Raw genomic sequence first — 72,089 nt, 5'->3', positions numbered from 1 at the left:
TTTGCTTCCATATATCATTTTGTTATGTAAAGCACATACATCTCTATACGTGCACTATAGGAAATTACAAATAAATCAAGTTAAAATCTCTTTGATAGAAATACATGTATCCAGTAATTCTTTACAAATTGTATTATTTCTTCTGCAGATATAATGATCCAAAGTGTAACTTTAATTATTTTTTCCACTTGTGCTTAAATAAAAGCACTTACTTTTATAGTCCACACATTTTTAAATGCGGTTGAATATAAAAATGTTGATCAAATTTCTTCTTTATGAAAAAACAAAGAACTCCTTTAACTAATGTTGATGGGAAATTCAGTGAGACTAGATAATTTGAGACAGACATAACGCTAGAATAATTTCTCTTTAGGGAAAATTGGCAACACTAATTATAGACCCAGTTGCTAAAGTTGGTGAATTGTTACATTGTAGAAAGGGTGCATGGTCACATAACAATCTTTGCTGAGCTCCAGGCTATTAATAAACTACCATAGCCCTAATGCTGACTGTGAAGACTGATTAATATAAACTCCCCGGACACATGTAATTTGATCTAATCTTAGTTTAGTGACTACACAGACCTTGCAACCAAATTGATTCCATCATTCTCTCTTTTCCACTACCTACCAGTCTCTGTATCTCTTCATCTCTGCTTTATTATTCTTTCTTTAAAAACTCATTTCTTTTTTTTTTTTTTTCCAGAAGAACATAATGGCAAAGTTGTCTCCCAAGTCCAAACTTCATTGCTGAGTGAGTGTTAATTTTGAATTGTTGGGAGAGTATATAGGATTGTCCCAGCTTGACCTAGGTGTTTGCTTTGGTCTGCCTACAGGGTGGGAGAAAGGAGAGAGGAGAGTGACAAAGGAGGAGAATACCAAGTAGAGTAATAATACAGATATAGCAATCCCTATAGAGCAAAATGTCTGAAAATTCCTACACCAAAATGCTAAGGATGGAAAGCAGAAATTAATTTTAAAAATACGTTATTTAGCTGCATTTTGTAGTGTTTCTGATATAATCATGCCATGTCTGCTTTTTAACCTTTTATAATCAAAGTATAACAAGATTAAATTTAATGGACAATCACTTCATCAAATTGGGTAGGGTTTTTTAAGCAATAAAAGATGAAGGTAATATTATTTAATAGAAATGAGCATGCTTATACTGTGTTATCACAGCTTTGAACATTTATTATCTTCTTTTCCTGGCAATTAGGTAATATACATCTGAGTCCTTAAGTCACTGAATTCTTTCAGCAATTTTACACAAAGGAAAACTAAGACCGTATATCCTAATACAGAAAGAAAAATACATAGCATACCACTAGCATAATAATAAGGAATCAGAGGTACAATCTTCTTTCTATAAAATTGATTAAAAAAATTCATTGTGATAGAGTTGTTAGAGTGAATTCTGTGCAATCATTTTAAATGGTAGGAAGACCCTTCAGTACCTGAAAAATTAATCTCTATTGATTTTTAAATTAATGGTTTAGGATGTATTTTGTGGTGTATTAGCCACAGTGTTTTCCGAATAGGTAGTCTTTGATTTTCTTGAGATCAGCATTTCCTCAGCCACATTTTAATATTCTACATGACAAATTGAATTTCTTGATCAGTTTTTATAAGGAGTTGGCCAATTTTGTTTATTATTTCAAAAAAAGAATTTTGTCTCTAATTCCGTGTTTGTTTCCTTTTTAAAATTGATTTATACTCTTTCTTGCTACTTTTATTTATTTCAGTTAATATTCTTTCTTCTGTTTATCTTCATAAAGTGGAACCTTAGGCCATTAAATTCAAACTTTTTTTTATTGAAAAAAGAAACATATGTACTTAAAGCAAAATTTATTTCTGACTGTTCTTTAAACTGCATCTCTCTGTGTAATTTGTTACACTTTAATTACCAAACTTGAGAAAAGAGTTCAGAATATTTTCTGATTTCTTTCGTGATTTCTCCTTTGGCCAATAAGTTGTTTAGAACTGTTTTGTTTAATTTACATATATTTGGAAACTTTTCAGTATCTTAGTTTTATTCATCTCTACTTTATTATGCTTTTATTGATTTATAATTCCATGCTCTTGGAGTATATACTCGGTAATGTTTGTCTTATTCATGGAAAGATTTTATGTTCCAGCATATGATCAATATTGATGAAGACTTCTATGGATTTGAGAAAACAAGCATTTTGGATGATTATTTGTAATGTACTATAAATACTAGTTAGTTCAAGGTGGGTTAGTTGTGTTGTTCACATTTTTTCTACTATTGACCTTTACTCATACTTGTTTTTATCAATTAATGGGAGCTGTTAAAATGTCCAGCTCAGATCATGAATTTGCATATTTCTGCCTTTAGTTTTCTCAGTTTTATTTCCTGTATTTTGAGTTATTAGATATACACACGTATGACTGTTAATTCTTCCTGGAGAATTGAACCTCATATCTTTTTTTTTTTATTTTTTTAATGTTTATTTATTTTTGAAAGAGACAGAGACAGAATGCAAGTGGGTTAGGGGCAGAGAGAGAGGGAGACACAGAATCCAAGGCAGGCTCCAAGCCGTCAGCACACAGCCCGATGCGGGGCTCGAACTCACAGAGCTGTGAGATCATGACCTGAACTGAAGTCAGACGCTCAACCGACTGAGCCACCCAGGCGCCCCTATATCTTTTCTGATGTACCAATTTTTCTTTTATAACACTTGTCTTTAAGATGATTTTTTGCTATGTTATTAAAGTTCCTCCAGAATTTGTATGCTAATTTTTTTGCATGGTGTATACCTTTCTATAATTTTACTTTTTACCTGTGTTTGTATTGAAATTGAGACTGAGTCTCTTATTGAAAACATAAAGTGTTTTTTAATCCAGTTTGACAATGTCTTCCTTTAAACTGGAATCTCTAGGCTATTTCCATTCAATGTAGCTCTTGAGATGTTTGCATCTGTGCTTACCATTTTACATTTCTCATTACTGATTCTCTTAGAGGTTCTAATACGCATTACCAACATATCACACTGTATTTACTATTAATGTATTATTTCGTGTAAAATGTCAAAAACTTACAACAGCTTTTATTTCATTTATTTACCCTTTCTGTTATACTAGGGTCATCCTATAGAGTATATGATCCCACGTAATTATAAACTCAAAGCATTGTTATAATTTGTCCTTTAATCAGAAGCCTTTTAAAGACTAAAAGAGAGAAAATTCTGAAAGCAGCAAGGGGTAAACGTGCCCTCACATATAAAGGGAGACCTATAAGACTCGTGACTGATCTCTCTTTTGAAACTTGGCAGGCCAGAAAGAATTGGCACGAGATTTTCAGGGTGCTAGACAGAAAAAAATATGCAGCCGAGAATCCTTTATCCAGAAAGTCTGTCATTTAGAATAGAAGGAGAGATAAAGGTCTTCCCAAACAAACAAAAACTGAAGGAATTTGTCACCACTAAACCAGCCCTACAAGAGATCCTAAGGGGGACCCTGTGAGACAAAGTACCAGAGACATCACTACAAGCATAAAACATACAGACATCACAATGACTCTAAACCCATATCTTTCTATAATAACACTGAATGTAAATGGATTAAATGCGCCAACCAAAAGACATAGGGTATCAGAATGGATAAAAAAACAAGACCTATCTATTTGCTGTCTACAAGAGACTCATTTTAGACCTAAGGACACCTTTAGATTGAGAGTGAGGGGATGGAGAACTATTTATCATGCTACTGGAAGCCAAAAGAAAGCTGGAGTAGCCATCCTTATATCAGACAAACTAGACTTTAAATTAAAGGCTGTAACAAGAGATGAAGAAGGACATTATATAATACTGACAGGGTCTATCCCTCAGGAAGAGCTAACAATTATAAATGTCTATGTGCCGAATACCGGAGCACCCAAATATATAAAACAATTACTCATAAACATAAGCAACCTTATTGAGAAGAATGTGGTAATTGCAGGGGACTTTAACACCCCACTTACAGAAATGGATAGATCATCTAGACACACGGTCAATAAAGAAACAAGGGCCCTGAATGAGACATTGGATCAGATGGACTTGACAGATCTATTTAGAACTCTGCATCCCAAAGCAACAGAATATACTTTCTTCTCGAGTGCACATGGAACATTCTCCAAGATAGATCATATACTGGGTCACAAAACAGCCCTTCATAAGTTTACAAGAATTGAAATCATACCATGAATACTTTCAGACCACAATGCTATGAAGCTTGAAATCAACCACAGAAAAAAGTCTGGAAAACCTCCAAAAGCATGGAGGTTAAAGAACACCCTACTAACGAATGAGTGGGTCAACCAGGCAATTAGAGAAGAAATTAAAAAATATATGGAAACAAACGAAAATGAAAAGACAACAATCCAAACGCTTTGGGACGCAGCGAAGGCAGTCCTGAGAGGAAAATACATTGCAATCCAGGCCTATCTCAAGAAACAAGAAAAATCCCAAATACAAAATCTAACAGCACACCTAAAGGAAACAGAAGCAGAACAGCAAAGGCAGCCTAAACCCAGCAGAAGAAGAGAAATAATAAAGATCAGAGCAGAAATAAACAATATAGAATCTAAAAAAAACTGTAGAGCAGATCAACGAAACCAAGAGTTGGTTTTTTGAAAAAATAAACAAAATTGACAAACCTCTAGCCAGGCTTCTCAAAAAGAAAAGGGAGATGACCCAAACAGATAAAATCATGATGAAAATGGAATGACTACAACCAATCCCTCCGAGATACAAACAATTATCAGGGAATACTATGAAAAATTATATGCCAACAAATTGGACAACCTGGAAGAAATGGACAAATTCCTGAACACCCACACTCTTCCAAAACTCAATCAGGAGGAAATAGAAAGCTTGAACATACCCATCACCAGCGAAGAAATTGAATCGGTTATCAAAAATCTCCCAACAAATAAGAGCCCAACAAATAAGGACCAGATGGCTTCCCAGGGGAGTTCTACCAGACCTTTAAAGCAGAGATAATACCTATCCTTCTCAAGCTATTCCAAGAAATAGAAAGGGAAGGAAAACTTCCAGACTCATTCTATGAAGCCAGTATTACTTTGATTCCTAAACCAGACAGAGACCCAGTAAACAAAGAGAACTACAGGCCAATATCCCTGATGAATATGGATGCAAAAATTCTCAATAAGATGCTAGCAAATCGAATTCAACGGCATATAAAAAGAATTATTCACAATGATCAAGTGGGATTCATTCCTGGGATGCAGGGCTGGTTCAACATTCGCAAATCAATCCACGTGATACATCACATTAACAAAAAAAAAGAGAAAAACCATATGATCCTGTCAATCGATGCAGAAAAGGCCTTTGACAAAATCCAGCACCCTTTCTTAATAAAAACCCTCGAGAAAGTCGGGATAGAAGGAACATACTTAAAGATCATAAAAGCCATTTATGAAAAGCCCACAGCTAACATCATCCTCAACGGGGAAAAACTGAGAGCTTTTTCCCTGAGATCAGGAACACGACAGGGATGCCCACTCTCACCGCTGTTGTTTAACATAGTGCTGGAACTTCTAGCATCAGCAATCAGACAACAAAAGGAAATCAAAGGCATCAAAATTGGCAAAGATGAAGTCAAGCGTTCGCTTTTTGCAGATGACATGATATTATACATGGAAAATCCGATAGACTCCACCAAAAGTCTGCTAGAACTGATACATGAATTCAGCAAAGTTGCAGGATACAAAACCAATGTACAGAAATCAGTTGCATTCTTATACACTAACAATGTAGCAACAGAAAGACAAATAAAGAAACTGATCCCATTCACAATTGCACCAAGAAGCATAAAATACCTAGGAATAAATCTAACCAAAGATGTAAAGGATCTGTATGCTGAAAACTATAGAAAGCTTATGAAGGTAATTGAAGAAGATTTAAAGAAATGGAAAGACATTCCCTGCTCATGGATTGGAAGAATAAATATTGTCAAAATGTCAATACTACCCAAAGCTATCTACGCATTCAATGCAATCCCAATCAAAATTGCACCAGCATTCTTCTCGAAACTAGAACAAGCAATCCTAAAATTCATATGGAACCACAAAAGGCCCCGAATAGCCAAAGTAATTTTGAAGAAGAAGAGCAAAGCAGGAGGCATCACAATCCCAGACTTTAGCCTCTACTACAAAGCTGTCATCATCAAGACTGCATGGTATTGGCACAAAAACAGACACATAGACCAATGGAATAGAATAGAAACCCCAGAACTAGACCCACAAACGTATGGCCAACTCATCTTTGACAAAGCAGGAAAGAACATCCAATGGAAAAAAGACAGTCTCTTTAACAAATGGTGCTGGGAGAACTGGACAGCAACATGCAGAAGGTTGAAACTAGACCACTTTCTCACACCATTCACAAAAATAAACTCAAAATAGATAAAGGACCTGAATGTGAGACAGGAAACCATCAAAACCTTAGAGGAGAAAGCAGGAAAAGACCTCTCTGACCTCAGCCGTAGCAATCTCTTCCTCGACACATCCCCAAAGGCAAGGGAATTAAAAGCAAAAGTGAATTACTGGGACCTTATGAAGATAAAAAGCTTCTGCACAGCAAAGGAAACAACCAACAAAACTAAAAGGCAACCAACGGAATGGGAAAAGATATTTGCCAATGACATATCGGACAAAGGGCTAGTATCCAAAATCTATAAAGAGCTCACCAAACTCCACACCCGAAAAGCAAATAACCCAGTGAAGAAATGGGCAGAAAACATGAATAGACACTTCTCTAAAGAAGACATCCGGATGGCCAACAGGCACATGAAAAGATGTTCAGCGTCGCTCCTTATCAGGGAAATACAAATCAAAACCACACTCAGGTATCTCCTCACGCCAGTCAGAGTGGCCCAAATGAACAAATCAGGAGACTATAGATGCTGGAGAGGATGTGGAGAAACGGGAACCCTCTTGCACTGTTGGTGGGAATGCAAATTGGTGCAGCCGCTCTGGAAAGCAGTGTGGAGGTTCCTCAGAAAATTAAAAATAGACCTACCCTATGACCCAGCAATAGCACTGCTAGGAATTTATCCAAGGGACACAGGAGTACTGATGCATAGGGGCACTTGTACCCCAATGTTCATAGCAGCACTCTCAACAATAGCCAAATTATGGAAAGAGCCTAAATGTCCATCAACTGATGAATGGATAAAGAAATGGTGGTTTATATACACAATGGAATACTACGTGGCAATGAGAAAAAATGAAATATGGCCTTTTGTAGCAACGTGGATGGAACTGGAGAGTGTGATGCTAAGTGAAATAAGCCATACAGAGAAAGACAGATACCATATGGTTTCACTCTTATGTGGATCCTGAGAAACTTAACAGGAACCCATGGGGGAGGGGAAGGAAAAAAAAAAAAAAAAAAGAGGTTAGAGTGGGAGAGAGCCAAAGCATAAGAGACTGTTGAGAACTGAGAACAAACTAAGGGTTGACGGGGGGTGGGAGGGAGGAGAGGGTGGGTGATGGGTATTGAGGAGGGCACCTTTTGGGATGAGCACTGGGTGTTGTATGGAAACCAATTTGACAATAAATTTCATATATAAATAAAAAATAAATAAAAAATAAAAAATAATTTAAAAAAATAAAATTTTTATGCAAGTTAACCTCAGACCAGCTATTATTAAAAATACCAAACGTTATGAGGTGCCTGGGTGGCTCAGTCGGTTAAACGGCTGACTTCAGCTCAGGTCGTGATCTCACTTCAGGAGTTCTAGACCCACATCTGGGCTCATCTGCTTTAGATCCTCTGTCTCCCTCTGTCTCTCTCTCTCTCTCTCTCTCTCAAATATAAATAAACATTAAGAAGATACCAAAACTTATAATATGGTTTGCATAGTTGAGTGAGACACTGAACTAAAATTTTTGAATAAAAAGGATTTTTATCACATAAATTACTACACTAACCATGCTGTATGGAATTATATAATCATCTAAGCATATTTTATGAAAATGATTTAGAATTTGACAGCATGAGAATCCTTACAATGTTATACTAAAAGTGAGAGAAAAATTAGAAAATATTAAGGCAATGATGGAACAAATAATAAACTTCTTAATTGTTTAAAAATTGTGTTTGCTCTTAATGCAAACACACATTATTTATGTATATATATATTTATGTATTCAAATATTTAAGAAGCTATACACCATATTAAAATACATATGCCCAGTTTTATTTAAGGACCTTTTTAACCTGATTAGTTTTTTTGTTTGTTTGTTTTTCTTTTTGTTTTTGTTTTTTTAATGGTTCTTTGTTTAACATCCTGGACTCTATATATCCCCTGAAATTCCTTAGTTACAAAAATACAGTATTAAAATATATATGCCCAGTTTTATTTAAGGACCAGTTTGACCATTTTTTTAATTGGTTCTTTGTTTAATTCCTGGATTCTATGTATCTCCTAAAATTTGTTAGTAACAAAAATAAGTACATAGTCTAAAAACAAACCTTGATGTATTTTAGGTCCGAGAGATTTGCACCACACTCTTCCCCGAATTTAATATAATTCCTTTTTCTAAGGACAAAATCAAGCATGATTTTCTATTTTTTTCTTAAAGAAAAGCCAAATTATACTTTTACAGTCATTTAAATATCCAAGTCTTAAGGACTTGAATAAAACTCTTATACAGTAAGTATAAGTATATACTGCACATATTTATTCTTGAATTTATTATTTCTTGACCTTCAAAATTATTCTAACTTAGTCAAATTTCTTACTTACCTTTTGGCCTCTTACCTCTTCAGAGGTAGAAAGATGTTTCTTTTCAAATTTTCATGAGAAGTTATTTCCATATCATAATTTTTCAAAATTGTCACACACACTAACCATTTAAAAAGCACACTTTATTACAAAATCTATATTTTTCCACAATATTGCCAATAAACTGTCCCAAGTCCATTTAAACAATAATTCTTCCTTTCCCTGTTGCCTTCTATAGCGTCTCACAAATTCTTGCATAGGGTAGATCTATCTCCAGGCTACTTTGTTCCACTGACAGCAAACTTTCTCTTGTTTTTACACATCTCACTAACACTGTAACTACTCTCTGAATAGCTTTATTGCTACCCTTCCTCATACAGCCCCAGTCTGTAGAACTCTAAGACGGCTATAGTTCAATAATTGCCAATAAGATCTATTTTGGAACAAATTCAGTAGTTCCGAGGAATTTTAAAAGTTCACGCATCTGGCTTAATGTGGGTTATAGTGCTTCACATAGACAAGGTCTATCCCAAAATATACCAAATAACCCCATATGAATAAAAATGAATGGCATACACATCCAAATTTTGCAGTGAATCCAAGCAAATTTAACAGCTTTTGTTAAGCAAAAGTGTCATCTGCCATAACAACTCCCACAATCATAACACACAAACCGCAGACAAACTTCTTTCATGCTCCAATGTGTATGTTTATGCCTTAGGATCTGCTAACACTTCTCAAGTGGAAAACAGTTGCTGTTGAAACAAATAGTTCCTCTGTGAGTCTCCAACTGGGCTGTGAAGACACTGACAATTCTGTTGATTTTAGTAATGATCATCATTTGTGTCCCATCCAAGTAAGAATATGTTATTTTTCCATAGAAAAAGCTGTATCATCTAAGTATTAAATTAAAGGGAACACATACCCTTTTATATAAACATCATAATCATATACCACATACTCATTTAGTTTTAATACAGTGTGTCTACTCTGGGTAAGTTACTTGTGATACAAAGACGAGTGAGAAAAAGAGGTAAAGAGCGTGCATGACTTTACCTTTAGGCAAACAGACTGGAAGTGCATAAGAAGAGAATATATATATATATATATATATTAGAATGCATAATAGATTCTTATACTTACATCTGATAAATGTCAGAGTAAAACGACATCACCTGCATCCTAAATTTGGTTCACATAAGGAATTCTACTAGGAATTCATGAGAGAATCAACAGTGAAAGAAGGGAGAATTTAGATGGAAATATTGAAACTGGTAATAGCTTTCGAGTGAAGATCTGGGCTTAGATAAAAGGAGAGTGTCTTCGGCAGAAAATTGCAAGAAAAAAGACATATAGGTAGAATTGCAGCTGAGATCTGAAAGGGAAATTTAGTAGAAGAGTTTGGCTAATGTGAATTGTTCATATGAGACTGAGAGGTCTTGTTAGTTGTATTAGGAGAAGGTACACTGAAGAGTGTTTTGGGGGCACCTGGTGGCTCAGTCGGTTGAGGGTCCAGCTTCGGCTCAGGTCACGATCTCACAGTTGGTGAGTTCGAGCCCTGCGTTGGGCTCTGTGCTGACAGCTCGGAGCCTGGAGCCTGTTGCGGATTCTGTGTCTCCCTCTCTCTCTGCTCCTCCCCTGCTTGTGCTATGTCTCTCTCTCTCCCTCAAAAATAAATAAATAAACAAACATTAAAAAAAACTAAAAGAGTATTTTAAAGTCACGACACCGATACACTAAGAATCTTCGAGATGCAAGATGCCAGCTAACAGACTGAAAGTGAATAACCGACAGCAGTGTGTTTAGTATGGACTGGATGAGGAAGAGAAGTCAGGTTGCCATAGCAGTGATCTAATTTTAACATTGCGTTAGATTTTCCAAGAAAAGTCTCTTTTTGTTTGTTTGAGAGGCGAGTTATTGTTTTAATTAATTAACTTTGAAAAAGGAAAAACTAGAAGCAGCAGAATAGCTTAGGCCAGTATAAAACAACTACCAATCCATTGTTTGTGCAAATGTCTCAATGCAGTGAAGTCATATGAAAAGAGATGTCAGATTTAAAAGCTACCTCGTCTTCTGAATAATATTACTTTTACTTGAGTATGTATTTCAGCACTCCATAAATTGACTATTTTTAAGGCATATTCTAAAACCTAATTTCTAGGTCTCCAGTTTTAAGATCAACTGGTGATACTTGATGGGGCACCGGGGTGACTCAGTCAGTTGAGAGCCCGAGTTCGGCTCAGGTCATGATCTCACGGTTCATGGGTTGGAGCCCCGCATGGGGCTCTGTGCTGAGAGCTCAGAGCCTGGAGCCTGCTTACAATTCTCTGTCTCCCTCTCACTCTGTCCCTCCCCTGCTCGTGCTCTGTTTCTCTCTCTCTCTCTCAAAAATAAATAAACATTAAACAGTTTTTAAATTAAAAAAAATAAATCAACTGGTGATACTTGAAAATGCAAATACTTAAAGCCCATTTCATGCCTACTAAATCAGAATCCCTCTAAATGGAGCCCAGGTATTTACTTTCTTTTTTTTTTCTTTTAAATAATAGGTGATCCTTAGGGATATAAGCACATATTCAACTAAGCCTTGGGTAATTTTTTTTGTCTTTACTTTTTTTTTTTCTCTGTGTGGAGTTTAAGACATCTCTTTGCTGTGATATTGCTACTTTTTGAGGAGTTGAAGGAAACTTGTCTCCATGTGTATGTGCTAATACTTAGCCAGGTTTTTTTTTAGCTTTAAAACACAGGAGTTTAAGAACAGACACCCTTGGGGCACCTAGGTGGCTCAATTGGTTAAGTCAGGCTCAGGTCATGATTTCATGGTTAATGAGTTCGGGCCCCACGTTAGACTCTCTGCTGTCAGTGCAGAACCTACTTCGGATCCTCTGTCTGCCTCTCTCTCTGCCCCTTCCTACTCATGTGCATTCTGTCTGGAAATGAAAGAAAGAAAGAAAGAAAGAAAGAAAGAAAGAAAGAAAGAAAGAAAGAAAGAAAGAAAGAAAGAAAGAAAGAAAGAAAGAACACCCTTAAAACTGCAGGAAAATAATATAAAACTGATAAATCACTAAATCATTAAATTAAATTTAAATCACTAAAACTGAGAAATCATTTAAAAAACCTGCCTTTGTAGTGGTCTTGGCGTTTATCTGAATCACACTGTTAATACTCCACACATGATGATAAGAAAATAATCTCAGTGTTGGAGAAGTCTCGAAATTAGTCTTCTTCGACTGCCTTGGCAGGTTCATGGAGTCAGACCACATCCCAAACCTTAAATGAAGAGCTGTTTTCATTGTCAATCACCCTGGAAAAAGGACAGTGAATGTAGAAAATGAAGACTGGAGACACATTAATCTAGCAAAGAGGAGATATATTCCCTCCATTCTCTTCTCTGGGGCTTGATTTGTTCTGATTTGTAAATGTGGAAATGTTAAAGCAATTGTTGGTTAAGATTTAGGTGTCTTTTACCATAGAGCTATTCTGAGAGTCATCTGGAAAGGACACCTGTAAGGGAATCTGAGAAAGTGTGAAGCATCACTGATTTCTAGAGAAGGACATTGGTACCCAGCAGAGAAGCAGCGTCAGGAGAAATCACTAGCAGGGGCAGTAGTGTGGTCGCAGAATCACCCAATGTTTGTGGGAAAACATTAAAGATACATTTCTGAGCACACATGGGACAATACCATGGATCACGTTGAGTGGCGAAAACTTTTAATGATTATTTCTTGTTTGCATTTGGACTTTCATAGTTTGAATTTTTAAATTATGGATGTATTTTGTAACAACATGTTAGTAAGATCTATGACATCTAGCTAGACTTTATTTTCCTAGTTTAAGTTAAAACATAATATCATGACCCTGTTCAATAATTTTCAGAATTACAACTTTCTTCTTTGGTCAACTCTGTCAAATACAGCTCATAATATCTAAGAAGCACATGAGTAGGTTTGTACAACTTTTCCTCCTAGTATGTGAACAAGGTTTTTTAGGAGGATTGTCCCATGATACAAGATTATATTCACATAATGCACAGTACACAAGATGTGTAGGTAGATACTAAACAATCTTTTAGAAATCCTTTCATTGCTTCAGTGTCTATTGAGGACATTTATCATGACTGGAGAATCATGGCAACAACATGGTCCCTTGTTTAATTTCCCCTGTGTATTTTCCCAAGTATAGTAGGAAGGACAACTTAAAAAAAAAAAAGATGATCTATTTATCTATTTATTTTAAGAGAGAGCATGAGCAGGGGAGGAGCAGAGAGAGAAGGAGAAAGAGAGAGAGAGGATCCCTAGCAGACTCTGCACCATGAGCACAGAGCCTGACATGGGGCTTGAATCCACAAACCGTGAGATGATGACCTCAACCAAAATCAAGAGTCAGACCCTCAACTAACTGAGCCACCCAGGCGCCCCAGGAAGGACAACTTCTAAAAGATTCCCTGTTAGAGATGTGGGGGTCAAGTAAATTTGAAAACTGTGCACAACTGAACCCTGGCAATGCACTTTCTTTGATGTTAAGTACAGTAAATGCCCTGAGAAGGTCAGCAGTAAAGAGTCTGCTATGACTGATTATTCCAACATAATCTTATTGGAACATGGAAACCCAATTGCATGTTAAACTTATTAACACATAAAGTAACATATTTTATTTTTTAAATTTATATTATTTTACTTTTTATTTTAGAGGGAGAGAGTGTACTTGAAGAGGGGAGAGGCACAGAGGAAAAGAGAATCTTAAACAGGCTCCATGCTCAGGACAGGGCCTGATGAGCCTGACTTGGGGCTCGATCTCATGATGGTAAGATCATGACCTGAGCTGAAATCAAGAGTCAGACGCTCAACCAACTGAGCCACCCAGGCGCCCCTAAGTAACACATTTTAGATAATGGTACTAAAATAGAGTACAGGCCTTGTTATCACACACATGTAATCAAATACCAACACAGCCTCTTGCCTGTGACCTGTCCTTTTAAAAACACCCACAAATAAAGATAAACACCTCCCAGGGATGTGTTTTTTTTTTTTTTAATCAGTTGAAATAATGTATGTAAAAAATCTAGGATAATTCTGGTCAATATAGTCGTTTGAAAAAAATGATAGTTCCTGAGTCATCTTCAGAATTTCCTAACCAAAACCTCCTAAACTCTCCCTAAATCAATATTTTTGATTTGGGAGGTGCCTTGGCTGCTCAGTCAGTAAGCATCCGACTTCAGCTCAGGTCACGATCTCATGGTTCGTGAGTTCAAGCCTCGCATTGGGCTCTGTGCTAACAGCTGAGAGCCTGGAGCCTGCTTCAGATTCTGTGTCTCCCTCTCTCTCTGCTCCTCCCCCACTCACACTCTGTCTCTCTCTCAAAAATAAATAAACATTAAAAAAAATTTAAAAAAATATTTTGGGTTTGGTTAATGATCATAGGGGCAGTATCTCAGTAAACAAAATAAATGTATTTAAAGGCACAGAATAGTACTTATATGAAATAGCACTAAATATAGGAAAAATAAAGAAAATATTGATGAGACTGTATTAGCTGTTTTTAATAAAGGAATCTGCTCATTTCCTTTCTTTCTAAAGAGAAGTGAGGACTAACCAGATGTAAAGAAAGTTACTCCAGTTAGACATAATTCTATATTATCACACTATTAAATTCAATAGGTAGGAAAAAAGTCTTGGGGAGAGCAATTCTAAGTAAAGACAAGTTACAACCCTCTTAAAAGTGTGCAGTTTATTCATTTACCTTCAAAAGAGCTAGACACACAGGATTCTTTTGCAGTAACCAAAGAAGACCCAATCAAAATTTGCAAACCTATTGATCCTACTTCTGCTTTGGGTGACCTCTCTTGTGCATCCCTCTCATAAATAAGATGACACAGAGAAAGAACTATTGATTTTTGCATGATTTTGCTTGCTTTTTTCTCCCAGTACATTCAAAATTATATAGCTTATTCTCAAAATAAGGCTTCTAGTGTAGACAAGGGTAGATTGTGTTTGATAATTATCAGGAAAAATAACAACAATATAATGAACCCAATCATTCCAATAATCTTTAAATGCCTCTTCTCATTCCTAAATATCTGACAAGGATATAAAAATCAAATTTGGGATAGGTCACTGCCTCACCATGCGATACAGAAAGGTTATTTGAACAGCACTCTTCTTTCTTTTAAGTAATGTGTCTTTGGAAAGAATCCTACTGAGAATCTACTCAATAAAAGTTATGGGTATTTTTGTTTTTTCCAAAAAAGAAAATTTGTCTGAGAATTTTTTCTTCTCTGATATGCTTCTGCTCAAATTTCTTGCTTTCTCTAGAAACCAAATTCCCATCCCCGAGTCTGATCTTACATATAATACTAACAATGAGACAGAAGGATAGTGATGAGAAGAGGTTTGGATGAGAAATTAGATCTGGAGGTTAATCTTTTGCAATCCTAGCTGTCTTTCTACTTCACTGTATGAACTTTTGGCAAGACAGCGAGCCTCTCTGAACCTCAAACTTGTTATCTGGTGGATGGATGGATGTTAGCTAATTTCTAAACTTTATCTCAAATATTATGTATGTGTATTTTTAATAAAAAGTGTGATGTCTCCCTTATAATAAATCAAAGAAGATTTAGTAATAAACGTTAAGTAGACTGAATCACTGTAATGTGTTTGTAATAGTGAGCCATCTCCTATATCTTCACAGAATCCCCACTTGCAACCAAATAAACAACATAATAACCCACAGATAATTGAATGGATGAATAAAGCCCTCAAAATCAAAGGATCACCTAAAGAACCCATGGCTAACCAGTGTTGAATATGATAGAGAAATACAGCAAATAGTAATAAACCAATAGAATAATCAATATTATGGAATATTTAAGAGTTGCTAATACCTACTTATGTAGGAGCACTAATCAATTAGAAAAAATAATAATGATAGGAAAAGATTCTAGACCAGACAAGAGCTTTTATCAGAAACACTGATGAGAGGAAAACAGCTTTACAAATGGTTTCAAATCCTTGAAATTTCTCCCTTCTCCTTGGATTTCTTACATTGATTTCAATGGTCACCACCATACTATATATAACCCCTTTCTAAACTGGTATCCCATTTTTGTAAAGCTTTAACCTAAAGATGATTTCTTAATTTTTTTTAAATGTTATCTTTTTAGTACAGTGATATAGAGTGAGGTTTCAGAATTCTCTTCCCAATAAAAGAAGACCAAATGGGAAAGAAACATAAGACACACATGTTCTCCTGTTTATGTTAATCCAACTTACATTATCTCCTCACCTTTTCATCTGAAAAAAAAAAAGGGCACATATCCCTTGTACCACCAATATTCATGTTTATCACTATAAAAAGTTGAAAATTCATGTGTGAAAAGAAAATACGCTCAATTGGATATAAGTTGAAAAAGACTTTTAATTTCACAGATGTAATATTTAGTAGAGCTGAATGAATATACTTAGGAACCAAATAGTATCATGCAAGAAAGGTGCCCACTAGAGTGAATGAGAGGTTAAAAATGGAGAAAAATGGTCAGATGGGGCCCTAAGGACTATCTGAAACCCTAGATCAAACAATGCCTGAAATTATCATGAACCTATTTTTCAGAACATATATATATATATATTGTGTGTGTGTGTGTGAGTGTCTGTGTTAACGAGGATAGGTTTTAGTTGTCTGAAACTAGAAAATTTCTGAGAAACACAGCTCTATTTAAGTGATATTATTATGAATATTTGAAATATATATATATATCCATATTTCTATGTTTTTAAATTGATCTACAGTAAATTTATGTTTTTATAGCCAGGTTCATGTCATATATGTTATTAAAAGCAGTTGGCAAATCTTCTAAGGATCATTAATAATATGAGTTGTTATCTACAAAGTGAGTAAGGTAAGTCCAGAAAATATCTACTTGACAACTAAAATATGACTGTCATTTAATCCTACCTGTCAAAGAGCCATAGTAGTACCAGAAGCATACTTTTGTTAAGTTATGTGCACTTCTATGGCCCAGAAAAAAAACTCAGTCAAGTTTATAGAGGACATATGAGAAGATGATCGTTATCGCAGTATTTGTGACAATGAGAAGTTGGAGGCAACTTTGTTGTCCAACATTAGGAGAAGAGATGGGCAAAACAGGCCACATGCACATGCTGGAATACTGTGTAATAATTAGACACAAAATTATACACTTATACACAAAACAACACAATAGCATGTCGAAATCTTTAGAGCTGCAGACAATAAAATTAAACAGAATGGTACATATCACTACATTATATATATATATATATATATATATATATATATACACACATGCCCATTTATAGCACCATGTATAGTGAGATATAATAGTAAGAAATTGTGATATATATGTGTGTATGCATAAATAAATCATATGTACTCATATTAACAATATGAATTTTGCAATAGCATATGCAAGCAATATAAAACACCTTAGAGTATATAATAGTTGTTTATAGCTAAGATGGAGAAAAAAGAGTAGGATATAAAAATAAGACGGAATGAATGAATAAAAGAAAACTAATAAACCAAATGGGGAAAGGATCATGCATGGGCCAATGATGATAATTTGCCTTGAAGCAAAAAGTGCAATTAACTCAAATGTCTGCCTCTGTGCTCTTAAAATAAAAGGAAATATTTTCAGTCATCAAATTATTAGCATCTTGGCGATTCATGTAGTGAGCCAAAACAAGTGATACCAGTGCAAAACTGTTCACTATGAAATATCAGCAAGCAATCATTTTAACACCACAGACCTAGTTCTAGCATCCATGTAGATGGAAAGATGGTGATATATCAAGGTATGAGATAAGGAAAAGGCCAGAGTGTAAAATAAAAACCATAAAAACAAAGTGAGGAGAGTCAGAAAGGTAGGCGATGGCACAGTGGACAATATGACCCTGCATTTCTATTTTTAAAAAAAATCACTGTTGCTGAATTTGACTGAATTTCTTATGGAAAATATTGAATAGGCAAAATGATGCATGTTGGTTTGAGACAAGGTGGGACAAGGACACAGCTGCTATGAATGAGGTCAATGTGTGCTGTCTGATGTACTCGAAGTTGTTGTGCACTGAAAAAAGTAGTCAGGCACGTATTTTAAAAAACCAGTCAATTTTTAAGTTAAAATTTTAGTGTAGCTTTTTTCTTTGTAAAACTTTAAACCTCAACTTAAAAACTGAATTACTATATTTGTAAGCCAAGGAAATTTTAATATCTGATCGTAAGGAGACTTCGATTAATGTTTGGTCCCATTGCAAAACTTAATTAACTAACCTCAATTAACATATAAAAATGCATTTATAATTTTAATACATTAGGTTTCCTTTTAATTATTTAAATTGTTTTAGCTCTAAACTAAATCCTCCCAGTCACTAAAGTAAATCTTACAAATCGATTACATTAAACCTATAAGTAAGCTGATTAGGAGTTTCTTAAATGTTTCAGTGTTGTTTATAATTTTTTTTTTAATTTTTTTTTTAACCTTTATTTATTTTTGAGACAGAGGGAGACAGAGCATGAATGGGGGAGGGTCAGAGAGAGGGAGACACAGAATCGGAAACAGGCTCCAAGCTCTGAGCCATCAGCCCAGAGCCCGACGCGGGGCTCGAACTCACCGACCGTGAGATCGTGACCTGGCTGAAGTCGGACGCTTAACCGACTGCGCCACCCAGGCGCCCCTATAATTTTTTTTTTAATTTTTACTTAAATTCCACTTAGTTAACATACAGTGTGGTATTAGTTTCCGATGTAGCATAGAGTGATCAGTGCTCATCGCAGCAAGTGCACTCCTTAATGCCCATCACCCAGCTAGCCCATCCCTCCACTCACTTCCCCTCTGGTAACCATCAGTTTGTTCTTTATAGTTAACAGCCTGTTTCTTGGTTTCTATCTCTCTCTCTCCCTCTTATTCGTCCTTTTTCTTCTTCGTTTTGTTTCTTAAATTCCACATATGAGTGAAACCATATGGTATTTGTCTTTCTTTGATCGGCTTATTTCCCTTAGCATAATACCCTCTAGCTCCATCCACGTCGTTGTAAATGGCAATATTTTGTTTTTTATAGCCAACTAATATTCCATTATATATTCTTTATATATATTACAATGTATATTGTATATTCCTTAAAGAGCTAAATAATATTCTGTTATATATATTATAATATCTATATTAAATACATATATTATAATATATATACCTCTTCTTTATCCATTCATTTGGATGGACATTTAGGCTCTTTGGATAAATTGGCTATTAATAGATAATGTTGTAAATACGGGGGTGCATGTATCCCTTTGAATTAGTATTTTTGTATTCTTTGGATAAATGTTTAGTGCGATTGCTGAATTGTAGGGTAGTTCTATTTTTAATTTTCTGAGGAAACGCCATACTGTTTTCCAGAGTGGCTGCACCAATTTGCATTGCCACCAACAAAGGTTCTCCATCCTTGTCATCACATGCCAATTCTTGTGTTGTTGATTTTAACCATTTGACAGGTGTTAGGTTATATCTCATTGTAGTTTTGATTCGTATTTTCCTGATGATGAGTGATGCTGAGCATCTTTTCATGTGTTTGTTGGCCATCTGTATGTCTTCTTTGGAAAAATGTCTATTCATATCTTCTGCCCATTTTTAATTGGATTATTTGCTTTTGGGATGTTGAATTTTAGAAGTTCTTTATACATTTTGAATACTAACCTTTTATCAGATATGCCCTTTGCAAATATCGTCTCCCATTTCATAAGTTGCCTTTTAGTTTTGTTGATTGTTTCTTTTACTGTGCAGAAGATTTTTATTTTGATGAAGTCCCAATAGTTTATTTTTGCTTTTGTTCCTTTGCCTCCAGATGTATCTAGAAAGAAGTTGCCGCAGCTGAGGTCAAAGAGGTTGCTGCCTGTGTTCTCCTTTAGGATTTTGTTTGTTTATAAATTTAGAACAATTTAAGTTATAAAACTACAATTCTAAATCACTCAGTTATTGATTTTCAGCTAAAATCAGAGATGTGTTTTCCTGGAGACCTTGGTATAATAAATTTTCTTAATCATGAGAAGTATTTAAAATACCAAATACACACAGATTATTCCTTAAAACAATAAAGAATGCTATAATTTGGGTTTATATGATCAGCCCAACAATGACTTTATATTCCTTGGAGTTAAAATAAATTTACAAAATAAGGAAAAAATAGAATCTTGTCTTCTCATGTTAAGTAAGTTGATGTTTCCATCTATTTCACTGGTTTCCTAATAATTAGAAAGCCCCTCAGCTAGGGCACTGGTCTAGAAGTTGCCTTCAACAAGGAGAGCACCACTAAATCCTATCCTAAGCATCACAAAGAAAGAAAGAAAGAAAGAAAGAAAGAAAGAAAGAAAGAAAAAGAAAGAAGAAAAAAGAAAGAAATCCCATTTCTTTCAAGAGGGTAAGTATTGAATACACATCCTTGGGCTCAAGTCACATAAATCTTTAAACTGTAGTAAAATTATCCCTAACGTCATTGACTATTCCAGTTGTGTTTGTATGTATTTTTTCCCTTCTTAGCTCAGGAACTTGTATAGACATATTTTTCATAACTAATTCTGTGGTTACAGCTTGTAAAATTATTCTACTGAAGAATGAATAATAATAGTCTCTTTGTCTCTCAGTAACTTTTCCAGGAGCAGAAGTTCTTGTTGGAATATGCCCAAGTTATGTCATGTGCCCAAGAAATAGCTGTGAGAGCCGTGAGACCAAAGACAATCTGGATCCCCAAAAAGGAGCAGAAGGGGTTTAGATTTTGGAAAGTCAGAAATAACACAGGTTATCATAGTCTTCCTACTTCCTATATTCTCTTGTGTTTCTTGGTTGTTGTTCCAGCTCCTTCTGTGTGTTACATCCCAAAACTTGTGAGATTTTCTATTGACTCTGGACAAATTCCAGTCATGGCTCTTATCTGTTAGCTACATTTCTCACTACCCCTTTTATGTCCATAAAGTTTGCTGAATTGGATTGGGAATAGATAATCCAGTTTATTGTTCATTTTTTAAGGCTTTGTCTTAGTGGTTAACGATATAGTGATTAAGAGTGATTGGGGCAGGGCGCCTGGGTGGCTCAGCAGTTGAGCATCCGACTTTGGCTCAGGTCATAATCTCATGGTCTGTGAGTTCGAGCGAGCCCCGCGTCTCAGAGCCAGAAGCCTGCTTCGGATTCTGTGTCTCCCACTCTCTCTGCCCCTCCCCTGCTCATGCTCTGTCTCTCTCTCTCTATCAAAAATAAATAAACATAAAAAAAAGAGAGTGATTGGGGCACCTGGGTGGCTCAGTCGGTTAAGTGTACAACTCTTGACATCAGCTCAGGTCACGATCTCATGACTTGTGAGATCGATCCCTGGGTTGGACTCTGCACTGACGCAGGCAGAGCCTGCTTGGGATTCTCTCTCTCTCTCTCTCTCTCTCTCTCTCTCTCTGCTTATCCCCTGCTCATGCTCTCTCTCAAAATAAATAAATAAACTTAAAATAAAAAGTAATAGGCAAGAAAAATCACTGAAAAGGAACTGGAATAGTCTAGGAAAGAAGTGATAGTTACATGCTGTGGCTATACAGACCCTAATGAAGTTCTCATTAATCTAAAAAATAATAAAAAGATTAAAAAATCGATTAAATTTTATATTTAATTAAATCAGTTATATCTGCTACATTCTGAGACTATGTTTTTGTTTCATGTAGGTGTCATTTCTTTACAAAACTATGATGATAGAAGACTATATAAATATATATATGTAGATGACTATATATATACATCATATATGTACATATATATTTGTATGTATATGTATATGTGTGAAACACTTTCACTGAGAAAAAATCCCTTAGGAGGTCTTTATGACAATTATATATTTCAGAAAACTCCCTCTCCAGGAAGTCTAAATTCTGTGTTGATAGTAGTCCCTGTCTATTTCATAAGCTGAGAGCTGCCTCTCTTTACAATTAGAAGAAACAAAATATTCCAAAGCTAAAGATAAATCCTTTGCAAAAGGGAAAAATGCCACAAAAAGGTATTTTCAATTAACGCTTACATTGTGTTCTCTCTTTAATTAATGTTTTGATTTTCTAGTTTTGCCTAGGGGTGCCTTTGTTTTATTTGTTCAGTTTTGTTATTAAGGACTTGACAGACTTTTGTAATGAAAATGAACAAGCCTACATATGTAGGGGATAGTTGGCCCATGTTCATTTATAAGGGTGTGTATATTTGATCTAAATATTTGTCTGCTTTGCAAACCATATTATGCCTTTTAGTTAAACACTGAAAAGCAAATAAAAAAATGAATGGGCTTGTGAAAATCTTGCTCTCTAGCTATGGTTTTCTGCTCCAGAATTGAAAAACTAGATTTTAAGTCTCCGTTTCCTTATTTTTAAATATATATCCTAATTATTATTGAAAATGCTCTTCTGATTCTTGTTGGGAAGTTTCGCAAGAATACTGACATCTAAGGATCGAAGTAGATCTTTACTGCAGTGGGTGGGTAAGCATATTAGAAAACAGACATAATCCAAAGAGCCAGTTTGATTGTTAGTCAAGGAAAGAAAGGCCAACATTATAGGAGCCGAATCAGGTGCCAGGTCTGAGGCTATATATTAGAAAATAAGGTGGGGCGCCTCGGTGGCTCAGTAGGTTGAGTGTCCAACTTCGGCTCAGGTCATGATCTCATGGTTTGTGAGTTCAAGCCCCGCATCCGGCTCTGTGCTGACAGCTCAGAGCCTGGAGCCTGTTTCAGATTCTGTGTCTCCCTCTCTCTCTGCCCCTAACCCACTTGCATTCTGTCTCTGTATCTCTCAAAAATAAATAAAAACATTTTTAAAAATTAAGAAAAAAAAAAGAAAAGAAGGTGAAGCCTTGGAAGTTGAGGAAAACAGAAATGGTTTCAAAAGTCAGATTACAAAACGGCCCTAGAACAGATATTTTCAGAGATAGGTTGTGAGAAGAAAAACAAGTATTTTGTCTGTATTTATATCTGAATTTTTTTTGATTGTGAGGTTCTAGGACAGTTCTTTTGACTTAGGAGCACAGCGTTAGTGGAGCCATAAGCAGTCTAGCCTTGAATAACAAATAAAATGTCAACGCAAAAACAATTGCAATTAAGCAATTATTATTTTTCCCATGTGCCAAATGAACAATTAAAGCAAAATTAACTGAATGCACATTAGGGTTTCTTTCTCTGACTCAAAAATAATTATTCAGTGTTCTCTCTGCAAAGAGTATGGCAAGTGTTTTGGAAATATAATTAAAAATAAAGTCTCCCAACCCAGAAATTCTCTCCACAGAATTCGTAGAGAAAGAAAACACTTTTATTATGGAATAAGCATTAAACCTAAATGCCATGCCCATCAAAGACAATCCACTAAGAAACTGCAAAGACAGGAAGAAATATCACCTTTTCGTAGAGTCTGGCAAATACGACCCATTATAAACATACACTCAAGATAAATGAACAAAAGATAAAAGTTTTAGGTGAGAAGACTTTACAGCACAATTTGCCACCCATAGGTCATTCTAACTTTACCTGGTAATTAGGGTGACCATCTGTGTTAGAACCTTCTATCCAACCTTCTATCCAACCACGGAGGCAGGGAGGTAGGGGCAATATTTTCTGTAGTGGTTGTGTTTCTCATTTTTTTAGTGTTTATTTATTTATTTTGAGAGCGGGGGAGGGGAAGAGAGAGAGAATTCCCAGCGGGTTACGCACCATCAGCACAGAGCCTGACGCAGGGCTTGATCCCACAAACTGGGGGATCATGACCTGAGCTGAAATCAAGAGTTGGACACTTAACTGACTGAGCCACCCAGGGGCCTCTGTGATGATTGCATTTCAAAGAGATGATTCCTAGTCCTTGAAAAAGATATTTATGGTCAGAAAATATACAAAAGGCCTGTCCACCTTTCAAAGGGATTATAATATATCCATTTTGAACAGAAGAGAAGGTTCCTAAAGTTTTCTAGAGTTAATGCTCTAAGAAAAGGGAAAGACGAATCACCGCTTCCATTATTTTCAACAAGGAAAATTAAATCTCTTACTTGTAATTTGTATTTGTCCTTACACTAGACACTAGACAGGATACAGCAATGAAAAAGATAAAGTGTATGCCCTTAAGACATTCATAGAAATGCCATCTGAATTGAGACCAGAAGTACCATGTTCACTATCTCCAATTTATAAGATAAAAGCATCCTAAGTGATAATTGCAATAACTTTTATTTTCACCCAGAACAAATTACAAATCTCATTTTTTAGACTACATGTATTTTGGCATGTAGTAACGAACACAAACAATACAATTACTCAATTAACTGTCTTTTTATGTATTCATTTCAAGTTGATAAAAATAACTTTCTGTGTCCATACTGCTAATGAAAACAAAACTAATTTGGGGGAAGTAATGTGGAAAATGTCACTTTTGATTTAAATGTTTATGCTTAAACAAAGCCAAAATTCCCAGTACTTCAAATCATACATATTCATTTCTATATTAATTGAGTGATTCATTTATTTAATAGGTATTTCTTTAACAATAGTGCGTACTGGTCACTAACCCAATTGTTAAATATAGTAAATTGAATATATTGGAATAATATTAAAATCTTAGATTCAGACCAAAGCAGATTCAAATTCTGCCTTATTTTCCCTCTAGTTGTACAACTTGGGGCAAGTTGCTTAACTTCTCTGACTCTTAGGTTTTGTCTACAAAATACACGTATGAGGGGCGCCTGGGTGGCTCAGTCGGTTGAGTGTCCAACTTCGGCTCAGGTCGCGATCTCACAGTCCATGAGTTCGAGCCCCACGTCGGGCTCTGTGCTGACCGCTCAGAGCCTGGAGCCTATTTCAGATTCTGTGTCTCCCTCTCTCTCTGACCCTTGCCCGTTCATGCTCTGTCTCTGTCTCAAAAATAAATAAACGTTAAAAAAAAATTCAAAATACACGTATGTTTCATTGCAGTAATGTAAGAATTAAATGCTTATACCTACAAACCTTCACACAGTGTTTACCATCTAGAAAATGTTCCAAATGGTAACTATTACTATCATTTAATATGAAAAATTTATGTGTAGAATAATGATGAAAAAGAAATTCCCTGGCGTTTGTGGCATATGGAACAACCATCAAGGGGAAGCCACTGGGGACAGAGTCTATCTGACCCGGCTCTGAAGATTTGTTACGAAAATGGGTGATTGCATCAGAGGGGACTGGACTGTGCAAGGAAAAAAAAAAAGCTGCCTGAAGATTTCAGCTTATTCTTTGTCTCTTACTGTTAGTCACAATTATCATCTTGAAAGACAGGCCCTGTTATATTCCCTATATAAATGAGAAAATGAGAACTCAGAAAGGTTTATAAATCAAGCCCAGTTTTTCTCAAACTACTGGCAGTGATAGGCCAGCTGTTTTTACTTTCAATCCATCAGATACCAATACTTTCATAAACTGTAATAAAAATCACCATAAACCTGGAATGAAAAATAAAAACTTGCATAATATAAAATCTAACCGTCGTACTAGATTCCGTCGTCATTGTTTAATAAATGTAACCAGCATAGGTAAAACATAGGGATAAAGAAAACTAGTTGTAGACACTACCTATATTGTTTATTGAAAATGATTAATATATTTACTAGTACGCTTAATATTTGTTATTCCTCTACCGTAAGTAAGCAAAAAGTTTTAACTTGAAGGCAAGTCCTTGTGGGGAGCCTAGGTGGCTCAGTCAGTTAAGTGTCGGACTCTTGACTCAGGTCATGATCTCCTGCCAACCCCGTGTTTGGCTCTGCGCAGACAGCGTGGAGCCAGCTTGGATTTCTCTGTCTTCCTCTCTTTGTGCTTGTGCTTTCTCTCTCAAAATAAATAAACAAACTTAAAAGAAAAGGGCAAGTCTTCATATTCAATGGCTATGTAGATTTTGTAAGAACGTGTATACTAATATGTAAAGTTTTTAATTTGATAAAGGATCTGAATTTCTGCATGTTGAGTTATTTAAGTGAAATTGATGGCAGTATTATTTGCATAGGTTAATATATATTTAAATATATCTGTTTTACTTGAAAAATGCCCATAATAACCTGTCTCATAGAAGTACATTAATACAAATAGGAGAAATTAAAAAAAGCTTCCAGCAAACTCAATATATTCATCTTTAATTTTCAACCAAAATGATGCACATGATGTTGTATTTTCAAGATTTATCTTCAATGTTCATCAGTAGCCAGTTTCACTAATTTATCTTATAAAATTGATTTCATAGTTAATTTTCAATTATCTCCCAATGAAAGAAATGAAATCTGGATCCATGAATTTCCTATGCATGGATTTCATCCTGGTGGAAAATAAAAATGATATATCAAATGGTTAAGGTGTTTGTCAACAACCTTTTAGCAAATATCTAACATCAAGATCTTCATCCACTTCATTTATAATTATTATTAAATTATGGAATATGTTACATCAATTTATTTTTTTAATATGAAATTTATTGTCAAGTTGGTTTCCATACAACACCCAGTGCTCATCCCAACAGGTGCCCTCCTCAATACCCCTCACCCACCCTCCCCTCCCTCCCACACCCCATTAACCCTCAGTTTGTTCTCAGTCATCAAGAGTCTCCTATGTTTTGGCTCCCTCCCCCTCTAACCTTTTTTTTTCTTCCCCTCCCCCATGGTCTTTTGTTAAGTTTCTCAGGATCCACATAGGAGTGAAAACATATGGTATCTGTGTTTCTCTGTGTGACTTATTTCACTTAGCATAACAGTCTGTTACATCAATTTATAAACACTGTTCTCAACTGTTAACTTTGGGTTGTGTTCTTTACTTTACCTGTCATGGAAAATATGTTAAGTTTCCTTATTGTATGGAAGTAATAAATAATTAAACATACCAATCATACTAGATTTATAAGCAAACGTAGTCATCCAATTCATTTCCTTAAAAAACTGTGACAAAACAGTTGAAGAAAACTCTCTTGAAGAGAAAGAAAACAGTTGTCACAAACAAAACTCCCCTGAAGAGAAAGAAAACAGTTGTGACAAAACTCTCTTGAAGAGTCATTTAGAGTTTGTTTCATATGTCAAGCATTCTCAATATTTTTTTCAATTAACCATTATATTTCTACATGCAATACCCATTATTTTTATCATTATCCATATTATCATATAATTTAAAAATATTTAAAAATATAACGCATGGCCTTTACATAATTCACACATAAGCCAACTGTATAGTTGACAGATGACTTTTTTTTTTTTTTTTTGGCAACATTTTCTCTGTGAAGAAAGTAGTTAATTTACATTCTGGCACAAGCTTCTTATTCTGGGTGACTATCCCGCAGAACATACTCCTACGTAAATTCCAAACTACCTTTGTCAACAATGTTATCTTTCACAGTTTTACACAACACAGTTTTGAAATTCCAAACTACCTTTGTCAACAATGTTATCTTTCACAGTTTTACACAACTCAGGGTTAGTTGCGTTGGTCAGCAATTAATCTGAAAAATACTCTGCCACCTATATTTTCTGTATACATTGGTCTTTTATATCATTAGGCAATTCTTGAATATGTCAAGTTAGTTTCATTGGAAAGTGGGACTTGAGTCACCTGGTCTGCCATAGCAACATATCGGGATAAGCTCTCTGATACAGTCATTCACAAGTTTCTTAGTAATTGTAGATGGTGTTTTCCTTCTTAGGAAACTAAAGTACGACATTAAAGCCTGCAAAGCAGTAATGTTTATATGTAAAATATTGAATATCTGCTACTGTCAGCTTTTTTATTGCAGTACTATTTATTTCAAAGTGTTCTTATGGTTTTGAATGTATTTCTTTACGTTATATGTGTAAATGCCATTTAAATTTTGATGGTTTAATTGCTTCAGAAGCTAATTCATCTCAACAAATAGCCGCTTAACCGACTGAGCCACCTAGGCGCCCCAAAACGTCTTCATTTCTTGATGTAGCTTTCATTATTACCATGTAGCAATACCACTCCTTAAGGAAAAGATGTGTCATTTCTTGGCAAAAATATTCTTGTGAGCCTTTACTGTCTGCAAATCAGGATTAAAATTTAATTCCTTAATTTGCCCAAAATGGGAAACTATAAAATATGTCTGATGAAAATTTAAGGAATCTTTAAAATAAATAGCCACACATTTTCCTTTTATTTTTATTGAATTATTCTTGATGAACTAACTTTCAAATGTCACACGTTGTCTCCTGGTCCTACTCTGCACAAGTAAAATGGAGCTTGCAATCTTATGTGATTCCCCAGACGAGTTGAAGAACACTTGCCCCATTCAGTGAGGCAAATCCACTGACTGCAAGTATTATCTCACAGAAATAGCAACTTGATAAATAGTTTTAAATGGCTACCCCTCACTTTCTTTTCTTATTACAGACCTAAGACAGCCAACACACAGGTAAGCATAAGTCCACCTGTCACATTCAGGTAGCATTGGTAGAGCACCAAGCACTCAGCCAGAAATTTCCAGAATTGGGCTTCACACCCAAATCTGTTGTAATTCAAAGCCCATGAACTTGCTTCTCCACCATAATACCCCTCTAAGCTGCCGACATCCTTCACTACGTGCCGGGTCAACTCTGTACTCAATCTTTTCATTCCCTTCCCTTCCCAGAAAATAGGGCCTCCAAGTGATACCACAGTTAAGCTGCTCCCCTATTAGTAACTCCCCTTCTTGGAATTCCCACAAATTATTGGAGAGCAATTAGATGTTCCTAAAAAGATACTCAAATTACAGAATGTATGGTTCACGGAGAGAGTTAATGGAAAGAGACAGTCTCTAGATTATCTTCCCCTTACATTTTTATAGATTTGTTTATTTACTATTTTAAAGAGGGAGAAAGAGAGAGAACATGCACAAGTAGGGGTGGGGACAGAGGGAGAGAGAGAGAGAGAGAGAGAGAGAGAGAGAGAGAGAGAGAGAGAATCTTAAGCAGACTCCACGCTCAGCACAGAGCCCAATTCAGGACTCAATCCCATGACCCTGGGATCATGACCGGAACAGAAATTAAGAGTAGGAGGTGCAATCAACAGAACCACCCAGGCACCCTTCTTTCCCTTACATTAAATTGTGAAAACTATTTCAAAGCTTGAGAGAGACTATTTTATTTTATTTAAAAAAAAGTTTATTTGATAAAGTTGGCATGCCCACATTTTGTAGATTTAAAGTGTACAATGTGCTACTTTGATACACTTATATGCCATAATATGATTGACATTGAAGCAAGACATCACATTACAACTTTATAGTACAGCATTATGGTCTTTATTCTTTATACTATGCACTACATCTCTATGGCTTATTTACTATTTGTTGCAAGTTTGTATCTTAAACACCACCTATCTTATCCCCCCCATCCTCCATGCCCTGGTAACTACTGTTTTACTCTCTGGTTTTGTGTGTGCGTGTGTGTGTGTGTGTGTGTGTGTGTGTGTGTGTGTGTGTGCATGTGTGTGTGCAGGCTTGACTTTTTTAGATTCCACATAATAGTTATATCATATGGTTCTTGGTACTTGACTTTCTCTGTCTGACTTATCTCAGTTAGCATAATGTGCTCAAGATCCATCCATGTCATCACAAATGGCAGGATATCCTTCTTTCTCATGGCTAAACAATATTGCATTGTGTACATATACCACATTTTTTTTAACCGTTCATCTGTTGTTTCCATATCTTGACTTTGTAAATCATGATGCAATAAACAAAGGTGTGTATATATCTCATCAAAATCCTGTTGTCATTTCCTTTGGGTACTATGCCCAGAAGTAGAATTGCTGAATCAGATGAAAGATCTATTTTCAATTTTGGGGTGGGATTTATTGTTTTCCATAGTAGCTGGACTATTTTACATTCCTACCAACTGAATATTTTCACCTCATCCTCACCAGCACTTCTTGTCTCTTGTCTTCTTGAGGATAGCCATTCTAACAGGAGTCAGATGATATTTTTTTATAGTTTTTATTTGTATCTTCTTGATGATTAGTGATACTGAACATCTTTTTATGTGCCTGTTGGCCATTTTGATGTCCATCTTGGAAAAATGTCTATTTAGTTCTGCCCATTTTTAATCAGATTTTTGTTTTGTTTTGTTGTTAAATTGTGTGGTTTTTTATGTATTTTGGACATTAACCTTTTATTGGATATATGGTTTGAAAAAATTGTCTCCCATTCTGTAGGCTGTCATTTCATTTTTCTAATTGTTTCTTTTGCTGTGAAGAAGTTTTTTAGTTTGGTGTAGCCCCGATTGTTAATATTTGCTTTTGTTGTGTGTGCTTTTGGCATAATGTCCAAAATATCATTGCCAAAACCAATTATCAAAGAATTTCTTTCCTGTGTTTTCTTCTGTGAGATTTACAGTCTTACATTTAACTTCTTGATTTGTTTTGAGTTAATTTTTGTGAGTAGTATGAGATAGTGGTTCAATTTCATTGTTTTTCATATGTCTCTCTACCACTTGTTGAAGAGACTATGTTTCCCCAAATGTGTGTTCTTGACTCCTTTTTAGAATATAAGTAGACCACATATCCTGGTCTTTAATTTAGGGATTTAATTCTGGGCCCTATATTCTGTATATTTAGTCTATATGTCTATTTTTGAGCCAGTACCACACTATTTTCATTAGTATGGATTTTAGTATAGTTTGAAATCAGGAAATAGAGCTCGAGCTTTCCGCCAACCCCTTCAAAATCTTTTTGGCTATTTGAGGTCTTTTATGGTTGCATACAAATTTCAGGATTATTTCTTCTGTTTCTGTGAAGAATGTCTTTGGTATTGGATGGAGGTTGCATTGAATCTGCAGCTGGTTTGGGGTAGTATAGTCATTTTAACATCTGTTCTTCTGATCTATGATCTCAGGATGTCTTTTCATTTGTTCGTGTCTTCTTCAATTTCCTTCAGTAAAGTCTTAGAGATTTCATTGTACAGATCTTTCACACCCTTGCTAAATTTATTCCTAAGTATTTTATTGTTTTTTCATGCTACTGTGATTGGGATAGTTTTATTTCTTTTACTGATTCTTCATCCTTAGTCTAAAGAAATGCCACAGATTTCTGTAAGTTGGTTTTCTAACCTGCCACTTTACTAAAATCATTGATTAATTCCAACAGATTTTTATTGACTCTGGGATTTTCTGTTTATACAATTATTCAGAAAATAGTGATAATGTTAACTCTTCCTTCCCAGTTTAAATGCCTTTTATTTCTTTTTCTTCCTAATTGCTCTAGCTAGCACTCCCAGTACTATGTTGGGTAGAAGTGGTGAGGTTGGGCAACTTTCTCTTATGCTAGATCTCAGAGTAAACTGTTTCAACTTTCTTCCATTAACTATAATATTAGATGTGTGTCTGTCATACATGACGTTTATTACGTTGAATATATTCTTTGTATACCAGATCTGTTAAGGGTTTTTATGACAAAATGATGTTATATTTTCTCAAATGCTTTTTCTTTGTCTATTGAAATTACCTTTTGGGGCGCCTGGGTGGCGCAGTCGGTTAAGCGTCCGACTTCAGCCAGGTCACGATCTCGCGGTCCGTGAGTTCGAGCCCCGCGTTGGGCTCTGGGCTGATGGCTCAGAGCCTGGAGCCTGTTTCCGATTCTGTGTCTCCCTCTCTCTCTGCCCCTCCCCCGTTCATGCTCTGTCTCTCTCTGTCCCAAAAATAAATAAACGTTGGAAAAAAAAATTAAAAAAAAAAAAAGAAATTACCTTTTTATAGTTTTTTTTATGATTTCTTATCTTTCATTTTATTCATATGATGATTACATATATTAGTTTGCATATGTTGAACCATCCTTGCATTCCAGGAATAAATCCCATTTGGGCATGGTGTATTGTCCTTTTAATGAATTTAGTTTGATAATATATTCTTGAGAATTTTTGCATCTATATTCATCAGGGATATTAGGTGTGTGTGTGTGTGTGTGTGCGTGTGTGTGTGTGTGTGTGGTATCCTTATCTGGTTTTGGTATCAGGGAAATACTGGTACCATAGGATGAGGTTCAAAGTGTTCCAGAGGGACTATTTTAATATTTGAGTTTTGAATTGCTTTCATCCTAGTTTCTTTCATTGTCTAACCACCAGACAATGAGTGAAATGATAGTGCCTTACATTAGATATTAGCTTCTTAGAAAATCCTTCCTATCACTGAACAAAACAAATCAATTTTTAGTTGATTGTTGTGCATTGTGTATGGTAAGGGTTCAAATTCATTTTTTTTTTGCATATGTATGTCCATTTTTTAGCAACATTTGTTGAAGAAACTACCATTTCCCATTGTGTATTCTTGATTTTTATCAAGCTTTAGTTGACTGTACATGTGTGGGTTTATTTCTAGGCTCTTTATTCACTTTCATTGGTCTATATCTTGATATTAATATGATGCTATTTCAATTGCTATCACTTTGTATTATAGGTTGAAATCAGGGAGTGTGATGCTTCCAACTTTGTTCTTTCTCAAGATTACTTTGGCTATTCTGGGTCTTTTTTAGTTCTATATGAGCTGTAGGATTGTTTTCACAATTTCTATAAAAAATGCCATTAAGATTTTTGTTCATGGAAACAGCACTGAATCTGTAGATTACATTGAGTGACATTGATATCTTATCAATATGTCTTTCAATCCATGAACATGAAATATATTTCCATTTATTTTGATCTTTTTCAATTTTTTTCATCAATGTTTTACAGGTTTCAGTGTTTAAATCTTTAACTTCCCTGGTCAGATTTTTTAAAAAGTATTTTTTTCTTTGTGATGCTATTGTAATTGGGATTGTTTTCTAAATTTCCTTTTCATATGGCCCATTGTTAGTATATAGAAATACAACTGATCTTTGTTAATTTTCTATCCAAAATGTTATTAATTTGTTTATTAGTCCTAGAAGGTCTTTTTTGCTGCATGTGAATATAGGAAATAGCTTCTTGACTTAGTCTTGAAAATGATTTCTTGGATATTACACCCAAGCATAATAAATGGAAGCAAAAGTATACAAGAGGGATTACATCAAATTAAAGTGATTTTTGCATGGCAAAAGAAGCAATAAAAAAACCAAAAGGCAACATATGGAGTGGAAGAAAATATTTGCAAACTATGTATCTGATAAGAAGTTAGTTTCCAAAATATGTAAAGAACTCTTACAATTCAATATAAAAAATAAATAAATAACATGACTGAACGTGAATTAAAAATTGAACTACCATATGATCCAGTAATCCAACTTCTGAGTATATATTCAGAAGAGTTCAAATCAAATCTTGAAGACATATCTAGCTCCCATATTCATTGCAACATCTGTCACAACTGCTAAGATATGGACACAATCTAAGATTATGCTAGATTAATAACTTCAAGTGATCTGTTTTACAACATAGTCTCTATAGCTAACAATACAGTATTGTGCACTCAGAATTTGTTAAGAGGATACATTTAACATTAAGTGTTTTAACACTCACGCGCACGCACACACACACACACACACACACACCACAAAAGCAAAGGGACACAAAGAAACTTTGGGAGGTGTTTGCTATGTCTATTACCTTCACTGCCCTGAAGGTATCACGGTTATTCGCTAACACGCAAACTCATCAAATTGTATATGTTAAATATGTGTAATTCTTTATATATCAATCATGTCTCAATAAAACTTTTTTAATAAAGGAAAACAAAATAAATGCTGTAATTTAGAGGGGAAGGCAGAAATGGGAAAACTTCACTGTATTTTAGCTATCTCATAATTTTAACTAGTTAATCTCTGAGAATATTTACTATTAGGAGCAAAATTTAAACATAGAATTATTTTCTCAGATAAAGCATGCTGCCAAAAGGAAAAAAGAAAAAAAAAAGGGTGTAATAAAACAGCCCTGATTCTAATACTTAAAGCAGTGGATTAACTTTGAGGACATTATGCTAAGTGAAATAAGCCTATCACAAACCATAAATTCTATATGGTTTCACTTATATATCTAGAGTTAGAGTAGTTAATAAAAACAGAAAATGGAATGGTGGCTGCCAGGGTTTGAATGGAAGGGGAAATGAGGAGTTATTGTTTAATGCACATAGATTTTCAGTTTTGTGAGATAAAAAAATTCAGGAGACTGGTTGTATAACAAAGTGAATACACGTGACATGACTGAACTATGCCCTTAGAAATGGCTAAAAGGCACATGTTATACATATTTTACTAGAATTTAAACAAAAATTATTGTAGTTATTTTCTCTCATACTTCATTTCATATGAATTTTCGATAATTTCGATCTCTTCAGTCACAACGATCAATGTTGTTACCAGACCATGTAACATAGCTCCCAGAAACGAATCTTTATTCAGCTATCTTAAAAAGATGAAAAGTAATTGTGAGGACCTGTATTAAGTTATGTGTAGCAGAAACAAATTAAAATAAATCACGGATTAGTATAATATACCTCTAAGTACTGTTTGTGAAGGATTTTTTTTAACGTTTATTTATTTTTGAGACAGAGAGGGACAGAGCATGAACGGGGGAGGGTCAGAGAGAGAGGGAGACACAGAATCTGAAACAGCCTCCAGGCTCTGAGTGGTCAGCACAGAGCCTGACGCGGGGCTCGAACTCACGGACCGTGAGATCATGACCTGAGCCGAAGTCGGACGCTTAACCAACTGAGCCACCCAGGCGCCCCTGTGAGGGATATTTTGACTAATAGTCCCTTTATCAAAAGATGGGATTTGTTCAGGGTGAAAATAGAGTACATATATTATCATATAAAATAATATTACTATGGTCATTTGTTGTAGTATTATTTCATTTAATCAGCAACGTGGTAAGCAAGACGGAGGAACATTGTGAGCAACTTTTACTGGGTTATTCTGTGAGAATTACATATTTGCAAACTGTTTGGGAGGCACCGTAACAATAAAAAGTAAATGCCATTTTGCTCTCATTTTTTTAGGGAGCCAAGAAAAAATGTGATGTATAAAACTCCCGATGATTGATTGTATAACTCCAGGATTCCAAAGAGCAAATCATCAGTGCCACTACCTAGTATTTTAAAGTTATGGCTCATCATTTTTATGCAAAAAAAAAAAAAAAAAAATTATAAAGTATCGAATTTGTAGAAGAAAGGATTCCAATAACTCAAAAGAGAAACATCATATGTGGCAGAGACTACTTGCCACTAACCCATGATCTATTCTCTTTCTTTAGTAAAAGAACCACAGTTTTATTCGACATCGTATGTAATAAGCAAAAGGAATCTATTTCTGGGTTTCCTAGCAACCAGGTGAGACCATGTAAATAGGTTTGGAGCAACGCAGCTTAGGCTAATGTGTTACTTCAAGGAAACACCCATAAGAGTAAGCCGGCACCAATCCTTTACCACTTTGTTCTCTTTTCCTCCTGTCTGATAGCAGCTACACACTATCATATTGATTGGATAGTATTTAATGCTGAATTCCGTTTAAACAAAAGCCCATACTTTGCTTAAGTTGAGATTATTTGGGGTTAATCTGTCATATGTAGGTGAAACTAATCCTAAGTGTACAAATTCATTGCAGGGTATAAGACCATGATCACTAAATGGAAATAGGACGAGTGGAAAGGAATCTTAACAGCAACAACAGAGTAAACTATGTTAGTAAAAGTTTTATTATAGATTTAACTACTATTTAATTTAGTTTTATATTTCTTGTCATATATTAATAGAATCTAATTGTTTTACAAAGTTTGCTGGCAATAGGAAAAAAAAAAAAGAAAAGGAAAGGGATTTTGCAATCTTTCTCCATTTCCTGCTCCATAAAGGCAATAATTTTTAAGTTTTTTCAAGCAAAATCTTTTATTTTTTATTGAAATTTACCTAAATTATATGCATATATTCTCCTTCCTTCCTTCCTTCCTTCCGTTCTTTTGTTCTTTCTTTCTTTGTCTCTTCTATATCTCTCTTCTTTGGTTAGGTCTCATCTTTTGACCTTCTATTTTAGAAGATGAGAATCTAGCTCTCCTTCGCTGTCCTGTTCCAAAAAATACACAAACACATTTCATCCACCTAATATACTTGTATATTAAAGTCAGTAGATCAATATTCAATGTGCATATTAATATAGCTATGTCAACACTAGTCACATCCAAAACATGTAGTAAGGCATTACGCTGTAATTACTTTTCCTTTTATCTACATTTTGTTTTACCTAGATATAGTAATTTTCTTCTTTTATACATATACTTTATTTTCCATGTACTAGCATCAATTCTCCACTAACGTCTTCTCAGTGTTATAAAACTTCTTTTAAAATTGTCAAGCTCTTCCTCTTCAATCAATTCCATGTTTTCTGACGAAATCTCCAATGGCGTTTCCTGACTTGCTTCTATCTGGCGAGGTTTCTCTGGAGGCAGGCTGATCAATTATACCCTGGGTGCCATTATATATATATGTGTGTGTGTGTGTGTGTGTGTGTGCGTGAACTCACCCCTTTGTAGTGTTGGAGTCTAGTTCCTGAAATGTTTGAGTCTCCCTGTCTGGGTTATTGCAACTTTTTATAAGGAATATTCATTTGCTTCCTGAAGAAGGTGTATATGAGGTAAAATTGTTGAGGTCTTACATGTCTACAAATTATCTGTATTGTATCTCTTGTTTACTTGGCTTTGTAAAATTGGGTAAAACATTTTAATTAGAAATGAATTTCTCTTAAAATTTTGAAAGCATTTTAATGATTTCTGGTTTCTAGTTTTGATGTTGAGAATTTTTTTTTAATGTTTATTTATTTTGAGAGAGAGAGTAAAGAGAGAGCAGAGGAGGGACAAAGAGAGAGGGAGAAAGAGAATCCCAAGCAGGCTCTGTGCTGTCAGCTCAGAGTCTGATGTAGGGCTCAATCTCACAAACCATGAGATCATAACCTGAACCAAAATCAAGATCCAGTGTCTCAACCCACTGAGCCATCCAGACACCCCTTGCTGTTGAGAATGCTATGCTTTTCTTTTTAATGAACATTTCACTTTCCTTTTTCAGAGATTTTAGGTAGTTCTTTCTCCAGGGTTTTGAAATTTCATAAATCAATGCCTTGTTGTAAGTCTATATTAATCCATTTTGCAGGACATTGAAATGGAGCCTATCAACTTGGAAATTGTTCTTTTGTGGGTAATTTCCTTCAGTTCATGGTTGGATACTATCTATATCTCATTACTCTTTCTAGCAGATTATTTAGAAGCTGAGTCTCCCCTAAGGTCTTTCATTTTTTAAATTATCTTTCTCTTCTGTTTCCTGTCCCTAATCATATTTTGATCTCAAGAATGTACCTCCACCTTTCTCTTTAATATTCAGTTTTACTTTCTGCCCTCATGTATTTAATTTTCAAGAGCTTCTTTATTGTTACCAGAAGGGTCCTTATTTTTACTAAACTCATGTTATAATTTCTTGGATTCAACACCATCTTTATCTTTCTGGTGATAGTAGTGATGATGTGTTTAAATTTTCTTTTTTTCCTCTAAAGTCTTCTTCTTTCACTGATGTTTTTTCTCTTCATTTTGGTCTCTGACTTATTTCTGGACACTTCTCTCAACTCAGTAACCATTGGCTATTTATTCACATTTCAGTTTGAATAGGGTCCTTTTACACTTACAAATGAACATTCTAACAGGATCTGATTGGTTGATTTCATTAAGAAACCCTCACTATCACTATTTTTTTAAAGGATTGCTCAGGTTCCAAAAAGAGATTTCTCTAATCTTTTGCTTGGGGAGAAGGTAGAAAAAAGGTATGCATTTGGGATCCTAGTAAGGGAATAAACTTATCTACTGTTAACAATTATTATTAACATCTTAGTTAAACATATTCTTACATCACTCTAAGGTCAAGAAGGACTAGGGTTTGCCTTAAAGAGCCCGATAAAGATTGCATTGTGAGATACCTAAGCTTGGAAGGAACCATTCCTACTCAGCTCAACTACAGATTTTAAAATTTTACAGATATGCCAAGGATATTTCTTCAGAGAAACTTATGTCCAGATACGAGAGATATCACATATATTGGTGATTCTGAAATCACAGATATTTGAGATTAATATTACAAAGTCATTAGTTTAGACAACATGAGAAAACACCAATTCATAAAAAGATCAAGAATAAATTCAGGATTTAATACAGATGAAATGGGGACATGAGGTCTGATTTGGGGCAAGTGGTGCAAACATTAAAGTGCTAGCCTTTCTTCCACCAGGTTCAACCACTGGTAAGACAGAGAGTAACATTCCCAGAGATTTTCTGACTCCCCTATTTGCCTTCTATATAAGTAATTTATCTTCAAAGCAGAATTAAAAGTACTCGTATGGATGAAAGGACATTTCAGGTTAATCATCCAATTATATGAAGTGCATTTTTGGCCTCTATCTATACACCATGTTTTCTTGATTCTAAAACACACTTAATTTGAAAGGACACTACCGATTTATTAACAGTGTTTACCTAAAAACAACTTCTACCACCTTAAATGTGCATGCTGATTGAAAGACCTAGTTCGATTTCAGAAACTAAAATAAGAAAACATAGATACGTTACCCTTGAGAAACACAGAACAAAGCTTCCATTTCTCTGTACTTGCAATTCAAGCGTATCTTCAAATAGAAATAGCGTATATGATTTCATCTCCATAAATAGCACTGTAAACATTGCCTCCAAGAAAAGAAAGGACACTGTCAAGTCCTTCTCATACAGTTGGCCTGTTTGAGTAAAAAGTGCAGGGTCTTTTGCTTGTCTAAGAACTAAAAATAAACTAGTGAGGTAATTTAAACACTCTTTTTTTTCTGAGAAATACAAATGTTATTTTATTTTCTCGAAATTGGAGAATATATAAATATATTTGTCTAGTGGTCGTCTTAAATATCAGTGAATTTTTCTCCAGTTATCTCTATAATTACTTGGAAGTTTGATATTTCAAATATGGCACTGAGTGCAGGAACTCGACAAAGACTTGCGCCAGCTGGTAGAGTCTAATGCAAGGTCAGCCTTGTGCACTAATCAACAAGATCAGGGCCATGAAGTGGGTAGGGGGACAGATAAAATTTTTCACAGCTTTGAAACATCACATATAGGTGGATACGTACATGTAGCTGGAAAGAAACACCTGCCTTGGATTTGAGTATCTGTTACAGGAAGCACTCTGGATGGGGTGGGGGGGGAGGAAATGTCTGGATATTATTGTTTTCATCACTATTCTTGGGTTTGTCTCTTCTATTATACAGTAATTAATATGGCAGCCATAGCCCCATTTTTAATGACTATCTTAGCCATACGCCAAACCTTAGTCTATTATGGAAGAAAATTAGATTTTTTTTTTGAAAAACATCAGTTCTGTTGCTTTAATTAAGAAATTTACATGGGGCATTTTATTTGGTTTTATCTTGATTTTTCTGAAAAGACAGAGACCGTGTAAACCTAGGAGGCATGTAACATATTTTCCGTTTTTAGACTCCATGCTTTAGGAACCCTATCCATTAATTACACAGTAGAGTAATCAAGAGAAAATGGAATAGCTGTACCTGATCAACATGACTTGCTTGGGTGTGTTGTTCATTCTCTGGTTTTCATTGTTCAAGCCCGGAGTCAGTCAGTTGTTAGCAATTCATACATATCTTCAAAGGCAATGCTGAACAAGAAAGAAGTAATATCACTCTCTGTATCTCATTGCAATTACATTTCTTATATGCAGCCCATCCACAGGATGGAGTAATTACAAGATAACATGTCATTTCATAGCCAACTATATCTATTTTTGCATAAATCCATTATATCTTTTTTATTATAAGAATTAGATATGCAAACAATTCATTTCTTGCAGAAACCAGTGCAACTGCTTTTCCTATCTACTCAGTGCTAGACTAGAAGCTATTTCAAGAGCAGACAGATGCTGGAATAGAGAATATAGAGTTCATAGCATCAGCCCCCATAACATCTGGTACTTTCAAGAGTGTTTTTTATACATTACTATTTTTTTCCTACTATATTTTTTCTCATCATTTATTTTCGAACTCACCCCATCATTCATCTCCCTCTCATCCTTTTTGATATATTTTCCTTTAATTCAAGTATGCATCATTTGTTCATTCACTCGCCGGCTATTTATTTCATACCTATTCTGTACAAGGCTTTGCTTTAGACTGTCGATACCACAGATAAAATCCCTGCCCTCATATACTTACTGTGCATTCTGGTGGGTGGACAAAGACAACTTTTAAAAAGAAGTTACAAGCATGATTACAATTAAGGAAGGAGAAAGATGTGGGGCTTGAATGTTACCCTCCTCTCTCCCTGGGCTGGTGCCAAAATGTTGTGTAGAGCTGTATGTAAATGAGATTTCAACATTTTCCTCCGCTGACAGCTAGTTAGAGGGAACTCTTGGGGGCTTCCAATGGGGGTCAGAAGGAAATACATTAGAAGTGTAACCCACCTGTTCTTAAGCCTCATCTGTGACTTCAGGATGTATGGGGGCTTCATCTCCCAAGGATCCTTGGTACTTGATGGAGGTGTTTGGTAATGCTCAACTTTAGAGATATGTGGGCAAATAGAAAATGTCCATGTTGTCTATTGAATGTGTCCCAGTATCAAGCCTTCAGTCTCTAATAGAGACAATAGCAACAACAACAACAAAAACAAAAACAGTTGAGCAACGAGTATGACTACGACATAATTCCACTTTCTTAGAGGCCACTGCTGTGATTTTGCAACCAGACTCCATACAGCACCCAGATCTGCCACAAATATTGTGACTCCCATTGAACCAGTTGTATCCTGAAAGATAAGCAGCAGAGAAACTTGTATTACAGATGAGACCACGTGTAGAGCCTTCTTTTGTTAGGCTCCACTCAGGCACTCAGGTTACTGATAATAAGTAATAGCCACTAAAGTGATATGTTGAAATCCAAAGAAGCCTCTGAAGACGATGTCTCCACATCATTAGCAGATATTATTACATATTACATATTACAACATATTACATATTACATATGTAATATTACAACCTCCATTTTGCTTTGGGTGAGAAATACTTAGCACTCAGATAAACTTTAGAATTCTAAGACAATAGTCTTCAGAATCTCTGAAAATTTACTTTTGATTTTATGGTATGCATCTGGTACCTAAATTCCTACCTTGATAAGAAGTTTCAATTGAACTTCTAGCTAATTAATATGATCAATAAAGGATTGGCCTTTGATGCCATATTATGATTTTTAAATTTCAAATTTATTTTTCATGGGCATCATTTTGTTCATATTTTAGAAAAACCAATGGAGAAAAAAAACACTTGTCGATATCTGAGCTAACACATTAAATCCAAAATATCTGATAAATGCAATTTTTTAACTTTGCTTCTTTTTTTCCCTACATTTTAAATTAGCAAAATCTCATAATTGAGAGTAAGAAACGTTTATTCTATCTAGATTTGCTTGTAAGTGGCTTCCTGAGATACTTGGGACATTGGATCGGTTTCTACTTACAGGTTAGGAGACAGCAAAAGGGGTTTGGGTAGAGGTAGGGACATTGGTTTTTTTCGTGGGGCTATTTTCCATAAGCATTTTGGTTTTGGATTACAGTCTGGATCAAAGTTTGGGGTTGATGAATCTGACTGGCAGTGCCTGTGCCAAATGATCATACTCTCACTACAAGAAAAGTTGAGAAAGCAAATATCTGGCATTTTTATCTTCAAAAATGGAAATCAGTCTCCGCTTCATAAGTTGAGGATTGCTATATCCGAAAAGGGGGTGAGATACTGGGCAGCAAAAGAAAGTAAAATGTCCTCTAGGGAATTCCTCACTAGAGGTGAGTTTGAAGCAGTAAATCTGGTTTAGAGTCAACACAAGAGGTCTTATGGATCTCCTAAGGTTTTTGATTATTTGCAACCTGGGATATAATTCAAAAGATTAAGATAACCAAATGTTTGTCCCTTTTATATTTTTAACAAACTTTATTTTTAGAGTAGTTTTTTTCAAGTTTTTATCTAAATTCTAGTTAAAATATACAGTAAAATTGATTTCAGGTGTAGAATTTAGTGATTCATCACTTACATATAACACCCAGTGCTCATCACAAGTGCCCTCCTTAATACCTATCACCCATCTAGCCCATTCCCCACCCACCTTCCTCCACCAACCCTCAGTTTGTTCTCTGTAATTAAGAGCCTCATATGGCTTACTTCTTCTCTCTCTTTTTTCCCTTTGCTCATTTGTTTTGTTCCTTAAATTCCACATATGAGTGAAATCATATAATATTTGTCTTTCTCTGACTGACTTATTTCACTTAGCATAATATACTCTAGCTTCATCCATGTCATTGGAAATGGCAAGATTTCATTATTTTTGATGGCTGAGTAATACCCCATTGTGTATATATATGTATATGTATATACACCACATCTTCTTTATCCATTCATCAGGTGATAGACATTTGGGCTGTTTCCATAGTTTAGATATTGTTGATAATGCTGCTATAAACATTGTGGGGGGGCATGTGCCCCTTCAACTCTGTATTTTTGTGTCCTTTTGGTAAATACCTAGTAGTGTAATTGCTGGGTCGTAGGGTAGTCCTGTTTTTAAATTCACAACAATATTGAGCAGAAGATACAGAGATTTCCCATATACCCTGTGTTCACACACATAAATAGCCTCTCCCATTATCAATATAACCAGCCATATTGGTAGATTTGTTACAATTGATGAATCTATATTGACATATCGTTATCATCCAAAGTCCATAATTTACATTAGGGTTCACTCTTGGTGTTGTACTTCTACACATTTGAACAAATGTATAATGACATGTATCCACCATTATAGTTGCATCAGAGTATTTTCTTGCCCTTAAAATTCTCTACGTTTAGCCTATACATCCCTCCCCCAATTGCTGGCAATCACTGATCTTTTTACTGTCTCCACACTTTTGCCTTTTCAGAATGTCATATAGTTGGAATCATACGGTATATAGCCCTTTTTAATTGGCTTCTTTCAGTTAGCAATATGCATTTAAGATTTCTCCATGTTTTTTCATGGTTCAATAGCTCATTTCTTTTTAGCACTAATAGCCCATTGTCTTGATGTATCACAGTTTTCTTATTAATTCACCTACTGAAGGACATCTTGTTTTTTTCCAAGTTTGGGTAGTTATAAATAAAACTGCATGTTTTTGTGTAGGCATGTTTTCAACTTCTTTGGGTAAATATCACAATCGCTGGATTGTATGATAAGGGTTTGTTCAGTTTGTAAAGAAACTGCCAAACTGTCTTCCATTGGGTTTGTAATATTTTGCATTCCCACCAGTGATATAGGAGTTCCTGCTGCTCCATATCCCTGTGATCACTTGGTGTTGTCAGTGTTTTGAATTTTGACCATTCAGATAGGTGTGTAATGGTATCTCATTGCTGTTTTCATTTGCGATTCTCTGATGAGATTGACTGTGGAACATCTTTTCTTATGCTTAATTTCTACCTGTATGTCTTCTTTGGTGATGTGTCAGTTAAGATCTTTGGCCCTTTTATTTATCAGTTTGTTTCCTTATTGTTTAGTGTTTTTTTTTTTCCTTACATTTTCAAATAATCTTTGCGTTGCATTGTGCTATGAGTTTAGAGAAACTTGGGCCAGGCTTTAAATTACACATTATTTCTGGAGTCAATTGGGAACCCAAGATAGATTATCTTCCCTATTATGTAACCTGGGCTTAAGTATAAGAAACACCATGGACACCAATTTTCATAGAGGGTGGCTCTGTTATTTTAGAATCATTATATGCAATCAGGGTTCAAGACACGTTTTTATTTATTTTATTTTATTTTATTTTTTTAACATTTATTTATTTTTGAGACAGAGAGAGACAGAGCATGAACGGGGGAGGGTCAGAGAGAGAGGGAGACACAGAATCCGAAACAGGTTCCAGGCTCTGAGCTGTCAGCACAGAGCCCGATGCGGGGCTCGAACTCAGGGACCGCGAGATCCTGACCTGAGCCAAAGTCGGACGCTCAACCGACTGAGCCACCCAGGCGCCCCTCAAGACACTTTTTTAAATGATTTACTGCAACTCCTCATGAAACCAGTATTCCCTTTTCACCAATTCTAGCTCATGCTCACCTCGTCTCTGCTTGACTATCTCTAAATATGAAAAACTCACAACCCACAGAAGTAGTCCGGAATATTATAAGGCAATTCAACTTCTGAGAAGTTTCTCCTTAATGTCTATCCCAGATCGCTCTAAGTGTTAATATGGGTTCAGAAATAGACTTTGAGATGGAGATTTGTGAGCACATTCATGGCAAAATGCCCCCTAAATCAACACCTCTAGGAAAGGAAAAGAAGTAGGATCGGTGGAGGGGGGAGTTTAACTTTGGTCAGAAGAGGACTCAGTTGATCCCTTGTGGGGATCTGGAGTTGGCCCTTTTAAGTTACCTTGCTTTGAGTAAAGGAATATAGGAGAGTTCAACTCCCCATCCTGTACCAGCCATTGGATTTGGGCCATCCATGGGGAGGGGACATAATTTTGAATGAGTAGACTCTCTTTAGGTGAGGACAGTTGTCAGAGAGCTACCATCACTTTCAAAAGCTGAAATGTGATCTCAATTCTGAGCAGGGTATCTAAGCTTAACATAGATTACTACCTATGACTTTTCTCCATTCTTTCTTATCTGCCTTCCAGAGCCAATGAAGTTCAATACCTCTTCCACACAGGCCAAGAATATTAGAGTACACATTTTTACTACTCATAAGTCTCCTAATGTTTTCTTTATGACAGTCGCAATCATATACATTACATATTTGTTCCTCGAATTGAATGGATAATGTGGATGTGTCCTCACTGCCTACCATACAGTGATATATTTTAACTTATCCTAAAAAGACATTACTTTTTTGAAACTTCCACCTCATGATTGACCAATTAGTGATAGTGAAAATTCATGTTTGTCCTATTATTTCTATTTTGCTTTCTTCCCTTTCCTTCTAAAGATCGTTTTATTGTGCCCAAAGGCAGAAACACAGTATTTCTAGGATATTCCAACTGACCTAATTTTGAAATACATAAATTTCCTAAAGATCCTGCCTGATTCTCCACCCATAACACCTAGCCTAGAACATAGTAGGTGTTCAATCAATGTTATTTGCATGCATACAGGAAGTTTAATTCCTAACTGACATGCAAATTTATTTAGTTAAATCCAAACTCAGACAAAGATACTGAGAGTTCTTATTCATATGAAATGTGGCCTTTCTATTGTTACTCACAAGCTCTATATGAGAGAGTTGATGAAATATAATGAAGACAAAAGAGCCAGATAGTCTCATGATTCTGGCCTTATTTGTTTCAATTCCCTTGAACTTTCTTGTGTGTAAGGAAACAGCTTTGTTAACAGATTCCCTTGTGATTTTGAAGAGTGATGAGAAAATTCCAAACCAACTCTTCACTTTTAATTTAATTATATTGATGGAGCCTTACACTGAGAATAACACTAGCTATCAATCAACTTTACCTACTTCTGTGTTCTGGAAAAACTCATCTCAGCTCTTTTTCCCCCCTTCTTTTATCACTGTCTTCCTTTTTGTGATTAAGCTAAGATAAACCATCTTTCCAAAGAGAAGTCAGTATTCAGTTCAAATTCATTTTTGGTGGCCAAAGCAAATGGATGCACTTTCCGTATGATGTAGCTCACCATTCACTAAGTTTTCATCTGTATTGTTTCCTCACAATTGGAACATATTTATGATCAATATCTTGTTTATGAGGAATGATTACTTCTTAGCCAAGGGGTATCACATAAGAAATTTCAAAAAAAAAAAAAAAAAAAAAAAAAAAAAAAAGAAAGAGAGAGAGAGAGAAAATAGTTTGCACCTGGCCAAGTTATTGGAACAGCCAATTCTTCATCCTCTACTACAGCCTGAATATCTGTTTTAATTACAACACTATATTTAGTTATTGATGAAAACTTCACATATAACTGCCATCGTATATAATTCAGAATTATATCAGTCTTGTGTTTTAAAAATTACATATAGGGGCGCCTGGGTGGTGCAGTCGGTTAAGCGTCCGACTTCAGCCAGGTCACGATCTCGCGGTCCGGGAGTTCGAGCCCCGCGTCAGGCTCTGGGCTCATGGCTCAGAGCCTGGAGCCTGTTTCCGATTCTGTGTCTCCCTCTCTCTCTGCCCCTCCCCCGTTCATGCTCTGTCTCTCTCTGTCCCAAAAATAAATAAACGTTGAAAAAAAAATTAAAAAAAAAATTACATGTAGTCCAAGTAATTCCTTGAAGTTCCTTGTAAATTAAAGCCACATTTTCTATAACATTAAAAACGGGCAAGAAGTTGACTTTTTTAATTATTTTTTTTTTAATATATGAAACTTATTGTCAAATTGGTTTCCATACGACACCCAGTGCTCATACCAAAAGATGCCCTCTTCAATGCCCATCACCCACCCTCCCCTCCCTCCCACCCCCCATCAACCCTCAGTTTGTTCTCAGTTTTTAAAGAGTCTCTTAAGGAAGTTGACATTTTTCTAGTAACCTATTGTTATGTGAACGTAAAATTTGATAAAATGCAAACTTTTTTTCCCACACGAAAAGCAATGTTCTAAGTGCTTTATTTGTAACAGTTTATTTACACTTATGTGTTAGGAATTATCATCTTTGTTTGATAAAGGAAGAAATGGAGGCACAGTGAAGTCAAAAAAATTGTCCATGTTCACAAAGCTAGCAAAAGTATTATCTAGATTTGAGCTCAGGCAGTCTGATGCCAGCCAAGTCCACAATCAAAACAACATATCCTACTGTTTCTATTACTAAACACAAATTTAATTTCCCCTTGGCTCTTTTTTCTTGTTATTAAAATGACATGATTTTTTTTAAAATAAGTTTCATTATCAACCTTTACTTTCCTATATAGTATCACAATCTTTGATATTGTCAGTCAGTGTTTAACTTAACAGTGTTATCTTTCAGGATTCCACTATGGAATGATAAACTTAAGTGAAATGGTGTGTTACTTTGAAGGTTCTGATGGATGAGCATGTTGAAAGTCTCTAGGTATAATCAGGAGTCTAATATTTGTCACTAATTTTGTAACTTTGGCATATCACTTGATTTTAGAATTCAGAGTTTAGAATTTCAGGCCTTAAAATAAGACAGGTCAATTAAGTATAAAACTTTTGCTTCTGAATCATTGAAACTTATCCCTGTGCCTGGATCATAATCTTCGGCATTATTACCATCCGTATCACTTAATGAGCACATCCTACATGATTTGAAAACATTATTACATTTAATTCCCACAATCCTGGGAGTAGGTGTTCGTTTCAGTTGAGAAGACTGAAGCTTAGAAAGGGAAAAGGATCCCAAATCCCACAAATCCCCAATCCCCAATCAGGGGTAAGGTGGTCGTGGAGCATTGTTGGAACCCTAGTTTATTCAATACTGAAATTCACATACTCCCCACAACAGGTTAGCTCATAAATAATTAAAGCAAATAAAATGATAACCAAATTCTCTTGACCACTGTACCAGTGTTTCTATCAGTCAGGGTCCAGTAAGAAAATAGAAATCACTTGTCAGAGACACGGAGAGAATCTAAGGGAAAGAATTATTAACTGCATATAAAGCTGTTACTTGTGTAACTAAAAGTTAAAAAAGAGAAATGTAAGAGATCACGGAGGTAGGAACTGCAGGAGGCAGCGCCACTACTATGGTCAGGGGAACAAAAGGAGGGAACAAAGAGAAGATATTGGAATTATTAAAATGTAGGAAGGGGACCCCCATAGCGCTAAAACTAGGAAGTCCAGAGAGAAGGTGTTTCTTGGCTGGTGCAGGCTTTCATGGAGTGGGGAACAATGAAGATGGTTTGAGAATGTTGCAAAAGCAGTAGACTGGATCTGGCTGGAAGAAGGACCCATTCTTGCTTCCCTGAATAAAGAAGCGCTCCTTATGTGTGATGTCTACCGGGACAACGCAAAACACGGGAAACAGACAGAAGAAGCAAATCCCATGTCCCTCCTGTAGCCCAACTGTCCTGATTAGTAGAACCTTACCTAGAGTGAGAGAGTAAAGCAGAAATGGTGATGGAGAGCTCAGCTCCAACCTCAGAAGGCAGAGAATAGAAATACAGTAGTTTAATAACTAGCACTGTGTTAAAATTAATTATGGATGTCATCCGCACTCCCAAGTCTATAGTACTTTGGGATCCGCCCTTCATACATCCATGTCTCTGTGGGAGAAAAATCTGTGCTTAAATTTGAGTGATCTGAGATTTTTTTTAAAGCTAAGCCTTTCTTCTTTCCTTCCTTTCTACTTTTTATCCCTCTGATACTTTAACTGCATCCCTTTCCATCCCAATCTTCTACCTCCATGAAATATCAAATTATGATTCATAAGAAGGAATGGAAAACAAAGTAAAACAAAGATTCAAAACAAACAAAAAAAATGTAGGAGGGGAAAGGTGAAAAAAACATTCCCTTATCTAGTAAGTTCAGACTTTATGACTCCACAAAACAACTTGTGTATTTGGGATAAAATATAAGGTAACTTTTGTTTTAACATTCTTAATGGAAGATAGAGAGAAAAATGTGTCACATGTATCCAGGGTCTATCTTCAATACTTCTCCCCAATACATTAAGCAGACAGCAAAATAAATTATTTGTATTGCCACAATTGTATTGGTGTCATAAATATTTTATTATTAAACTCGATTTTCTCATATAATATCCTTGTTGCTATAATTATTTTTGCCTTTAACAATAGTACTTGACAAGTATACAATGTAGGATAAATAATCAGTGTGAAATCTTACGTTTCCTTTATGAGAACTCAGCCAACGCCAAGGCATATAGATCAAATTCGTGTCATTCTCTTAAACTGATTCTGGAATATAGTTCTGAAAACAAATGCAATCGATGCCTATTTATTACATTCCTACCATGTGTCAAAGTTTAAGCACTGAGAATTAAAATGAGAATAAACTAGCATAAAATAGCATCTAGATATGGAAGAGATCAAAGACATTATGGAAAATATTATGTACAACTCGATGCCAATAGAGGTTAGCATCAAGATAAAACGAGAATGGAAATATTTTGCAAAGTATAAATTATAAATGATTCAAGAGGAATTTTAAAAAGCTAAACAATTGTTTATCATAAAATAACCAATTGTTAATCATAAATTGTTAATCATAAAATTGTTAATCATAAAATAACCAATATTTGTCAAAAAGTGATTTTCAAAATAGGTTGCAGGCCCGCATCTTTTAACAAACATATTCTAGCTTACTTTTAATGTTGTAGAACTTTATTAAATTAAAAGATATAATTTCCAGGCTCCTGGGTGGCTCAGTTGGTTAAGCTCTGACTCTTGATTTTGGTCAGGTCATGATCTCACAGTTCCTGAGATCCAACCCCGTGTTGGGGTCTGTGCTGATAGGGTGGGGCCTGCTTGGGATTCTCTCTCTTCTCTCTCTCTCTCTCTCTCTCTCTGCCCCTCCCCTGCTGTGCACTTTCTCTGTCTCTCTCAAAATAAAGAAATAAACTTTAAATAAAGAGAGATAATTTTATTTGGCAAGAAAACAGTACAGAAATGTTTAAAGCAATCTCAAATTAACGCATAAATACTGCGCACATCTATTTTTTATTCTACTTATTGGAAGGGAAGCCACAGTTCCTGTTCCTTTGCCCTTTGGTATAGAAGCTTAACATTAGTTTAATGCATCTGCTAAATCAATGCACCACCTACCTTAACCATGAAAGGAGTATATTTTCTGTTGACCAAGTTTAGACTAAATAAATAGACATGAATTGACCCCACATACACCCCTTCTCTTTCTTTGAAATTGGTTTGCCCTTAGAGAGTACACTGTCTGATGTGTTGTCTGCAACAAGCTAACTAGAATATTTTCTGTGCCTTACAGCACCTGTAGTTTCCGGCACCGTCAATGACTACCTGGTGAAGTCTCATTTGGGGACACAGGTTTAGGAAACTCTAAACATTTTATAACACATAAGACATGTCTTTCCAACTACCTTTATTGATAACGAAGGTGGCACTTTATCAGCTTAATGTGTTTTCTCTATTAGTGCTGATATTTATGGGGCTTCATAAAAACCCAACACTTCCTAATACCTTTTAGTTGAAGCTGAAAAGTTTATTTTCACATTTTTCTGGAAGAATAAATATGCCAACTAAATATCAACTAAATCTGAGGAAAATAGAAAGGAGAATATGGCTGCTTTTCTTTATCAGATATTAAAATATATTATAAAGCTCTTATAAATAAAATGTGTTGCTACCAAATGATCAGACCTTTCACATTAGGTGGCATATCAGGTGGCTATGGATAGTTCAGAACCCTTGAAAAGCATCAGGTGGAGGATGAACACGGAAAGTTTCTATGTGCAATTTTCTTTTGCTTTTTTTAAGATCATTCTTATGCTTCATTATAAAAATATCTATTCTGAAGTCCACTTTTAAATATCACAAAATGAATTCAAGATATCAAAAGATTGTGCTTTATATTGTCAGAAGACACCATCTTTGTTGCCCACTACTATCCCTCAGTATAATTGAGAGCAGATAATTGCAATAATATTTATATATTTTATTATTATTTAAAATTTATGTATTTAAATTCAAGTTAGTCAACATACAGTATAGTATTGGTTTCAAAAGTAGAACCCAGGGATTCATCACTTACATATAAAACCCAGTGCTCATCCCAATAAGTGTCCTCCTTAATGCCCATCACACATTAAACCCATCCCCCCACCTTCCTCCCCTGCAGCAACCCTCAGTTTGTTCTCTGTATTTAAGAGGCTCTTCTGGTTTGCTTCCCTCTCTGTTTTTATCTTATTTTTCCTTCCATTCTTATGCTCATCTGTTGTGTTTCTTAAATTCCACATATGAGTGAAATCATATGATATTTGCCTTTCTCTGACTGATTTATTCACTTAGCTTAATACCCTCCAGTTCCACCCATGTTGTTGCAAATGCAAGATTTCATTCTTTTCTAATGGCTGAGTAATATTCCACTGTAGATATATATGACACCTTCTTTATCCATTCATCAGTCAATGGACGTTTGGCTCTTTCCATACTTTGGTCATTGTCAATAGCACTGCTATAAACATTGGGGTGCATGTACCCTTTTAAATCAGTATTTTTGTATCCTTTGGATAAATACCTAGTAGTGCAATTACTGAGTCATAGTGAGTTCTCTTTTTCATTTTTTTGAGGAACCTCCATACTATTATCTAGAGTGGCTGCACCAGTTTGCATTCCCACCAGCAGTGCAAAAGGGTTCTCCTTTCTCCACATCCTTGCCAACATCTGTTGTTTCCTGAGTGGTTCATTGCAGCCATTTTAACAGGTGTGAGGTGACATCTCATTGTGGCTTTGATTCATATTTCCCTGATGATGCCTGATGTTGGACATCTTTTCATGTGTCTGTTAGTCATCTGGATATCTTCTTTGGAAAAGTGTCTATTCATGTCTTCTGCCCATTTCTTCACTGGATTATTTGTTTTTTGGCTGTAAAATTTGACAAGTTACTTATAGATTTTGGATACTGACTCTTTATTTGATATATCATTAGCAAATATCTTCTCCCATTCCATCGGTTGCCTTTTAGTTTTGTTAATTGTTTCCTTTGTTGTGCAGAAGCTTTTTATCTTGATGATGTCCCAAAAGTTCATTTTTGTTCTTATTCCCCCTGCCTCTGTAGACATGTCTAGTAAGAAGTTGCTACAGCCAAGGTCAAAGAGGTTGCTGCCTGTTTTCTCCTGTGGGATTTTGTTGATTTCCTGTCTCACATTCAGGTCTTTCATCCATTTTGAATTTATTTTTGTGTGTGGTGTAAGAAAGTGGTCCATATTCATTCATTCTTCTGCATGTCGCTGTCAGTTTTCCCAACACCATTTGTTGAAGGGATTGTCTTTCTTCCATTGGATACTCTTTCCTGCCTGGTCAAAGATTAGTTGGCCATATATTTGTCGGTCCATTTTTGGGTTCTCTATTCTGTTCCACTGGTCTATGTGTCAGTTTTGGTACCAGTATCATACTGTCTTGATTACAGTCTTATAATATATCTTGAAGCCCACAGTTGTGAGGCCTCCAGCTTTGCCTTTCATTTTCAATGTTACTTTGGCTATTCAGGGTCTTCTCTGGTTCCATACAAATTTCATGTTATCTGCTGTAATAGCAGGTCCACTTTACTAGGACCTGACTGTTTGAATTTCACTTTCCTTTAATGCTGTTTATATATGCACATATCATTTACTTAGGTCCCAGTACATTAGGGACTAATTGTCACATTGAATGGGGCACACTGTTCCTAGAGGGTCCTTACCTTCAAAATTTATAAGCATAATTTCTTTTTGAATCCTGAAATCCACTTCAAGAAATGGGATATAAGCCCAAACCTATGTAAATGACATCATTCAAGCAAATTTACTCAGGATAGGGGAGTATGTTTCAGAAGAGAAAATGCTTTTTAATGAATCACGGGTATGACTAAATTGGAATAGCCAATTGAGATATCACAATAAAATAGAAAACATACTCCTAGATTATCCAATTCAACATTTATTTATTTATTTATTTATTTATTTATTTTTTTTTTTCAACGTTTATTTATTTTTGGGACAGAAAGAGACAGAGCATGAACGGGGGAGGGGCAGAGAGAGAGGGAGACACAGAATCGGAAACAGGCTCCAGGCTCTGAGCCATCAGCCCAGAGCCCCACGCAGGGCTCGAACTCACGGACCGCGAGATCGTGACCTGGCTGAAGTCGGACGCTTAACTGACTGCGCCACCCAGGCGCCCCAACATTTATTTATTTTTGAGACAGAGAGAGACAGAGCATGAACAGGGGAAGGTCAGAGAGAGAGAGGGAGACAGAATCGGAAACAGGCTCCAGGCTCTGAGCTGTCAGCACAGAGCCCGACGCAGGGCTTGAACTCAGGAACCGCGAGAGCATGACCTGAGCTGAAGTCGGACGCTTAACCGACTGAGCACCCAGGCGCCCCAAGATTATTCAATTTTTAAGAACAGGTTATAGTATTGTGTTTTCTCCACCTCTTATTTAGAATTAGGATTGATGAGAAAATGATTAAAATGTGACTAGATGTTGAAATCCTATAATTTGATTAAATTCTGTCTCTTGATCCTAAAATCCTATGTGCCGTTTGGAAAAATAAATAAATCCTGAAGGTTTTTAACATATATTCTAAAATGTTGCAATATTGGAGTTATATATTTAATAAAATATTTATATATTTATGGTGCATGCAAAATTAGCCAAAGAATAAAAGAATAAAATCTGTATAATTCAATGGACTTGTCTTAACAAATTAACCAAAAGACAATAACCAAGTGAAAGACATGACTAAATTCACTATAGTGGTATGAGTACCTAGGGAAGGTGATCATAAAATATTATTTCATAGATCTGATCGGTTGAAATAAATGCCGTTTTAGTTGGAGTGTTTATTCCTCCAAGCACATGTATTAATGGCATGAAGCAAATTAAAATATTAAGCAAAATACATTTGAATATAGTGTCAATTCCCTAAGTATCTTGACTTCATGAAGAAATGTTACTTCTCTATTAACCTTATGTATTAGTCTACTCAGGCTTCTATAACAAAATACCAGAGAAGGTGGCTTAAAAAACAGAAATTTATTTCTCATAGTTGGGAAGACTGAGATCAAGAAGTCCAAAATCAAGTTTCCTGGCTTACAGATGGCTGTCTTCTTGCTGTGTCCTCACGTTTGTTTTGTTTTTGTTTTTGTTTTTGTTTTTGTTTTTCATAAGAACAGGATGGGAGCTCCATCCTCATAACTAATTAGCTCCCAAAGACTCCACTTCCAAATATCATCACGTTAGGGGTTGGGGTTTCAACATATACATTTTGAGGGAACACAATTCAGTCCATAGCACTCTCACGTTGATTTAGTGATAAGACATTACATTATAATTTATTTGAAATCATGTGCAAGTAAAAAAAAAATGTGGGGGTGCCTGGGTGACTCAGTTGGTTGAGCGTCCAACTTTGGCTCAGGTCATGATCTCGCAGTTTGTGAGTTCAAGCTCCACATCGGGCTCTGTGCTGACAGCTCGGAGCCTGAAGCCTGCTTCGGATTCTGTGTCTCCCTCTTTTTCTGCCCCTCCCTCAATCACACTTTGTCTCTCTCTCCTTCAAAAATAAATAAACATTAAAAATTTTTTTAAAAATGTAAACTAGGGGCGCCTGGGTGGCGCAGTCGGTTAAGCGTCCGACTTCAGCCAGGTCACGATCTCGCGGTCCGTGAGTTCGAGCCCCGCGTCGGGCTCTGGGCTGATGGCTCAGAGCCTGGAGCCTGTTTCCGATTCTGTGTCTCCCTCTCTCTCTGCCCCTCCCCTGTTCATGCTCTGTCTCTCTCTGTCCCAAAAATAAATAAATGTTGAAAAAAAAAAAATTAAAAAAAAATAAAAAAAAAAAATAATAAATAAATAAATAAAAATGTAAACTAAATGTTCATATTGTATGTTGGAATAAATACTAACTAGTTAAAATTAAATAATGTTATTATTTTGATTTATTATAAATCTGTTTTCTTTAACTCAAAAATATATCTGCCCATATTCAGCAAATCAATAAGGGATTTTTTCCTAACTAAAGATCTCAAAATGCATTCTCAAATTTGAAAAAAAGGGGTGTCTATTACAAATTGCTTTTATGTCATTTATTCAGAGTCAGAACAGATCTTGCATTTCTACTCTACACAACAGCTCTCCCTTAATTTTTTAATGTATTTCTAAACATACTTTCATCCCATCCCCTACCCCTTCATGCTATAAGATCTATCATTTAATCCAATTCTGCATAATCAGTTAATATTTTCTCCCTTACCTCTTACCAAGCCAGAAATCTAGATATTCCCCAGGAAATACTTTCTTGGGAAAAGTTGGAAAGAAGTTGTCAAGTCCCAGGGTAACTACCATGTGGAAATTCTGGAGCCTCCACTCTCTGTCCTTTGTCAGCAGCCTTATCGAGATTATCGCTGTGGTAGAGGTGTCTAGTTGACTTCCCAATCTCCATTCTCTGTTTCTTCAGTGATCAAAGAATCCACTTTTATTCCAGGTGAAGGACCAGGATTTTATTTTTATTTCATTTTACTTATTCTTCCTAATCTGATGTGGTTCATTTATTTTGTAAAATACAATTCATATGTTGTCCAACTGTCAAATTTCTATCGAGTTTCCCATTACTCGCTCTCACTTTCTCTATTAATCTCTTCATAGATGAGAAGCCAACATTTTGTAGGCCAGCATCATCCAAGGATCACACTTTAAGTAGTACTGTACTATATGATTCCATGCCCTAGCTTCTTACAGCCCACCGTAGTCAGTGAAGCATAGGGATTTATAAGGTGAGACCTCAGAGAAAGTTCCTTAGGAGGAGTACAGACAGCTTGTATGTGTTCTTCTTGCCTTCGCTGTTCCCACTTCCTATCTGCAATGTAGGCCTAGTGGCTGGAGCTCCACGATACCACTGTACCTTGATAAGCTAAGTATAGTGGACACAAAGGTAGGAACCTGAGGCTCTGAAAACACTGTGAGACCCCCAGGTGTATTTTGGACTCCTAGCCCCTGGATTTGGTAAGAAGTTTCCAACTTCTTCCTTATTTAAGCCTCCGTTGTTTCTAACCTCGGGTGCTAGCTGTGAAACATTATGTCTATTTGATATTGACATGTACAAGAAAATGCATTTTAACAATCTGGAAGATAGATAAAATGAGTCTAGAAATTCCACTTGAACAGAAGAGAAAATTAAGAACAGTTCAGTGAAGCTCCAAGCCCAGATTAAGAAGCCTGAGGGTATTCATCAAACTGATTAATTAATCAACAAGTCAGAACAGTAAGGAGCGTTGACTACTAACATAGTCTTCATTTGGGCTAAGTAACTGGAAGCAGAACTATTTGCCTTAGATTAAATAATTGAATGTTAGCCCTGTAACTGAAGAGATAAGAATTATAGGCCACACACATTCCAGGAGAAAAACAAACAGAAAATCCATCCAGATACCATATCTTTCTGTATCCCATAATCCCCAGATAGGATACAAAAAAAAAAAAAAAAAAAAAAGTAATAAAGACAACTAAAATGTAAAGATTAGCAGATAGTTTTGAATGAACACCAAACATTTGAAAAAAAAAAACAACTACTTGAAGGAATGGTAACAAATCAAAACAGAAGCAACACCACCCTCAAAAATCTTTTATAGAGCAAATAGAATTTAAAAATCAGAAAAAATATAATGAACTCCATACATTTCAGAGAATATCACATTAAAAAAAAAGAAGAAGAAGAAGTAGAAGGGTGCCTGCGTGGCTCAGTGGGTTAAGCGTCTGACTCTTGATTGCTGCTCAGGTCATGATCTCATAGTTTGTGGGACTGGGCTCCGTGTCGGGCTGGGTGATGAAAACATGGAGCCTGCTTGGGATTCTCTCTCCCTCTTTCTGCCACTCCCCCACTTATACTTTCTCTAAAAATAAATAAACTTTAAAAAAATTAAAATAAAATAACTAGAGATCATGGAGTTTTGAAGTGCAATTTTGAATTAACTGAACTTCCAGTAAAATATTTTTTTTCACTTATTTAATAAATATTTACTGAATGTCTGCTTCTAAGTTCCAGGTTCCATTTCAGGTAACTGTTGAATTGTATTGTAATTTGGAACAAAACAATACAGAGCTTTGTTTTATATAATTTTATTGCATGTAGGTAGAGACACAGTGAATAAAAAATGGACTGCTACTGTCCTTTCTTTGAAACCTACTTTAAAAAGAAAAAGAAGGAAAAGAATAAACAGAAAAGGAAACTGAATCGTCAGTGAAACTAGGAAATAAAAACAAGCACAAAATAAAATCTATGAAAACAAGGCTGTCCGATGCAGGAAAATTGAACCTGGTTCATGAAGATGTTCAAGAAAACATTTATGCCTTGCAAGGTGTCAGGAAATACACATTGGTCACAAGTAGATGGTACTTTCCACAAAGAATAGCTGTCATCCAAAGAGGAATGGGTGTCGTTTTCTTACAAGCATGTCCCTGAGACTACCTAAAACCTTAGAATGGGAGAAAAAAATAGGCTGAAACTGGAAATATAATGATATGCTGTCTTTGCAAGGAGCAGGCGATCAGGATGATAGCATAAAGAGGAAAAAGTAAGTTAGAATCGGCTCTGCAGTATTACCTTAGGTATATGAATACCATCTTGCTAAATCCAGTGGTTTGTTCTCGATCATCATTTTGGTGGCCATTTCTACTGCATTTGACAAAATAGATAATCATTCCTTGTCGAAATCCTTTCTTTCTTTAGCCGTGGTATATCAAGCACCCTTCATTTTAATCCCACTCCTTTTGTATTTCCTTCTCAGCATCCTTTTCAGTCTCCTCTTTTCCCTACTTCCTAAATAATGGGTTGTCATGTGCTTAATTCACAATTCCTTTCTTTCACTACCAATACTCCCTCCTTAAGTGATGTCATCTGGTCCTATGGTTAGTACCATCTGCATTCTGACAACCCCAGGATTTATCTGCAGCCCTAACTTTTCCCTAAGAATTTGATTAATAAGAATTCCATGCTTAATAACTCTACTAGACTGCCCAACAGTCAGTTAAAATTAAGATGCCCAATGTCCAACAATGAATTCCCAATTCTCAATACTTTCTATGCCCCCATATCCCCTAGGGGGAAAAAATGAAAAGAGTAAGGTAAAAATAAAAGTTCCTGCTGATCCATACAATTGTTTAGGAGAAAATATAGCTGTCATTCCTGAGTCCAATCTATGTTCCATCTCCTTTCCAATAAGGAAGGATAAGTGTTGATAATATTGTTTTTTTTTTTTTAACTCTTAGACCCAACTATTGATGCTAATATTTGGTGGGAGTTTGAAGAGAAAAATGGTTTGGATGGTTTTAAAGTATTTCCCCTAAGATATACTTCTTTACTACAAAGATTAGTAATGTATAGTCCAGAAACAGCAAAGACCATTATAACCAATTGAGTAAGTTTAATATCCCAACTCATAAGATTATCATATTAGTCTCATAAACCCCTTGGTAAGACACATGGACAAAGAAAAAAAAGTACTTAGTATTATTGTCAAAACAGCATAAATTCGTCTCATTTTGATCATGAGAAAATATCAGACAAACCCAAATGGAGGGACATTCTAGAAAATAACCGATAATTCTCCAAAAGTTTCAAGATCATGAAAGAAAAAAAAAAGCTTGAGGAATTATTGAAAATTGGAGGACACGAAGAGAAATAAAAACTAAATGCAACCCTAACACCTATTAGAATAACCAATATCCAGAACACTGACACCAGCAAATGCTGGAAAGAACACGGAGCAACAGGAACTCTCATCCATTGCTGGTGGGAAGGCAAAATGGTACTGACACTTTGGAAGACAATTTGGCAGTTTCTTACAAAACTGAACATATGCTTACAATTTGATCCAGATGTCACACCTCTTGGTATTTACCCTCATGAATTGGTATATATATATATATACACACACACACACACACACACACACACACACAGTATATATATATATATATATATATATATATATATATATATATAAAACACAACACTTATATTTTGATAAGTGTTCAAGTCATGAAATCTTATGTTTCAAACATGAAAACATGTTTTCAATTTGTGTGGACATAAAATGTATCTTTTGTGTTTATAGTAGATGTTTCATGTTTATAGATGTTTATGGTAGCTGTATTCATAATTGCTCAAACATGGAAGTAACCAAGATGTCTTTCAGTAAGTGAATGGATTAATAAACTGGTGTATCTAGACAATGGAATATTATTTATCACTAAAAAGAAATGAGCTATCAAACTATGAAAAAACACAGAAGAAACTTAAATGCATTTCATTAAGTGTGAAAGGTCAATCTGGAAAAGTGACATAATGTGGGATTCCAACAGTCCTTTGCCTTTGGAAAAGGCAAAACTATGGAGATAGCAAAAGATTAATGGTTTCCAGGGGTTAAGGAGGAAGAAGGCATGAATAGAGCATAGAGAATTTTTAGGACCGTGAAACTATTTGATAATACATGTCACTTACATTTGTCAAACCCATAGAATGTACAACACTAAGAGTAAACCTTAGTGTAAACTCTGGACTTTGGGTGATAATGATGTGTCAGTGTAGGTTCATGGACTATATAACAAATGTACTAGTCTAATAAGAAAAGTTGATAATAGGGGAGGTTATCCATGTGTGGGGACGGGGGCATATTAAAACACTGTATTTTCCACATAATTTTTTGTGACCTAAAATTGCTCTAAAAATAAAGTTTCTCATAAATATGGAGAACAAACTGAGGGTTACTGGAGGGTTGTGGGAGGGGGGGATGGGCTAAATGGGTAAGGGGCACTAAGGAATCTACTCCTGAAATCATTGTTGCACTATATGATAACTAATTTGATGTAATTTTTTTTAAAAAATTAAAAAATAAAGTTTCTTAATTAAAAAGTAGGTAAATGTAACACAGTATCCTAGATAGTCTTCTAGAACAAAAAATGGACATTAGTAGAGAAACCAGTAAAATTTGAATAAAGAATGTTATTTCCTGGTTTGACAATATCCTGTTAGTAAGGTGTTAACATTAGTGGATGCTGGGTGAGCAGTAAATAGAAACTCTCTATCCAAAGTTTGCAACATTTCTGTAAGTTTCAAAATAGTTCAAACTAAAAGCTTTCCAAAATATGGACATACTGGTATGGAAGATTTGTGTGGTCTGTGAAGAACTAAACGCCACACTTTTTAAATGTTAGATTTCTCTGGAACTTGTTTTAAGGATAAACTTAGCTGATGAAAGAATTAAAACTTGCTGCATACGATATCCTTGTTTACTGACTCCTGAGAGGGCACAGTTTTCATTTCATGGTAGAAAGGAAGTAGAAACGTGAGGAGAGTTCATGCCTTCTGGGTAGGAAATTGACCAAGGGTAAATAAGGGCCAGCGACTGGGCTTTCCGCAGGTCTAACCCCATGGTAATGTTCTACTACATTTCCCTATTACCAAAGTTCCCTGTACAAAATTATATCTTATCTGTGTCTGGGCTTTCCAGAGACCCCGTAGTCAGAAACATCCCTAATTTCAGCCTAACTGGCCTTCTGATAAATTGGCAAGATTGGAAACTTTTCCTTTCATAGGTGTGAAACACTCTGGTGTCTGAAGCTTCAAATAAAGTACATGCGACTCCCCATTTCCCATCCTTATTCTGAAAATAGAATAAGGGAGTGGACTTCTTGCTTCAGAGTAAATGAAAAGAAGTGAAGTCCCCAAACCCCATTGCCCTCCCATCCAAGCTCTCAGTAACCAGCCCCTCTTTCATGGACAAAGCTCAAATATGAAGTGGAAAGAATTTTAAAGAAAATGCAAAAGATCTTTTAAAAAATAATATCCAATGTACATCTAAATTCAATAGATGGGTGATGGGTATTAAAGAGGGCACCTGCTATGATGAGCCCTGGGTGTTGTATGTAAGTGATAAATCACTAAAGTTTACTTCTTTTTAATTTTTTGACGTTTATTATTGAGAGACAGAGACAGCGCATGAGCAAGGGAGGGGCAGAGAGAGAGGGAGACACAGAATCTGAAATGGGCTCCAGGCTCTGAGCTGTCAGCACAGAATCCAACGCCAGGCTCCAACTCAGGAACCACGGGATCATGACCTGAGCCGAAGTCGGAGGCTAAACTGACTGAGCCACCCAGGGGCCCCACTAAATTTTACTTCTGAGACCAATGTTGCACTGCATATTAGCTAACTGAAGTTTAACTTACAATCATTAAAAATAAAATAAATTCAATAGCAAAAGTGGACTGAAAAATTATTCATTTAAGGCCCACCCATTGGCAATCATTTTATCAATTCATTTTTTCAAATAAGTAAATCCCAGAAAGAAAGTTGACGATCATTTTCTACAGTTTTACACCAACATGTAGATTTTTTAAAAACATTAATATAAAACATACTAGTTTCCAAAGAGAGTTCAGAAGAATATACACATACACATAAACATTTGCGCATATATATACATATGTATACATAAATACGTATATAATTTTTAAACCAAAAATAAACAGTCCAATTGTCCTTATGATGACAAAGGCTATCCATGCTGTGGGAGAATACAAAATTATCTAGAAAAAGTGTACAGAATTATAAAGAATAAGGTTTCTACTAAATCAATGCTAACCAGAGATGTCATTATTTATGAAATCACAAGTGAACAAAGAGCAGACCTAACATGATTTGAAGATAAAAATGCTCTTAATTCAGGTATCTTTTCCCTTTTCTTTTTTCTTTTTTTCTTTTCTTTTTCTTTTCTTTTCTTTTCCTTTCTTTTTCTTTTCTCTTTCTTTCTTTCTTTCTTTCCTTCTTTTTTATTCTCTCAGGATTCTCTCCTGGATATATATAAAAGAGAATATATATATATATATATATATATATATATATATACCCTGCCCGTTCCAGAGGATGAGGGTGGAAAACAGCCACCTGAGTAAAAGGCAGTTTTCACACTTTGGCTATTAGCTGAGAAGAAATTTCCTTGGGGATATTTGTATGCATTTGCCACTAAATTAGATGTCGTGGGCCTTTTTTTTTTTTTTTTTTTAAATTTTTTTTTCAACGTTTTATTTTATTTTTGGGACAGAGAGAGACAGAGCATGAACGGGGGAGGGGCAGAGAGAGAGGGAGACACAGAATCGGAAACAGGCTCCAGGCTCTGAGCCATCAGCCCAGAGCCCCACTCGGGGCTCGAACTCACGGACCGAGTGATCGTGACCTGGCTGAAGTCGGACGCTTAACCGACTGCGCTATCCAGGCGCCCCGGGGCTTTTCATGTCTAAACAGTGTTAAGCTGAAACAGTGTTCAAGGGTAAAATTTAGACTTATCAATTTGAAGATTCTTTCTTCAAGACGTAGTCCAATCTATACTTTGCATTTCGTAAAACACTGCTTGAAGTGGAAATCAATTCTTAAGTTAATTTAAACTCAAAGTTGTTTGCGTATCCAAAAGTCTCAGAGCTTTTTAAAGCATTTCATTATAAGATTCCATTAGGGACAAAAATATACTTATGAAACACAAAGGTTACATATTGAATTTATATATGTCATAAATAAAGCATACTCTGCACATAATATAGAGACGGGAGTAAAATTTAACCAGGCTTTCACCGGTAATGTCGTATCAGTCAGCTATTTGATTAAAGAAATGGAATATTAATAAATTAGTGCAAGCTGCCAGAATGCTTGTCAACCTCCCTACCTCTAGTTCCTTTCTGTCCTCTGAGAATTGTTCACACTTTCCAAATTGTATTTTCCAAAATCAAACCCAAATTTTTTGTTTTTTATTTATTTATTTTGAGAGACAGAGAAGAAGGGGGAGAGAGAGAGAGAGAGAGACAGAGAGACAGAGAGAGAATCCCAAGCAAGCTCCATACTGTCAGCACAGAACACACAGCGCTCGAACCCATTAACTGTGAGATCATGACCTGAGCTGAAACCAAAGGTCGGAAGCTTAACCAGCTGAGCCACCCAGGTGCCCCAAACCCAATTTTTAAAAACACATAACAAAGAAATATATAAATGGCAACCAGAGCTCATTTTGGTAATGTTCTTCCACCCTTGGTCTCCCATAAAAGAGAATTTATTTTAAACTTTAGGGGAATTTAATGAAATGTGAGGAGAGAAAGTGCAGTTCCTTCAAGAGAAACTGTACCTTGAAAGTAGAAAGTATCTATCTCTCTCACTCATGCCCTCATGCTTCGTCTCTACTTCAAGGTCATTTTCTCTAATTCTAGCTACCTTTCTAAAAAAAAAAATTAATGTTCATTTATTTTTGAGAGAGAGAAAGAGAGACAGAGAGAGAGACAGAGCATGAGCGGGGGAGGGACAGAGAGAAGGAGACACAGAATCCAAAGCAGGCTCCAGGCTCTGAGCTGTCAGCAAAGAGCCTGATGTGGGACTCAAACCCACAATGACGAGATCATGACCTGAGCCAAAGTTGGACACTTAACCGACTGAACCACCCAGGAGGCCCATTTTTAAATTTTTTTTAAATGTTTATTTATTTTTTGAGAGAGAGAGAGAGAGACAGAGCATGAGTGGGGGAGGGGCAGAGAGAAAGGGAGACACAGAATCCGAAGCAGGCTCCAGGCTCTGAGTTGTCAGCACAGAACCCAGGAAATTCTATCTTTCTGATTGGTGGGTTTCCCAATGGTTCAAACCCAGATTCTTCATCTTCACAACACCTACTGAGGAGCCTGACAATATTCTTTATTCTCTGACACCTGATTTCATATTCCTAAGGAGAAAATCAAATTTTCCTACGTTGACTCAATTCCTTAACCAAAAGTGGAAGATTCTGAAGGGTACACAGTATCACAAAAGTTTCATGCCTCAAAAAATAAAGAAGGGGAAAACACTATCTAACTCAAATTCATTAAATTAAAAAAAAAATTGTAAAGCATTGTCTTTAATTAACATAAATGCCCAAAGCATCAACAAATTAAGTCCAGAAATATATATATATATATATATATACACATAAAAAGATAGCATATCATGTCCCAAACTGAGGTTTATCTCAGGAGTTGAGAGTTGTTTTAATATTTAGAACCAATCAGTGCAATTCATTACATTAATAGAATAAAGAACAAAAGTATATAATCATCTCAATAGGTGGGGAAAAAGGTTTGGCAAAATTTAGTGCCCATTGATTATTTCTTTTAAAATAAAATTAAAACTATATCTGCAATATGATAAAGGATATTTAGAAAAACATACTGCCAATGTAATATGTAATGGTAAGATATTGACTTTTCTCTTTAAGATAGAAAATGGAGTATGGATGCCTAATCTCACTTCTCATTCAGTATTAAGCTAATGATCCAAATGCAATTAGGTAACAAAAACTAAGATAGGAATTATAAATATTAGAAGGAAAAAAATAAAAACTACTCGTAGTGGATAATTTTATGTGTCCTTTTGGCTGGGTCATGGGGCCCAGATATTTAGTCAAATGTTTTTCTGGGTATTTCTGTGAAAGTGGTTTTAGATGAGATTAACATTTAAATCAGTGGACTTTGAGTAAAGCAAATTGTCCTTTATAATGTGGATGGGCCTCATCCAATCAGTTGAAGGCCTTAATAAAGACCGGCCTCTCTTAAGCAAAAAGAAATTCTGCCAGCTGACCAGTTTATACCTTGAACTACAGCTCTTCCCTGAATCTCCATCTGCCGATCTACCTCATCCGATTTTGTACTTGCCAAGCCTCTGCAACCATGTGAAAAAATTCATTAAAACAAATCTCTCTTAATGTATAAACACCCATCTTGTGGGTTCTGTTTCTCTGGAGAATTGTAGTTAATACGGGTGTTTATACAACAGAAATAAAACTCTGTGTCTAAAAAAGAATACACAAAACTTTTTTGAGTAGCTTTATTTTGAAAAGCCCCAAACTAGAAACAATACATAACTCCACTAAACTGGAAACAACGTATAACTCCATCAACAAGAGGATGGATAATGAAAAGTAGATCAGATGTCACGGATTACTTTCAAAAATATCGGATGAAAGAATCCGTACACAAAAGAGTACATTCTGTAGATCCCATTTAATGAACTTCAAGCACAGGAAATGTTAATTTACAGTGATTGAAATGAGAACAGTTGGTTGCGGGAGCAGAGAGAAGGTGCGCAGGACGCGTAGGAGAAACGAGATTTCTACGTGAAATATTTAAGGTTTATGCATTACACATTATAAACTTTCATTTCATTTAAATAAAAAAGTAAAGACATATGTAAGTAAATGTCTCAACAAACAAACAAACAAACAAACAAATAAGTAATATGGGAGCAGGGTGAAATTTTAAATTATGTGATCGGGTCTGGAAAGACCTCACTAAGAAAGTGACTTTTTTTTTTTTTTTAATTTACATCCAAATTAGTTAGCATACAGTGACTTTTGACAAAGACTTAATGGGCAGAATCAGTGAGCCATGAAGCTCTCTGAAAAAAAGTGTTCTGGTGGAGAGAACAAGTACAAATATGGCAAGGCAGGAATTTGCCTGGCATGTGGGAGGAAGAACGAGGAGACTGGGTGGCCTTGGAAGGGCTAGTGAGTGCACTGGTCATTGTAAGGCCTTGTAAGTTATTTTTCGGGTTTTGCCTTTTATTTTGAGTTTCATGGGGGAGTCCCTGCGGTGGTTTAGGGTAAAACTCACATAGTGCACTCACGTGATGAAAGATAGCTTTGTAAAAACCCTTTGCATTTCGAAAAATTCTTTTCACTTTGGCATACATAAAATTAAACAACAATTTATACATTTGGTGATCTAAATGATGAGCTTTAGTCGAGTCCAACCTCCTTTATCATAGCGCCTACTCGGCAAGCATTAAGGTGGAAATAATTAAAAATATTACTGTAATTCTGCAATTCTGTCACCATTCTTATCAATATTTTTAAACAATATCACGTAAAAAGAAAGTAACGTTATCCTAAAACCCTCACAAGCCCAGATGGTAAGCAGCATAGAAGCTTATTTTGTAAATTGCAAAATCCTCAGTAACATGAATGAGATTTGCATCTGTGCATTTGTCTTGTAGGTACAGATGCAAGTGTTGGGCCAATATAAGCAAAGGAAGTTTGAATTCTTAACGTTGCCCATTGGTCTTCAGTCTTTCCAAACAACATGTAACTAAAATTTGATTCTTTTGGTAAGCTTAGGAATGAAATAGTTCCCAGATATGCGTTTATTTGCAGACTTAGGGACTTTTCAACCCAGTGTGTATAATGCTGAATAATGGCCCCTGCCAGATATCTGCATCCGAATCTGCATCAGAAACTATAAAAATTTGTGTGATTGAGTTAATGATCTTGAGATGGAGATATTATGCTGGATTTTCCAGGGGGGTGGTCCAGGAAAGAGATCAGAGAAGGCACAGAATTCAATGATGGAAGCAGAATGAGATTTGCAGGTGCTATGCCACTGGCTCTGAAGATGGAGGAAGGGGCCATACGCCACAAAATGTAAACAAAGAATCTGGGAAAGAGAATTCGAAAGGATACACTCTTCTCATATCCTTCAGAAAGAGCCCTCTCTTCTGACGCCTTGACTTTGGTCCAATAAAACTGATTGCAGATTCCTGACCTTCAGAACTGTAAGAGAATAAATTCGTGTTGTTCTAAGTCAATAAGTTCATGGCAATTTGTTACAGCAACAAAAGGAAACTAATATATCCACACTGTGAAATAGATATCTACAACTTTTTTTATAGTGTACATCAACAGCTATCAACGAAAAATTGCACCAGATTAAACAAGCGAGGACAGTTTAATTAAAGACTTGTAATAGTGGTCAAAACTGTTTGAATCGGGGACAGAAGCAAAACTCAACTCCACTAAAACAAAAGTCAGGAGAGTTTCTCAGCAATGGGGTGAGTTGGTAAAAACGTGTTGGTCAATGTGCTTAGACTATGTGTGTTTACTAATTGGCTTATACTGAAGTTAATATTCTACCCTCCCAAAGATGCTGGGAGACAGTAGCCCTATCTTTCTTGATTAGTTGTATCTCAAAAGGATGGCTCTCAGAATCTTGAGAAAGACATTCCTGTGTTGTAATCTTGGCAAGAAGCTGGAGGAAGATTTAAATATCAAAGTGCCAGAGAAAGAATTTATAATTGTGAGTTCTCTAAAGTACATGCTCTCAGAAAAAGGATAGTGACCTATAATCAGGAAAAAAGCCTACCTAAAACTTAGTCAAGTTGAGCAGAACATGAGAGCCATCTTGGTCAATTCCTACTAAAAAAATGCTTGGTCAAGGCCAAACCAGATATTTATCTCAGTAGAATTTACCACATATACTAATCATATTTATTCATCCTTTATATTGAAAATCTGGAACTTTTAAAAATTAGGGTAATACATGAATACTTGCCTATTAACAACCACAAAAAAAATCATTTTAAAGAAATAAATTGAATGTGCCACTTTAAAGTCTTAAAACATATATAGAAATCATTTCTGATGGGATGCGCTTTTTGTTGTTTGAGCTATTAGGAAGCAGAACTATTTTACAGTTCTGAAGTTATTCTATGACTATGTTCTCTCTTAAAACAGAAGAGACCTAGGAGTAAGAGAGATGTAAAAAGGCTATGCACAATTAGAAAGAAATGAAAACAAAAGCTTAAATTAAAATACTAGCCGAAGAATATCGATGCTTTTTAGAATAATCCTCAAGTGTGCATATTAATTATCCCAATATTTGTTGAACCAATATTGTGACCCTGAGGAAATAAAATTATAGATAAAAAGTACATGTCCTTAAAATATACACAAACCAACATATGAAAATAAACAAATTGCAAGATAGCCTGATAAGTGACATTTCAGAGATAAGAGTGAGACAACTGTGGGTCACAAAAAATAAAATATCTAGTTCTGCCTCAAGGAATGAAGTAACATTTCACTAAGGAAGTAATATTGGAACTGATTCTTAAAGATGAATAAAAAAACACAAGGTGGAAAGTGGATGGGAAAGCCTTTTCAGGGGAACTAGCTTGTAATGATTCTTAAGATAGAATTAAAGAGCCTTACTTGTCAAGATTATGGAGAGTTCACTTTTGCAAAAGGAAGGCTTTGTTAACAGATAATAGAGATAAAATCAGCGGAAGTAGTTGCAAAAGCAATGGTGGTGAGAGAAGTAAGGATACAAATTGAATATATTAGAATAGAAACAATAGAAATAGCTACCTTTTCCTGAGTGCTACTATGATGTTCTAAGGGCTTTCAACTCTTTATCATATTTAATCATTTGATATATGAAGAAGATTTTATGTCTGTTTTACTGATGAGGAGCCCAAGGTTTAGAGGAGATAGAGAATGGTTTAAAAGACTGAAAAAGCATGTGTGCTGTAAGAAATGTATAGAGTAATCCTTAGTAACATGATACAAATCAGAGATCAATAGCATCGTGTTTATTTTATTTTTATAAGAAAGAGGAGTGATTGGGTCAGTTTTATCTTCTGATAAAACAGTTTCATGGAAATATAGAAGGTAAGACTGGAGAGTTGGCAATGAAAGGAAACTGAGAGACTCCTGGCGAAGTAGCCAGTACAGTGACCTAATTAATAGTTTGCGTGAAAGCTTATATGATTCTTAAGATGAGTTTCAAGTATTATCTATCTTTGGAATCTCAGAACCTCAGCCCAAAGCCAGGCAATGACATTGGATACCTGTTTTGCTGAGTTTAACAGAAATGAATAAATGGACTAAAACAATAAAACATCTGGAGAAGAAGGGAAAATAGTATAACACAACATAAATTATTGTTGAATATCTACTAGGTGGCTCATGCTTACATTAAAAAAAAAATTTTAATCATCAGAGAAATATTTTAAGATTATTAAGTAATCTTGGAGATGATAAAACTAAGCCTCATTATTCATTGAAGGAAAGAATCATCCACCAAATCCACAGTGTCTATAGGCTTGTTGAGGATGGCCTCTGCCAGCTGGGATTGTTCACATGACAGTGGCATCATTTTAAAAGAAAGAGCATAAAAATTGCAAGGGCTCTTGATACTATTCCAGAGCCAGCACATTGTCATTTCTACCAAATTTTGTTGCAGAGAAGTCAACATAGCAGCCAAATTCACAGGAAGGGGGTAATAGGTTCTATCTCTTGATGGGAGAATCTGCAGTTTCATTTGAAAGGGTCCAAATAGAGAAACAAGTGAATATTTGGGGACATTTTTGAAATCAATTGACCAAAATGAGTGAGTCTTAAAGTTCCTCTTTTGGCCCTTGTAGCTCTACAGGGTTAAAATAAACCGAAGTAGAAGACTGAGTATCAGAGTATGATTTTATGTTTAAGGCAAAGTTGGTCTAAAAGTGGTTTTTGAGGCAAAGTTGATCAAAATCTAGGCTCCTACTTATAGGATCCCAAGTACTTCTGTGGGTGGCACCTTATACCAAGATAAGATCTGTTGGGGACCTCTACAATGATACCTAGAAATTTCTGCAATGATAGAGAAATAAATCCACCCAATTTCTCTGCTACATTACTATGATTAAGTTACATACCAAAATGTGGCCAACAAAAGTAACTCCCTACAGCTTCCTCCGGTTTCAAACATTTGCTACAAGTTTCTCCTTGGAACAGCCATGACACAGGACCAAATCTGATGAAAATAAGTCTTCTTTATTTTTCATTTACTCATTCATCTATCTGTTCAACAATGTCTGGATAATAAAATTCAGCAACAAGGAGTTACCTTAGCTTTATGCCATCTAAGTGAGAAGAATGACATTTATGAATCAGGCTGATCACTGTTCAGACATGTGCCCAAAATCTGATACTCAACTTTTATATTGATTATAGTTATTTTTCAGTTTCCTGGCGACAGCGTGAAGGTAGTAACTCTGACAGTGCAATAAAGAGAACAGTCAGAAGAAAGAAGCATTTTTTAGGAATGGTTCGGTGAGAATATTATACGCACTAGAGAAAAAGCCCATAAGAGACATAATGTAAAAGAAGTCAAAATCTGCATAAAGTGCATATTTGGTGGTTCTAGTGAAGACCAAGAGGGTCATCACCAAGAGGAGGAAGCATTAGTATTCAAAAGAAGAAACAACACATTTTTAAAGAGATAAAAAAAAAGTAACAAAACTTGTGTCAGAATCTACAGAAAGTTTTATAAAAGAAAAAAAAAAGGAGGGTTTACTTGAAATAGGTTATCACTGATGCCTGTAAACTCAGTAGTGCAGGTAATGAGCTCATTTTCTGATAAGTGCGATTTGGGAAGAAACAAAGAGGGGTTTGAGTACAGGCAATATGAAAATTTCAAAACAGATTTGTTTGGGGACTGAAAAAAGCCAAGCCAGTGGGCACTGGGGAGCAGTTGAGTCTGGTCAGCATGACTCTTCTGGATCTAGTGAGCTCTCGGCACAGCTGGCTCATCAATAGTGCTAAGCAGTGTCCCCAAACAAGGGTCAAAACAGTTTAGATAACTGCGTAGAAATTTTCTTTTCAGGTAAAATCACTGAAAACACTCTGAGTGTGTTATCATTCAATGTTGCATAAAAGTATCCTGATAATTTACAGTGTAAGTGCATTATGAACACTTTTATTAGTTCTCTTTCTCCCAGCTTGCCTGCAGGTTCCAGTGTGCAAATAACTCTGAGTTAGTTCTATGAAAGTGCATTAAGTCTTTGAGGTTTAATGCGCTAGGGTGGCATTCAGTTCCTCAGAGTGGTAATTTACTAAATAGTAGGGTGGGATGCGATCTTCCTTATCCAAAGGAGTGAACTAGAGCAAAGAATTAAGGGTCACGTCCATATTCAAAAAGCTTAATATAGAACTGCAGCATCCGAGCTAGTGAACATAGGGCAAGAGCACTACATAAAAAAGAAAAGTGAGTTTCCCTTTGATAATATATTATTTCCAATTGGCTAATAAAAAGGAAAATGGCATATAAAAAGCATGCAATTTTTCTAATTAGATCAGCATGATCTCTGCAGTCTTCTCCAAAAGTATTCAATACTTTGGGCTATTTAAATCCATTTAAGCTTGTTTTGAAAGGAACTAAAGGGAAAACATACTTTCAATGGTGTATATAGCTTTCTTTTTATCTAGGACAAAGGAATTCTCTCCTACTTATGGAGCATCTTGTCTACAAGCAACAGGGATTTATTTTGCATCAGTTCAAGCTGTCCTATCTGCCAAAATGATACATGTTCAATGACTTTTAAAACCACTCGAACATCTCCATTCAATTGTGCTCCCCCCACCAGGCTTTTAGAAAAGCAGGAAAATTGTTTTAATATTTTGAAAGGCATCCATTAGGATGACTCCGTTTAAAACACTAAGTGGCTTAATGGTATTTTCAATGCTACACAAAATATTCTAACCATGAAAAAAATTCAGCTAACTACCAATATATAGGAGCTCATTAACTTTAAAAGCTATGAACTGCATATAGGAATCTAGTGTAGCAGCTAGGAAATGTCTGAGTAGTTAGTACACATTCCTTTATTTATTTATTTTTAATTTAAATGTAAATTTAATAGAACACAATATTCTAAGCACCTAATTGAAAGATAATTTTACTGGAATAAGGAGAGTATATGAAACAGAACTGAACTGTTAAAAGTTTCAGCACAGATGTAATATAAAACCTTTGTGCAAACTTACTATGTCTAAGAAAACATTTCAGTTGAATTGCTTTGAGGTGCTAAATTAAACATACACTAGTCAGGTTTATAGGGGGATATTGATGGGTAAGGTGAAATTTCCACAAGGGATGTTACAAGTAGATGTGGCTTTGAATGTGTAGGTTCCAGAGACGTTGTTTCTATCAATCCCCCAAAGAGGCTAAAGCACAAATAACAACACGAGGGATCTGTAATGGGAGCAAAGATTGGACTCAGAGGAAGTAACTTCCTAAAATCTGGCTCTTTTTGATCGTAAAGCTTTCTAAGAAGAGAATATTTTCTAAGATACTTATTTACTTTGAAAGATAAATAACGTAAGTATGCTACTTGTCTTGACTTGTTTCTCCCAAAGATACTGATGCCTTTACATCAAACAATGCTAATACCAAATTCTATTCACAGGTAGTATTTTAAAAAAGAAAGCTTTGATCTAGCTTTTGAGTAGAATTATAAGTACATCAGACTACCAAATTGCATACATTTATTTTAAGGTCATCAAAATCATATATATTCAATTTACACGCTCATACATGTGAAAACAGATGCTGAGAAATCCACAAGGGAAAACAAAGCAAAACAGAACAGAACATTTACATAGTTTCCGTTTGTCATTTCAGTGCAGAAAAAAGGCAATAATCACAGCTTTTGGAAGTAAAGTATTGTTAGTGTTGATTGTTCTGTGTTAGTTTCATATAAAGCAAAGAAAAACTCATTTCAATAAATAGTATTCAAAAACTGATTTATGAGAAAATTTCAGCTTTTAGATTGACATTTTTACTTAGGCTGCTACATCTTATATCAGGACAAATGAACAGTTTAAAATGGAGATTCTTTTCAAATAAAAATTTAAAAAATAAAATAAAATGGAGATTCTTTCCATTATCATAAATCTGTGAGACCATATACATCAACTATAGTGTGAGTGAATAGCCCAAAAGAAAAAGAAGCAGCAAAGCATAAGGGTACAATACTGAAAATAAAGTGCTCAAGAAAGGAAAATTTATTGTT

General features: G+C 35.5%; 1 long non-coding RNA gene across 1 annotated transcript; it reads left to right on the top strand.

Moving 5' to 3' along the window:
* The first annotated feature begins 35,081 nt into the window (after window positions 1-35,081).
* LOC147575960 (uncharacterized) lies at window positions 35,082-66,299 on the top strand. The gene is made up of 3 exons (XR_015241989.1): window positions 35,082-35,140; window positions 35,342-35,408; window positions 66,147-66,299. It is a non-coding gene; the product is annotated as an uncharacterized LOC147575960 (long non-coding RNA).
* The last annotated feature ends 5,790 nt before the right edge of the window (window positions 66,300-72,089 follow it).

The sequence above is a fragment of the Puma concolor genome, chromosome D2 (genome assembly GCF_028749965.1).
Source record: "Puma concolor isolate L17-30 chromosome D2, mPumCon1.1.hap2, whole genome shotgun sequence".
Classification (NCBI taxonomy): domain Eukaryota; kingdom Metazoa; phylum Chordata; class Mammalia; order Carnivora; family Felidae; genus Puma; species Puma concolor.
The sequence above is the reverse complement of the archived record's forward strand: the minus strand, read 5'-3'. Positions and strand labels throughout refer to the sequence as shown.